This window comes from Podarcis gaigeae (assembly GCF_964106915.1).
Source record: "Podarcis gaigeae genome assembly, chromosome: Z".
NCBI classification, from domain to species: Eukaryota; Metazoa; Chordata; class Lepidosauria; order Squamata; family Lacertidae; genus Podarcis; species Podarcis gaigeae.
The window spans coordinates 23,956,157-24,017,104 of record NC_139691.1 but is presented as its reverse complement, the minus strand read 5'-3'; the positions used below and the strand labels follow the sequence as shown (position 1 = coordinate 24,017,104).

The window sequence follows — 60,948 nt, the reverse complement described above, 5'->3', positions numbered from 1 at the left end:
TGCGGCCAGAATCGGGGCCGCCCCAGCGGATACGGCGCCCATGCAGCCTTTATGAGAGGAAGTTTGATACCGAGTCATTGTCTCTGACTGGCTGCGCTTGAGTGGGACGGACCTGTCCGTGTGGGGCGGGTTAGACCAGCCAGGCAGACTTCGCTTGCTGAAGAGAGTCGGTCAGTCAGTTCTTCGAGGTGAGCCCAGCTGTGAGTTGCGCTGCCATGAAGTGTGTTCTGCTCTTCGCTCTTCTGCTGCTGCTGCGCCTTCTGCCTTGGGGCGAGACCCAGATCGCGGTCCCTACTCCCAACAAAGACGCCCGGCCGCTGAGCGAGATCAATGGATCGACGTGCGCCAAGTGGCTGTACGGGACCGTGCCGCCGCAGGTGGAAGCTTTCCAGTGCGCGGGGCAACCCTACGGCGCCGAAGTCAAGTTCTGCTGCGGGACCTGCGATCAGACACGCAATTGCTCCTTCGAAGAGCTCGCCGAGGGCTCCCCAGCGCGCCCCACCGACGGCAAACCGGAGCCGTGCCCTCCAGTGCAATGTAAGGCAGCCACCTACTTTCGCATCTTTTGCCACCTCCGGGGGGACACTACCTGAGCCTCATAGGCGTAGCCAGTATTTTTGTTAGGGGGCGCACACCTCAGATTTGTTATTATTTGTATTAATTTTGATTAATTGGGGAGGCAGCTGCCCCTGGGCCCCCTTGGCTGCGCCCATTGTGCGCCTCATTCTGAAAGCGAAACTACTGCTTTCTCTTTTTTGGACATGGGTCTCCCGCTCCCCTTTCGGTCTATTTATGTCTTCCCCGCTCATGATCTTGCGGTGAAGCGCAGAGGTGTACAATGGACGAGGAGAGCACCTTCGGTGCCCCTTCCGCCTCCCCAAGAAGGCTGCGCGCTATCACTTGGGAAGGGTGGCTGGGAACGGGAACTCCATTAGGGTGAAGTCCAGTGCGCAGAAGATTTGCGGGGAGGGCAAGAAGGGCTTCGAAGGTGCTTCAGGGGGGTCGTCTGGGCCCAGTCTTAGGCTGCGCTAAAACGTCTTGTGGTGCCGTGACAAATTCGTTGGTTTTTAACGCGCCAGAAGACTCTAGGTTGGCACGGACGGGCAAGATTTGTATGGGGGCGGGCGGGAATTCTCCCAGCGAAGTCCAGGGTGTCCTGTTTTCTAGGTTGCTTCGGTGCAGGGACATTTGTTCCAGGGAGTCTTCTCAGCCGAGTGCAGTCAGGCTCCATTAAGGATATTGACTCCTGAAGTTAGAGATGGGGAAAATTGTTGCAGTGTGAGATACTTTGCCTAAAGATGCTAGCCATACCACCCCTATCCGGATTTTTGGTTAAAATCCCTTGCTCCATTCCTGGAGAGTCCAGTTTGTGCCGTTGAGCAGAACAATCGAGCAAATGGATAGCAGAACAAGCACTGATCAATATCTTTCTTTTGTTTCAGACTGGCTGTTGGTGATCGTTTTTTGTGTTGGAGTTCTTGCTACTGTGGTATTCTACTGGGGTTTTTACCGCCCTTGCAGAAAATTCTGGCTTACGGAGACAGTCACCTTTGAAGTACCAGAGGAGATCGAGGGAGAAATCGGCTCTTCTGTGAAACGCCGTGAAACCTACACCAGATTGGATCAGCTATTGCCTGTTGGTGCACTGGGTCCTCCAAGTCTCCATGACGGTCCTGCTTCTACCTCCAGCGATGCCCCCAGTGTGCAGCCTCCAGCTCCCCCCAGCAATGCCCCCAGTGTGCCGCCTCCAGCTCCCCCCAGCAATGCCCCCAGTGTGCCGCCTCCAGCTCCCCCCAGCAATGCCCCCAGTGTGCCGCCTCCAGCTCCCCCCAGCAATGCCCCCAGTGTGCCGCCTCCAGCTCCCCCCAGCGATGCCCCCAGTGTGCCGCCTCCAGCTCCCCCCAGCAATGCCCCCAGTGTGCAGCTTCCAGCTCCCCCCAGCGATGCCCCCAGTGTGAAGCCTCCAACTCCCCCCAGCGATGCCCCCAGTGTGAAGCCTCCACCTCCCCCCAGCAAAGCACCCAGTGTGAAGCCTCCCCCTCCCCCCAGCAAAGCACCCAGTGTGAAGCCTCCCCCTCCCCCCAGCAAAGCACCCAGTGTGAAGCCTCCCCCTCCCCCCAGCAATGCCCCCAGTGTGCAGCCTCCAGCTCTCCCCAGCAATGCCCCCAGTGTGCAGCCTCCAGCTCGGATGCCTGGGAATGTGGCCGTCGTGTGGTTTTCAACAGGACTTGTCCCAATTCGGATGGAATCTCCTCCCCCGCAGCGGAACCGGGGCCGCCGAAGACCCCTGACTCGCCCCGAAAACTAAGAGATCCTATTCTCCAGTGGCGTAGCGTGGGGGGTGCAGGGGGGCGGCCGCACCGGGCGCAACATCTGGGGGTTAGGGTAAGGGGGCGCAAATCCACGGGTTAGGGGGCACAAATCCACGGTTTAGGGGGCCCAAATTACTTGCCTTGCCCCGGGTGCTGACAACCCACGCTACGCCACTCCTACTCTCAGTGAAGTGCTTAGGATTCCCTGCCAAAGTAAAGTAGCTTGATAAGCAGCATGCTTTGTAGAATCAGGGACTGCAGAAGAAATGAGGCAAATTATCAATAAAAATGTGTGTTTTTCAACCTGGTCTCTTCAATTCCTGCTTTCCATCTCCTGATTAAATTTGCAGCTGGTACTTGATATGTTGTGGCCCAAGGTTTAGCTGCCTCCATTAGATCTGTAGCCCTGATTATAACCCACAGATTAAATTCAATTTGCTTTCTATTATGCTTATATTTTACCCTTCCTCCAAGGAGCCTTGTAGGTTAGGAGGGGAGACTGTGAGTGTCCTGATGGCCCAAGGAGTGCCATGGAGAAGGAGGGATTTGAACCCTGCTTTCCCCATCCTTAGTCCAACACTCTTGCCACTACCCTATACTTTGTTGTAATAAGGTGTTTTTATCATTATGTCACGTGCTTTAAGTGTGCATTTCAAGTGCACTGAAAAGCTTGTTGTGGCTCAGCATGTTGCATCACTTTGTTTGTTTGACTTTTCCTATTGGAGGCTTGTTACCTGCTCTATATTGGCACAAGCCGGGGGTATGTCTTATGGGAGGGTATTTTTTTCTTTTGCCATATAATAGTCTCTGATGTTTCCTTAATCTTTCATCGTATAACCATTTCTGTGTATGACTCCTGCAGAGGCAAATCAGGAAAGCCCGGACGGGTCCTGAATCATTTGCTTCTTGAATACATAGAATCATGTTTGTATCATTTGTCAATGTATCCACCAAATAATCAATAAAAATGTGTTTTTTTGCAACCTGGTCTCTTCAATTCTAGTTTTCCATCTTCTGACTAAATTCTATTGCAGCTGGGATTTGATATGATGTGGCCCAGCAGTATAATTGCCTTCATTAGATCTCTAGCCTTGATTAGCTCTTGAAGATGCAATTCTATTTGCTTTCTATTATGCTTATCTTTTACCTTTCCTCCAAGGAGCCTTGGATGGGGAAACTGTGAGTGTCCTGATCTTGCCCAAGGAGTCCCATGGAGAAGGAGGGATTTGAACCCTTCTCTCCCCATCCCTAGCCCAACACTCTCACCACTACCCTATACTTGATTAAGGACCCTAAACGGCTCTCAACCTGTGGGTCCCCAGGTGTTGTTGGACTACAACTCCCAACATCCCTGAGCTCTGGCCTAGGGATGATGGGAGTTGTAGTTCAACATCATCTGGGGACCCACAGGTTGAGAAAGACTGCCCTAAACAATCACAGGTCACCCTGGTGATTGTCTCAGGCAAAGATTGTAGGCTGGCTTGTGGAACTGGTGGGAGGGTTTTGGGTGCTCTCTCTCTCTGCTCCCTTCTTGCCCTTCACAAATAACCCAGAGATGCATTTTAAATAAAAGGACACATTCTACTCATGTAAAAACACACTGAGCCAGATTGTGGAACTGGTGGAACTGGTGGGAGGGTTTTGGGTGCTCTCGCCCTTAATGTTCCTGTTTCTCTCTCTCTGCTCCCTCCTTGCCCTCCATGAGGTGGGGCCTTAGGATACTGATAGACAGTTCACCCCACTTTTCAGGGAGCAAAATGTTTTAAACCTCTCCTCCCTCTTCCACAATTCTGATGGAAGTAACCCCCCCCCCAAAAAAAAAGCTTCAGTCATCAGGGGAATCATGGGGAGGGAAGATTCAACCAGCTGAGGTAGCATCACTCAGCAAGGGAAAAGAGATGGGGGGAGGAGGAGGGGAAGAAAAGTGTGAAGCATCTCTGATTCTACCCTCTGCCAGAGATTACTCCAAGAGAATCCAGCCCACCCCTCTTCTCACTGCCACACTTTATTCAAGTCCATAGCACAGTGTTTTGGCAGGGCGCAAGCACAGCATGGGAGCATTCCAGACCTCAGCCAGGGGAGCATCATGACAGAGCAGCACATCCAAATTGCTCTGCCAGGCTGGAGCCCAAGTCAGGCCAGGTACCATCATATGATGGCTTCACCCATGAAGCAATTTGCCCCTCTGGCCCCTCCTCACTTCCCTTCTGCTGCTGTTCCTGCTGGCATGAACTAGCAGGACTACAAATCCAGTGGTGGCCCTGCCATTTCCTCAAGCTCTGAAGCTCCCTTTGGATTGCAGTTTGGAGAAGTTACAAAGGCCACATGCATAGCCTCTTCACCTATAATGCCTAGAAAAAAGGCTTCTGGTTTTTTAACAAATGTATTTTTAAATATTTTCTTAAGTTCATTATATATCATTTCCCAGAAAGCCTTTACCAATATACATGTCCACCACATATGGTAAAAAGTATTCTCTTTCTCTTTACATTTCCAACACAGTTTAGAACTTGTTTTGTACATTTTAGCAATTTTATTTGGGGTTAGATACCAATGGTACATCATTTTCATATAATTTTCTTTCAAAGAACAGCAGGCAATAAATTTTATTTCCACTTTCCATAACTTTTCCCAGGGTGAAAGTTGGATATATATCCAAAGTCTCTAGCCCAATCTTGATCACGATCTCAATGGGACAGAGAGCCCATGGTTTGCATTCACCCCAAGTGTCTCAACTCAGAGTAAGAAGTGGATATTATCACATTATGCTGCTTGTGGGTTCAGCACCACTCATTCAGGAAAGCTTTTGGAAGCCTACAAAAATAAATTCCTGTTATCAAAATGCCAGCCTATATCCCTTCCCACACTTTAGTACAGATCTACCTTTTTCAAGAGGAAAAACAGTAACTTAAGAAAGTCTAATGCCAATGACCTTTTTTGACATGCCAGGGACCCATTGCAACATTAAACCCTCGAGTGGGAACATCCTCTAGTGCACTCCTGACCCCCTGCCTTCCAGTGCACCACCTTTGGCAAGCCTAATGTGAGACCTCCCCTTAGCCTCCTCACTCCACTTCATAGGCCATTCTTACCAGGCACAGGCCCTCCTGCTCCCTTGCCAGAGGAAAATGGAAGTGTGAACTCCACTGAAAAGAGGGGACTTCCCACGGCAAAATATACTTAGAATGCACACTTGTGCAAAGGCAGATCGTCCTTTAATAATATGATATTATTACTCAGAAGCAGTTCTGAAATGGGCCTCCTAGTTGTATATGGTTACAGCCCAGTGGTATCCGTTTCTGCTCAATGATTTTAATGGTGTTTATTTCCAAGGAAGAGAAAGAAGCACATAGAATCATACACTGGTGGAGGAACAGGGGTGCGGAGGGAATGCACCGCCCCCGGCACCACTATTCTGGTAGGGTGCCATTGCAGCGCCCCCCGACATGTGTTCAAAACCCCCACGTGTGCCAGGCACTACGCCCCCACAGGCGGCACCCCACACCCCCAGAATGTGTGCCACGCCCCTGCGGGCAGTGTGCCACGCCCCCATGATGCACGCCACACCCCTGCCTGCTCTCCGCTCCCGGTAGCGGAGCATGCAGCTTTGCCCCTGGAATCATATGAATCAGCCGGGACCCTGTGATTATCATCTGAGGCCCTTCTTTGTGTGCCTCCTTCACAAGAGGTCTGGAGGGTGGCCTTTTTCTGCATGGCTGTCCATTTGTGGGATGCTCTCCCCAGGGAGGCTCCCCTGGGGCCTTCCATACGTATCTTTAGGTGCCAGGAAAAAACATTTCCCTAGGGCCAGGCCTCTGGCTAATAAAACATTCTATGGCCTTTTAAACTGTGTCTTTGGGACAAGGGTTATTGGCTTGTGTTTTTTTCAGTACTGTATTTCGTGTTCTCATTTTGTATTTTTATGTTGTGAACTGCCTTTTGATCATTGAATGAATAACTGAATACAAGTCTAATAAATAATATCAATAACTAGAATCATAGGATTACAGAGTTGGAAGGGACCCCAAGGTTCATCTAGCCCAATCCCCTACAATGCGCATGCATGTTTACTCTGGAGTAAGCTCAAAAGGTATGGTTAGGTTAAGGTGGCTGGGGGCCCTGTAGAGGTTCTCACAATAAGGCTACCACTTCCCACAAAGTCAGATACAAATGTGATTATTTTAGCCAAGTGCTTCATGACTCAGTATATCTTATCTTCAGAGAAAGCGTATGTTGGCTGTTAGCAGTTATGTGCTTGCTTCTGAACTAGTTGAAACAATCTGGAGCTGGCATACCCCCACAAACCTGGGCCAGAGGTGAGATAATTCTCCAATTCAGCCTCTTTTTTTTGTTTTTGTTGGCAGAGAAGTGTTCAGAAGAGAAAGAGCCATCTGCAAAGGCTTCCCAGTTTTTGGAATCATTCAGTGGCCCATATTTAAAGATCTATGTTGGGACTTGCACCCTAACCTGCTGCTTGCACCCTAACCTGCTGCTTCTCACTGGAAGAGTCTCATATAGGTCACCCTTGATGCCCTGCCAAAGGCAAGCCATCAGTGCCTGTGAGGTGCCTCAATCACCATGGCAACATGAGAAAGTGCCTTTTTTGCAGTGGCTCCCTGCTTCTGGAATGCTATCCCGAGGGAGGCTTGCCTGGCACCATAATTTATCTCTATCTCTATCTCTATATCTCTATCTCTATCTCTCTATCATCTCTATCTCTATCTCTATCTTCTCTATCTCTAGGTCCCCAGCAAAAACATCCCCTCATAACCAGGCCTTTGGACTTCAATAATCTGTAGCCTTTTAGAAATGGGCAGGATGTTTTATGTATGGGCATAGCTGCCCCCTGCCTACCTTCCTAACATAAAGCCTGCCCCCCTCAAAGTATTTCTTTTTCCTATTGGTTTTGATGTCTCTTTGGTAGGGATGTCTGCCTGGCTTTAAATTGCTTTGGAATACTCTGGGTAAATACTAAGAAATTCATATTTAATAATAATAATAATAATAATAATAATAATAATAATAATATTTCCCAAGCTGGCATGGGTGGTCAGCATTATTCTGCTTACAGCACTGCAGCTCCTTTGGAACAGAAGGGGAAAGTGGCAACATTGTGGATCTCAGAGATCAGAAGTGGAGAACGGGCCTTCCTCTTGTCACTGGACTACAGCTCCCATAAGCCCTGACCACTGATAATGCTGTCTGGGGATAATAGGAGTTGGAGTTCAACAGCACAGGCTAATCATCCTTGGATGAAGGTCTACTGAATAAATGGTACAACTTCTCCGCACTCTGTTATTGCACACTTAGATCAAGTTATTTTTCTTCTTATGTAAACCCATTTGAGGACACTTGGTGATAAAAATAGATATATAAACTCTTTAAATAAATTGATAGGTTAAATAATGATACCTGCACTCACTTGGCAAATGCAGTAGACTAGGGTTTCTGCTGATCAAGTGGGCTGTGCTCTCCTTCTTATGCTTTTAAGAGGAGTGCAATCTCTAGACATTGCTAGGTGATGATACGTATCTTCACCTGGTGTACTTAGTTAGTTAGTTAGTTAGTTAGTTAGTTTAAAATTTGTGAATCACAGGGTTAACTAAAGGCAGAGGAGTATGACTGGCCATCTCATTTGGGTCTTGCCTGCCACATCAAGTAAAACCTTGCTATCATGATCTAACAAGCAAGCCACATCTTTCACATCTCTTCTGGCACAAGGCTTTCCAATGGATTCGGTTCATCCATCCATTTGACACTCAACTCTCTAGCATTCGAATGTAATAAAGGGATATCACCATTGTCACTACATATGCAGGATGTTCACTGTTCAAAATTATGGTCTCTCTCTCAATGACCCTCTCCCTAGTTTTTCTATTCCCCACAAAACATGGAATAGGCTCAGTCCTCATTGATTGTTGTAAAGAATGGAGTGCCTCTCAAAAAATATTTCCCCTTTCCCTTTTGTTTTAGGTGGGCTTAGATTATCTTTTCCTGTTTTATGTTTCCCTCTTAACGGGGAAATCACTCTCAGGCTGTTTAGTAAACACGGTTTCCTCACTTATCAAAGTCTTGTCAGGATTTAACAGATACAGTGGTATCTCTAGATGCGAACAGGATCCGTTCCAGAGCCCCGTTCTCATCTAGAAGCAAACGTAACCCGCGTCTGCACATGCGCAGGTCACATTTCGGCACTTCTGCGCATGTGCATGATATCATTTTGAGCATCTGCGCATGCGCAAGCGGCGAAACCCAGAAGTAATGCACTCCGTTACTTCCGGGTTGCTGCGGAGTGCAACTCGAACACGCTCATCCCGAAGCACATTCAACCTGAGGTATAACTGTACAGTGATGAAAACCAGGAAGGCAATGATCTTTAAATGTTACAGATACCCATAGCTAAAGGTAAAGGAACCCCTGACCATTAGGTCCAGTTGTGACCGACTCTGGGGTCGTGGCACTCATCTCGCTTTATTGGCCGAGAGAGCCGGCGTACAGCTTCCAGGTCATGTGGCCAGCATGACTAAACCGCTTCTGGCGAACCAGAGCAGTGCACGGAAATGCCATTTACCTTCCCGCCAGAGCGGTACCTATTTATCTACTTGCACTGGCATGCTTTCAAACTGCTAGGTTGGCAGGAGCTGGGACCGAGCAATGGGAGCTCACCCCGTCACGGGGATTCGAACCGCCAACCTTCTGATCGGCAAGTCCTAGGCTCTGCAGTTTAACCCACAGAGCCACCCGTGTCCTTTACACATAGCCATAGTCCAGTTCAAAATGAAGATTAGTCTTTGGGGGAGAGCAAAGATATGTTTTCCCCATTACAGGTAGGAAAAAGAGTGTGGTGATAGGAAGAAGTAGAGATTAAATTTCCTTTTCCTGCCACAAAAGTTTATAGGATGTGACATCATAGAGTCCCTTGTTTGCAACTATCTAGCAATCATGCATTTGTGATTTGGCTGCAGATTCTCCCACAAAACCCATCTCAAGAAAACATTACATTGCATACCCAATTCTATTAAACTACCCAGAGTCCCATCTTGACTCAAAGGTTCTCTTGGTAGAGGTTTCATGAGAATATAAGCAGTCATTTTCTTGGCATGCCAATTGGTCAACTCAACAAGTCTATTCTGGATTGCCTCATGTACCAAGTGGTACTTTATTTTGATACGTTTGGTTATCAAGTGGAACTTCTCATTGTGTGTTCACTTCAAACAGCTCTGGATGTCTTCCGTCAGTTAAAATGGCTTCTCTCAAACCAACACAAATTCCTCAGTCAGTTGATCAAGACAGACAAGCTCTCTGCATTCCCCTACAGCAGCTACATATTCAGATTCTGTGGAAGAAAGAGCTACACAATTTTGTTGATAACTGCCCCAGGAAATGGGACAATTTCCATACCTAAAAACATAACCACTGTTGACTTATAGTCTTCAGGGTGCCCAGCCCAGTCAGCATCATCACTGCAGGATTGATGTGCTGGCAAATTAAGCTTACACTTCATAGTTCTTTCAGAGATCTGGCAACTCATTTGACAACTGCCCAATCCTTTTCAGTGGGAGCATTCATTTTCCTTCTAAGGATTCCCACTGCATCTATGATATCTGGTCTTGTAGTCTTGAAGTACCCACCTCCCCACCCATCCAAGGCTAAGGACTTACCCAGTGCCTAAACCACCTAAGTTGTGATGATTGCTATGAGGTAGGCAAAACCCTCAGGCCATAGCCAATTTGCCTGCTAGGTAAATTCCTACCTGACCCCGAATACAGTGACCACTACTACCATAGCAAGGCCAATCAATAAGTGAAATGCAAAGCTGATGGAGTCGGTGGGTGGATTGATGCAATGAGGAGAGCTGGGTGCAGGGGGCTGTTGTGGCCAATTTAAATTCCCAGGGAGCGAACCTGAGGGAAGCCTGATTGCTCCATCAGCCCCTCTCCACACAGTGTGCTCAGCTCTCTGAGCTAATCTGCCATTGACTAATTGAGAAAGCTGGCACAGAGCTGAAACTCACACCCCAGCTGGGATTAACTCCCCAATGCCCAGCTCTCCTGTGTTCTGCGGGTGAGTGGACTTATCAAGTACAGAGATTTCCCTCTTGCTGACCTGTACTGGTTGTTGACAGGCAATAAATAGTTCACATTCAACTTGATTCTTAAGATTAGAAAATCAGTAGCCATAAGTCTGGCAAGAGGATGGTTTAAGACTGTCAAATGACCTTCTGCTGCTGGCTTAGAAGGAATGATCCATCTTTCTCCATTCCTAGATATTAGGAGACTTTTCCAAGTTCTTTTTAAAAAACAAGTTTTAATTGAAGCTTTTTCAAATTGCAATAAAATAAAACAACCTGATCTAAACAAAAACAAAGGGAGAAAGAGAAAAGACAATACAAAAGGAAGAACAAAAGGAAAATGGAAGGAAAAGTAAATAAGAGAAGAGGGGGAAAATTAAAAGGATTGCTGATTCTTTGTATGCAACTTACATACAAAAAATATTCAAAATATTCACCCTAGAATAACACTCAACTGATCTACTTTCTGTTAGGCAATATTTTCCCTATTTTCAAAACCAAGCAGATTAATTCATTTTCCTTTCTACACAAAAAGGCCAAAAGGGGTTCTCTAATTATGATTATTAATGCACGTCAGCAATAGTTTTTCCTCTTAACATAGCAACATTGTCTGCAATGACTTCAAGAATCATTCCTCCATATTAAACAATAACAAGCCTTCCCATCTTTGTCTACACAAGTCTCTCTGCTGTGATCATTCCATGTCCTAAAAGCCTGTTTCAGTCCATATAGCCCCTTCTGAAACTTACATACTAAACAGGCATCACTGGGTTTAACAAAACTCTTGGGCTGTTCCATGTAGATCTCCTCCTCTTAGATCTCCTCATGCAAAAATGCGGTCTTAATGTCAATGTGCCTCACTTCCATTTGCTTTGAAATTGCTGTGCTTAAAGTGTTCTGATAGTTGTGTATCTGACTACAGGAGCAAAGGTTTCCTCACAGTCTTCTCTATGCTTTTGCAAATAGCCATTCGTGACAACACTTGCTTTGAAGCGTTGAACTTCCCTTCTACACCTTGTATTACTTAAAAAACCCATTTTCTGCTTATCACCCTCTTTCCAGGAAGTCAGTCAGTAAGGATCCAGATTTTCCTCTGGTGCACTGCATCTATTTCTTCCTGCTCAGTATCCTTTGATGGCTAAGCTTCGGTGGCTGGCATCTGCTCTCTCTCTTCCCAAGTAGAAGGCTCTAGGGATTGTGCAGATCTTGCGGTCTAGGAGAATCTTGGTGGCTGCCCAGATAAATTTGTGAACATCATTCAGCTCCTCCATGATAATATGATAGCAACAAGCACAGATAACAATGGCTCTCAAAGTGAACCATTCACTGTGGGATCAGATGTTAAACAGGGTTGTGTTATCACCAATACTCTATTCATTATTTTCATTGCCATGATCCTACACTTTGTCGAAGGGAAACTCCCCACTGGAGTAGAAATCATATATCAAACAGATGGAAAGCTCTTTAATCTGAGCAGGCAGAAAGCAAAGAGTAAGGTTACCTTAACTTCCGCCATAGAGCTTAAGTATACTGATGACAATGTAGTATGTGCACGCTCAGAGGATGACCTCCAAACCATCCCAAATATCTTTGCAGAAGCTTACAAAAAGCTTGGCCTATCGCTCTACATCCAAAAAACCAAAGTGCTGCACCAAAAAGTACAAAATAACTCCTCTGCAGTGCCACAAATCCTACTCAATGGTTTAACGTTGGAAAATGTTGATCACTTCTCCTACTTGGGCAGTTATCTTTCCACAAGGGCCAACATTGATGCCGAAATCCAGCATCGCCTGAGCTCTGCACATGCAGCTTTCTCCAGATTGAAGTGCAGAGTGTTTGAGGACCAGGACATTCTCAGGGGAACAAAAATGCTTGTTTACAAAGCTATTGTACTGTACTACCAAACTTATTGTATGCTTGTGAAACATGGACCACTTATAAACGCCATCTCCAGCTCCTCGAAAGATTCCATCAACAGTGTCTCCGAAAATTTTTACTCATCACTTGGGAAGACAGGCGAACTAATACCAGTGTACTGAAAGAAGCAAAGATCACCAAAAGAGGTTTAAAGACTGTCTCAAGGCCAATCTTTAAAAATGTAGTATAATCACCAACAATTGGGAAACACTTGCCTGCGAGTGCTCCAATTGGAGAACAGCCTTTACCAAAGGTGTCATGGGCTTTGAAGACACGCAAACGCAGGACACAAGGGAGAATCATGCTAAAAGGAAGGTACGCTTGGCAAATCCACACCATGATCAACTCTCACCCAGAAACCAATGCCCCCACTGTGGAAGGACATGTGGAACCAGAATTGGCCTCCACAGTCACTTACAGACTCATTGTTAAAACCGTGTTTATGGAAGACAATCTTACTCGGCTACGAGTGATCACAGGAGAAGAGGAAGAGGAGGAGGAGGAGGAGGAGGAGGAGGAGGAGAAAGCAGCTAGGAGCCTGACCCTCTGCTTCTACTTCCCCTTCATGGCTCCATCTGGATGCTGTGACAATAGGAAACAGATCTGGACTGACATACAGTAGTACCTTGGTTTATGAACTTAATCCATTCTTAGACCAAGACGTGCTTTCCCTAATGAGGCCTCCCACCACCAGTGCCCTTCCACTGTTTGTATTCTGTTTTTAGACCAAGGTAAAGGTCTCAAACCAGGACACTATTTCCAGTTTTGCAGAGTTTGTAAACCAAATCATTCTTAAACCAGACTGTTCTTAAACCAAGTTACCACTGTTCAGCATACCTGTTTTGGGAAGCACCCGAGAGCTTGGGTTTCTTCCTCTGGTTGCTCAGAAAGATCTATTGCAGTTCCTCTCTTATCAGCTTTGCACCATTCATCAAAATGAACTACATGTCTTACTTACACTGATCTCTCCCATCTTTAAGTCTAAAATTCTGTATCCTTTGCCTCCAGAAGCATATCCTACCACGATTCCTAGTTCTGCTCTGGAGTCTGGTTTTTGCCTATGGGGGTGGGTCACATATGTTCTTGCATGCCAAAGTTCAAAAGGTGAGTGTTATGGGAATGTTGTGGGTAGCAGGAGAGGATATATTTATTAATATTATCCTTCCTAACTCACGCTAGCAAGTTTCTTCATATAGCAGAGTGCATTCCCCTATTACACAGCAGGAAGCTGGTTGCAGACCCATTAGAATCTCTTAAATTCTATTATTCCTGGTAAGATCCCTTGAATCCCTCCTAATAGAATAAAGACACAACAGTCTTACTCATAAGTAACAAAAAGAAGTTTATTCATGATTAGCACAGTGTGATCCCTGAGGACAGGCTTAAGGCTTGAGGTTACAAATAAGTACAAATATCTCCCATATGGGAGATAACCCAGGGACTGCTGGTTGAGAGCCAGCAGTGTAGTCCAGGTGAAGCAGGAAACAGGCAGGACAAAAAAGAAATAGGGGAAGAAGGGAGGTGGCTCCGTGACTTGGCCTTTTACCAGGTCTGGAAAGGTCATGCCCACCTACTTAAGGTAAAGGTAAAGGTACCCCTGCCCGTACGGGCCAGTCTTGCCAGACTCTAGGGTTGTGCGCTCATCTCATTCTATAGGCCAGGAGCCAGCGCTGTCTGCAGACACTTCCGGGTCACATGGCCAGCATGACAAGCTGCATCTAGCAAGCCAGCACAGCACACGGAATGCCATTTACCTTCCCGCTGGTAAGCGGTCCCTATTTATCTACTTGCACCCGGGGGTGTTTTCGAACTGCTAGGTTGGCAGGCGCTGGGACCGAACAACGGGAGCGCACCCCGCCGCAGGGATTCGAACCGCCGACCATGCGATCGACAAGTCCTAGGTGCTGAGGTTTTACCCACAGCGCCACCCGCGTCCCCGCCCACCTACTTAGTCACATGCAAAAGAAGGATGCTCCAGCCAGGTGTAACAGAAATTCAACTGGCTGGACCAACATCCTCTGCATGTCCACTCTAGCAAAACAGGTAATGTTGTACTTAACTGCACCAGTGGGTTACATCCCACAAGTGTATAGCTCCCTTAGTAGGCAGTATGTTTTGGAGGTACACTGCAGTGGATACTGTGTCTCCCCACATATGTTTGGGGAGATTTGTATCATTTACCATGCAGAGAAAAACTTTCTATCTGCAGCTGAGTTCTGTTGCAGAGTGTAGGGTGCACTCCTCAGCTGTGTAATGCCTTCCCCTTCCAAGAGGTTTCTCGTGTGGTGTGAAGTGTACTCACCACCATCATTGCTCATCAAAATTTTGGGTTTCCTCTGGAACTTGTTGTTCACCATGGTGAGGTATTTTCTGAACACCTCCATGGTTTCACATCTCTCCTTAAGAATATGTGCAACATTTTATCTTGAGAAAGCATCTAAGAAAATTAGATGGTGCTTAATTTTTTATTGTGAGGAAACATTCAGTGGAAAACATATATTAGTGTGTGAACAACATCAAGTACTCTGGTACTTTGCTCTGTGCATGGAGGAAAAGAAGGTTTTACAATTTCCCAGTACAGTAATGTAGTTCACACACTTTTTGGTGATGGAAGCATCCTGAGTTACCTTTACTCTTCTTTCAAGTTCCTTGTGCAGTACTGTATAGCCATAATGGCTTTGATGTCTCAGTGGCCAAGTTTTCTGTGACAAAGTTCCACATTTGTGTCACCCTTCTGGAGGGATTGGGCTACACATTCACTCTGGGCTTCCGAAAAATCAGTCTTATATACACCATTAGTTAGAGGTGCTTCTTCTGCATACAATCCCCATCTCAAATTGGTCTAGAGAAAACCAAGCCAACCATACTTGTTCTCAGACAACAGAACCAAGAGGAACTCTCATCCTGAAGTGCAAATGGGAGGAAGTTGTAAGTGGGTTGCAAGTTAAGACTGTGTCCGGCTAAACTTCAAAGGACAAAGAAATCAGCATACAGGTCAAAGGTGCAGGAATAGCCTAGGAACCTGGAGGTCTATTATAACCCAATGTAAACCCCTTACTGCAAGTTGAGTTTCACCTAAACTTTCAACAGAAATGGCATAGAATCATAGAGTTAGAAGGGGACCCAATGGCCATCTAGTCCAACCCCCTGCAATGTAGGAATTTTTTTGCCCAACATGGGGCCATCAGTGGCAGAGCTAGCACCCAGAGCGGCACACATGCCTTGCAGTTGGGAGCGGGGCAAGTTGCCCGGGGGGGGCGATCAGCATGGTAATTGGCGCCAAGGAAGGCAACAGGGGCAGTGATCAGTGCCCATTGGGGGCAATGGGCACAGCGATTGGTGCCCAGGGGGGCGACCAGCGCAGCAATTGGTGTCCAGGGGGGTGATCGGCGTGGTGATCGGTACCCAGGGGGGCAGCACAGCAATCCGTCCGGGGGGAGGTTGTCACACCCTTAGGGATGACACCCAGGACAGGCCGCCCCCATTGCCCCCTCTTCCTATGCCCCTGGAACCCATGATCCTGAGATTAAGAGACAGTGAGGCTAACCAAGGTTGATAATGATCAAATGCAGAGCCCCACACTTTAGCTTCCTTTCAAGTGGGAGGCAAGGGCTGCAGAAAGTGGCAGTAATGTGCTCAACACTTGAAAGCAACATGGCCTAATGAGGGAGGGGGCCATCCAGGAAATGGCAGCATAGATGAGAACTGTCATAGAGAGAACTGTAAAGTTGGAAGAAAAGCCCCATGGTTATCTCATCCAACCCCCTGCAATGCAGGAATCACAGCTGAACAACCTCTCACAATTGGGCACCTAACCTCTGTTTATAATTGCCAAATATTTGAATGGTCCTACTGGTGGCGCTGTGGGTTAAAACACAGAGCCTAGGACTTGCTGATCAGAAGGTCAGCGGTTCGAATCCCTAAGACAAGGTGAGCTCCCGTTGCTCGGTCCCTGCTCCTGCCAACCTAGCAGTTTGAAAACATGTCAAGTGCAAGTAGTTAAATAGGTACCGCTCCGGCGGGAAGGTGAACGGCGTTTCCGTGCGTGGCTCTGGTTCGCCACAAGCAGCTTAGTCATGCTGGCCACATGACCCGGAAGCTGTATGCTGGCTCCCTTGGCCAATAAAGTGAGATGAGCGCCACAACCCCAGAGTCGGTCACGACTGGACCTAATGGTCAGGGGTCCCTTTACCTTTACCTACCCAGTACCCACATGTGGAGGTATGTGCCTGTGGAGGTGCACCCTCTCCAGCATTTTGGTCAGGTTCCTGGGCGTATTAGCGCTAGTTTTCTTGGTGTTAGGTACCAGCTGTAGGTGATGTTCAGAGTGAGTTCTTTTCTTTTTGTTGATATGGATTTAAAGGGGGGTTTAGACCACATTCTGGTCCATTGAGTGGGGTTAATATCATAGCCTATGTCATCTTCCCATTTTTTTTTATTGTGTCTAGGGAGTTTGTCCCCTTCATGGATCACTGCCTTGTCGTGGCGAAGGGGCTTGAATAACTCAGAGAAGCTATGAGCTATGCCATGCAGGGCCACCCAAGATGGACAGGTCATAGTGGAGGGTTTTGACCGAACGTGATCCACCTGGAGCAGGAACCGGCAAGCCACTCCAGTATCCCTGTCAAGAAAACTCCATGGACAAAGGCAACAGGCATATAAAAGTTTTGACGCTGGAAGATGAGCCCCTCAGGTCGGAAGGCGTCCAACATGCTACTGAGGAAGAGCGGAGGACAAGTACAAGTAGATTCAGAGCTGATGAAGCGGCTGGGCCAAAGCTGAAAGGACGCTCAGTTGCGGATATGCCTGGAAGTGAAAGGAAAGTCCAATGCTGTAAAGAAAAATATTGCATAGGAACCTGTAATGTAAGAACCATGAACCTTGGTAAGTTGGATGTGGTCAAAAATGAGATGGCAAAAATAAATATTGACATCCTGGGCATCAGTGAACTAAAATGGACAGGAATGGGCTACTACTGTGGGCAAGAATCCCGTAAAAGAAATGGAGTGGCCCTCATAGTCAACAAAAGAGTGGCAAAAGCTGTACTGGGATGCAATCTCAAAAATGATAGAATGATCTTGATACGAATCCAAGGCAGACCTTTTAACATCACAGTAATCCAAGTTTATGCACCAACCACTGGTGCTGAAGAAACTGAAATTGACCAATTCTATGAAGACTTACAACACCTTATAGAAATGACACCAAAGAAGGATGTTCTTCTCATTATAGGGGATTGGAATGCTAAAGTAGGGAGTCAAGAGATAAAAGGAACTGGCAAGTTTGGCCTTGGAATTCAAAACGAAGCAGGGCAAAGGCTAATAGAGTTCTGCCAAGAGAACAAGCTGGTCATCACAAACACTCTTTTCCAACAACACAAGAGACGATTCTACACATGGACATCACCAGATGGGCAGCATCGAAATCAGATTAATTATATTCTCTGCAGCCAAAGATTGAGAAGCTCTATACAGTCAGCAAAAACAAGACCTGGAGCTGACTGTGGCTCAGATCATCAGCTTCTTATAGCAAAATTCAAGCTTAAACTCAAGAAAGTAGGAAAAACCACTGGGCCGGTAAGATACAATCTAAGTCAAATCCCTTATGAATATACAGTGGAAGTGAGGAACAGGTTTAAGGATTTAGATTTGGTGGACAGAGTGCCTGAAGAACTATGGATGGAGGCTTGTAACATTATACAGGAGGCAGCAACTAAAACCATCCCAATGAAAAGGAAATGCAAGAAAGCAAAGTGGCTGTCCAACGAGGCCTTACAAATAGCGGGGGAGAGAAGGCAAGCAAAATGCGAGGGAGATAGTGAAAGATACAGGAAATTGAATGCAGATTTCCAAAAAATAGCAAGGAGAGACAAGAAGGCCTTCTTAAACGAGCAATGCAAAGAAATAGAGGAAAACAATAGAATGGGAAAAACCAGAGATCTGTTCAAGAAAATTGGAGATATGAAAGGAACATTTTGTACAAAGATTACCATAATAAAAGACAAAAGTGGAAAGGACCTAACAGAAGCAGAAGACATCAAGAAGAGGTGGCAAGAATACACAGAATATACCAAAAAGAAATGGATGTCTCATATACCCCAGGTAGTGTGGTTGCTGACCTTGAGCCAGACATCCTGGAGAGTGAAGTCAAATGAGCCTTAGAAAGCACTGCTAATAACAAGGCCAGTGGAAGTGATGATATTCCAGCTGAACTATTTAAAATTTTAAATGATGATGCTGTCAAGGTGCTACACTCAATATGCCAGCAAATTTGGAAAACTCAGCAGTGGCCAGAGGATTGGAGAAGATCAGTCTACATCCCAATGCCAAAGAAGGGCAGTGTCAAAGAATGCTCCAACTACTGCACAATTGCACTCATTTCACACACTAGCAAGGTTATGCTTAAAATTCTACAAGGCAGGCTTAAGCAGTATGTGGACCGAGAACTCCCAGAAGTGCAAGCTGGATTTCGAAGGAGCAGAGGAACCAGAGACCAAATTGCAAACATGCGCTGGATTATGGAGAAAGCTAGAGTTCCAGAAAGACATCTACTTCTGCTTCATTGACTATGCAAAAGCCTTTGACTGTGTCAACCACAGCAAACTATGGCGAGTTATTAAAGAAATGGGAGGGCCTGATCACCTCATCTGTCTCCTGAGAAATCTCTATGTGGGACAAGAAGCTACAGTTAGAACTGGATATGGAACAATTGATTGGTTCAAAATTGGGAAAGAAGTACGGCAAGCCTGTATATTGTCTCCCTGGTTATTTAACTTATATGCAGTATTCATCATGCAAAAGGCTGGGCTGGATGAATCCCAAGCCAGAATTAAGATCACCAGAAGAAATATCAACAGCCTCAGATATGCAGATGACACAACCTTGATGGCAGAAAGTGAGGAGGAATTAAAGAACCTTTTAATGAGGGTGAAAGAGGAGAGCGCAAAATATGGTTTGAAGCTCAACATCAAAAAAACGAAGATCATGGCCACTGGTCCCATCACATCCTGGCAAATAGAAGGGAAGAAATGGAGGCAGTGAGAGATTTTACTTTTTTGGGTTCCATGATCACTGCAGATGGTGACAGCAGTCACGAAATTAAAAGACGCCTGCTCCTTGGGAGAAAGGCAATGGCAAACCTAGACAGCATCTTAAAAAGCAGAGACATCACCTTGCCAACAAAGGTCCGTATAGTTAAAGCCATGGTTTTCCCAGTAGTGATGTATGGAAGTGAGAGCTGGACCATCAAGAAGGCTGATCGCAGAAGAATTGATGCTTTTGAATTATGGTGCTGGAGGAGACTCCTGAGAGTCCCATGGACTGCAAGAAGATCGAACCTCTCTATTCTTAAGGAAATCAGCCCTGAGTGCTCACTGGAAGGACAGATCCTGAAGCTGAGACTCCAATACTTTGGTCACCTCATGAGAAGACAAGACTCCCTGGAAAAGACCCTGATGTTGGGAAAGGAGAAGGGGACGACAGAGGACGAGATGGTTGGACAGTGTTCTTGAAGCTACAAACATGAGTCTGACCAAACTGCGGGAGGCAGTGGAACACAGGAGTACCTGGCGTGCTCTGGTCCACGGGGTCACGAAGAGTCGGACACGACTAAACGACTAAACAACAACAACAAGGGAGTTTGTGGGATTTTGTAATAGTATTTTGTATACTGCAGATGCCATCCCTTTACCGTGTCCCTTTATTGTTAGGAGGAGGTTTTTGAAGGTTGTCAGTGGCCGAGTTGCTGCTGATTTTACTACTGGATTGCTTAAGAGGGCATGTAATTGGTGATGTGTTACCAGGACATTTGGGTGTCCTCAAGTCTGTCTTGTATTTCTTGTGTTGACAAAGGTTTGTTATTTTTATAGAAGTCTATTAGGTGATATAAGCCTTTGGTTTGCCAGGTTTTTATCTGGAGGTTTTGTGCTGTGTGATGGAATAATAGGTGGTACGCCAGGGGAGTTAGTGGGGATGGGGTTGGGGATAGTTTGCCTATTTCTGTTTTCCATGCTTTGAGCATGGTCTGTGTGTACCTGTTAAGTGTTGTGGGAGTTTTCCTTTGTTTGTTTGGGAGGAGTGGGTATGCTGTAGTGCAGGTATTTTCAATTGTGTCCCTCTCTAGGTGTATCCATTGTTTTGTCTCATCTTCTAGTATGTACTGGATTGTATGGTGTATTTGGTTGGCACTGTAATATGCTTCTATGTTGGGGATTCCCCATCCTCCCTCTGAGGTGGGGAGGTGCAGGTATTTGGGGCTTATTCTTGGTTTTTTCTGTGAGAAGATAAAAGAGTGTAGTTTTCTCTGCCATCTGCGGAGTTGCGTTGAGGGAATCCAGATTGGGAGGGTTTGGAATAGGTAGGTTAGTTTTGGGAGGATGATCATTTTGATCATGGCTATTTTGCCTGAGAGAGTGAAATTCATGTTATTCCACCTCTTTAGGTCTTTGTTTATTTGTTGCCACAGGGTCTTGTAGTTGTGCAGGTATAATTTATTGAGGTTTCTGGTTATTTGTACCCCTAGGTATCTGAACTTGGTGTGGCAAAGTTTTATCTTGGTGACATGAGTGAGTTCTTTTTGGGTGTGAGGAGGGGTGTTGAAACACATAGCTTCTGACTTTGCGCAAGGTAGGTTAAATTGAGAGAAACTGACTGCCTCAAGGTTATGGGACAGCATTCTGACCACTGCACCACACTGCCCCTTAAGAAGCGCCTCTGAACAACGGAGACTCATGAGTGGTCCAGGCTTGGAGCGGCAGAGTCAGCTGTTTTCTAAAGAGTGATGCGTCTAGACGGAGCTTTTCTTGCGCGTATATATCTTCAAGCTCCGTTCGTTTGTAACTCAAACATGGATTTTGGCTAATAGCGCCTTAGAGACCAACTAAGTTTGTTCTGTTACTCCTGAGTAAGCTTGGGTAGACTCCTGGGGATAGCCTCCCCCCCCCCCCCCCAACCGGGAAGGAGACAAATTTCAGTCCGCTTCTGGAGCTTCTGGAGCCCACTTGCCACGGGAAGGGAGCGTTTCGATGCCTCTAAACCCCACCAGCTCTCCATACTAGAGCACCTGCATAGAAGGCGCAAGGTCCCTGGTTCAACTCCCGGGCAGGGTCGGGAATGTTCCACCCACCGCCCCCCTTTGAAAGCCCAGAGAAGAGTTGCCGTATAGCAGAGAAGACGCCTAGGGAGATAGACCAAGGGTCTGGCTTCCAGTGTAAGCTGGCTTTCTGCTCGGAGAGCTCGAGCAGCCAGAATCGGGGCCGCCCCAGCGGATACAGCGCCTATGCAGCCTTTAAGAGAGGATGTTTGATAACGGGACATTGTCTCTGACTGGCTGTGCTTGAGTGGGACGGACCTGTCCGTGTGGGGGGCGGGTTAGACTAGCCAGGCAGACTTCGTTCGCTTGCTGGAGAGAGTCGGTCAGTTCTTCGAGGTGAGCCCAGCTGACTGTTGCGCCGCCATGAAGTGTTCTCTGCTCTTCGCTCTTCTGCTGCTGCTGTTGCTGCGCCTTCTGCCTTGTGGCGAGACCCAGAGCACGGCCCCTGCTCCCACCGAATACCCCTTGATGCTTAATGAGACCAATGGATCGACGTGCGCCCAGTGGCTGTACGGGATGGAGCCGCCGCAGGTGGAAGCTTTCCAGTGCGCGGGGCAACCCGACGGCGCCGAAGTCAAGTTCTGCTGCGGGACCTGCGATCAGATGCGCAATTGCTCCTTCGAAGAGCTCGCCAAGGGCTCCCCAGCGCGCCCCACCGACGGCGGACCACAGCAGTGCCCTACTTCGCCTCCAGTGACCCGTAAGGCGACCACCTCCCTTTCTATCTCTTAGTACCTTGGGTGAACACTACCTGCGCGCTGCCCCTAATTCTGCATGCGAACCTTCCGTCCTCTCTCTTTTAGACGTAGGTTCCCCGCTCCCCAGCTGGTTCCCATTTCCTTCTATTTCTGTCCGTCCCGCTCTTGAACTTGCGGTGATGCGCAGAAGACTCTGGGTTGCCGCGGTCGGACTAGCTTGCTGACGGGCATGCAAGTAGCTCCGAAAGAGTTTGGCAAGATTTGTACACGGGGTGGGGGGTGGGGAACTTTCCCGAAAAAGTCCAGAGTGTCCTGCTTTCTAGGCTGCTCCCGTATAGGAACATTTGTCCCAGGGAGTCTTCTCAGATGAGGGTAGTAGGACTTCGGTTACTATGAAACACTTTCCTTTCCTTGAGAATGTTAGGATATTTATCTTGGTACCTAAAGAAGGAGGGGAATGTAGTTCCTGTACTCAGTATGCGGTGGGCTTTTTTTCTTGGCATATTGACACCTGAAGAATGGCTTCAGTTTGAGATACTTTACCTTAGGATGCTAGCCATATCTGCCCTCTTCCTAGTTTTGGGAGTCAAAATCCCCTGCTCCATTCCTGGGGAGTCCAGATTGTCCGGTTGAGCCGAACTCTCGAGCAAATGGGTAGCAAAACAAGCACTGATCACAGTCTTTCTTCTGTTTCAGAGTGGGAGAGGGTGACTCTGTTTACCGGAGGAGTTGCTGCTAGCGTGATATTCTACTTGGCCGTTTACCGTACCTACAAGATATTCTGGCGTAGAAAGAGATCCACCGGCGAAGCACAGGAAGGGATCGAGCTAGAGGTCACCCCTTCTGAAAGATCCCATGACTCCTCCGATCGCTCCAACACATTGGCTGCATCGTCGTCTGCTGGTGCAGAGGGTCTTCAGAGTGTCCGTGGCGCTCCTGCTGCTGCATCTGGCAGCCCACCGAGTGTGCAGCCCCAAGCTAGGGGCTCTGAGAATGTGACCATCATGTGGTATCCAACAGGATTTATCCCACTCCGAATTGGCCCCCCTTCTGCCTCACAGCCAAACCAGGGCGGCAAAAAACCCCCGGCTAGGTCAGAGAAGAAGTAGGAGACCCTCCTCTAATTTAAGGGGTTGGGCTCCCCTGCTAAAGCTGATCACCCACAGCATGCTTTTTAGAATCAGGGAAATTAGCTGATTCTATGAGGATGTCGTCTTGCAATCTATTAACTAGAATGTCACCTACTATTATTCAATACTATCAGTCACTGTTTTGTTGTAATAAAGTGTTTTTATCATTATGTCATGTGCTTAAAGTATGCATTGAATATGCACTGAAAAGCTTGTTGTGGCTCAGCATGTTGCATCACTTTGTTTGTTTGACTTTTCCTATTGGAGGCTTGTTACCTGCTCTATATTGGCACAAGCCGGGGGTATGTCTTATGGGAGGGTATTATTTTCTTTTGCCATATAATAGTCTCTGATGTTTCCTTAATCTTTCATTGTATAACCATTTCCGTGTATGACTCCTGCAGAGGCAAATCAGGAAAGCCCGGACGGGTCCTGAATCATTTGCTTCTTGAATGCATAGAATCATGTTTGTATCATTTGTCAATGTATCCACCAAATAATCAATAAAAATGTTTTTTTGCAACATGGTCTCTTCAATTCTAATTTTCCATCTTCTGACTAAATTCTATTGCAGCTGGGATCTGATATGATGTGGCGCAGCAGTTTAACTCCCTCCATTAGATCTCTAGCCTTGATTAGCTCTTGAAGATGCAGTTCTATTTGCTTTCTATTATGTTTATATTTTACCCTTCCTCCAAGGAGCCAGTATGCGAGACAGTAAATGTCCAGATGTGGCCCAAGGAGTGCCATGGAGAAGGAGGGATTTGCTCTCCCCATCCCTAGCCCAACACTCTCACCACTACCCTATACTTGATTAAAGACCCTAAACCAGCGGTTCTCAACCTGTGGGTCCCCAGGTGTTGTTGGACTACAACTCCCATCACCCCTAAGCTTTGGCCTTGCTAGCTAGGGATGATGGGAGTTGCAGTTCAACATCATCTGGGGACCCACAGGTTGAGAAAGACTGCCCTAAACAATCACAGGTCACCCTGGTAATTGTCTCAGGCAAAGATTGTAGGCTGGCTTGTGGAACTGGTGGGAGGGTTTTGGGTGCTCTCTCTCTCTGCTCCCTTCTTGCCCTTCACAAATAACCCAGAGGTGCATTTTAAATAAAAGCACACCTTCTACTCACATAAATACACCAGGCAGACTCCACAAATAACTCAGAGATGCATTTTAAATAAAAGGACACATTCTACTCATGTAAAAACACACTGAGCCAGATTGTGGAACTGGTGGAACTGGTGGGAGGGTCTTGGGTGCTCTCGCCCTTAATGTTCCTGTTTCTCTCTCTCTGCTCCCTCCTTGCCCTCCTTGAGGTGGGGCCTTAGGATACTGATAGACAGTTCACTCCACTTTTCAGGAAGCAAAATGTTTTAAACCTCCCCTCCCTCTTCCACAATTCTGATGGAAGTAACCCCCCCCCCCAAAAAAAAGCTTCAGTCATCATGGGAATCATGGGGAGGGAAGATTCAACCAGCTGAGGTAGCATCACTCAGCAAGGGAAAAAAGATGGGAGGAGGAGGAGGGGAAGAAAAGCGTGAAGCATCTCTGATTCTACCCTCTGCTGAGAGATTACTCCAAGAGAATCCAGCCCACTCCTCTTCTCACTGCCACGCTTTATTCAAGTCCATAGCACAGTGTTTTGGCAGGGCGCAAGCACAGCATGGGAGCATTCCAAACCTCAGCCAGGGGAGCATCATGACAACACAGAGCAGCACATCCAAATTGCTCTGCCAGGCTGGAGCCCAAGTCAGGCCAGATACCATCATATGATGGCTTCACCCATGAAGCAGTTTGCCCCTCTGGCCCCTCCTCGCTTCCCTTCTGCTGCTGTTCCTGCTGGCATGAACTAGCAGGACTACAAATCCAGTGGTGGCCCTGCCATTTCCTCAAGCTCTGAAGCTCCCTTTGGATTGCAGTGTGGAGAAGTGACACAGGCCACATGCTTAGCCTCTGGAGTGATGTCAGAGAAGTGAATGCATCCTTCCATCAATACGACAGCATTTCTAACATCAAACAACTTCAAACCAGGGAAGTAAGGATGGGCAAAGCATTATAGAGGTATAGCTTGCGTACAATTCTGAAGAACTGTAAAAGAAGCAGCAATGTGGCCTGCCCTTTTTTTTAGTGGAACTGAGAGCATTTCATACCAGCTGGGGGGAAAGGCAGGGGTCAGACCACTTGCCAGTGGTGGACTGGGCCCAAAATGGCCATGGCATGGATCAGATGGACATCACACCTTTTCCTTCGCAGCCCCGTTTCCCCTGCTGGGGAGCCCTTCTTCAGCTCCCCTCCCCCATCACCTCTGGTTCTGACTGACCCCACTGCTCATCTGATTACTGGAAGGGAAGGTTGTGGGCTGCGTAAGAAGAGGCAGTGGTCCAGAAGCAGCCAAGGGGGTTCAGAGAGAAAAAGGGCATATGTCCTGGAGGCCATAACCAGAGAGTGTGCGCATTGCGTGGAAAATCTACCAAATACAGGCCAGATATGCACATTCCCTGAAACCTCTTGGGACATTATGCATGCTGACTAGGAAATAGGCACAATTCCCTCTTCACGGATGCATTGGGTGCATATTCTCCATGAGGTGCGGGGAATGCGCACAATGACCGCTTGCTACACAAATTAACTAGCCGTCCCCATAACAGATATCATTCATGCTAGGATTCTTAGGAATAATTAAATTTAGTACTTAATTATTCAGTGTGTTTTATTTTATTCTGATGTGCCTATGAAAAAGATTTTTTAAAACAAAATTACAGCATTACATGTTCCGAGTAATGATTAGTGCAGCCATCATGTGAAGTTCAAGTCCTCTTTGAACTAGTTTTTGGTCTCTGCAGCTGTCCCCTCTGCTGCTGCTCTTTCATTTGAGCTGGGGGGGGGGGAGGCGCATGGGTTCAGGTGGTGGAAGAAGTGGTAGCAGGTTCCGGGTTCCAGCAAAATCTCTGAACTCTCCTTCTTGGGTGTGAACTCCACTGAAAAGAGGGGACTTTCCACTACAAAATATACTTAGAATGCATACTTGTGGGAAGGCATATACCGTATTTTTCGCCCCATAGGACGCACTTTTTCCCCTCCAAAAATGAAGGGGAAATGTGTGTGCGTCCTATGGGGCGAATGCAGGCTTTCGCTGAAGCCTGGAGAGCGAGAGGGGTTGGTGTGCATCGACCCCTCTCGCTCTCCAGGCTTCGCACGGTTCTCTGCGCAGGGCTCCCGCGCAGGGCTCCCGCGGCTTGCAGAGAGTTGCCTGCATGCCGAAGGCTGGGCGCGCTGAGCTCAGCGTGCCCAGGCTTCATGCAGCTCTCAGCAAGCAGCGGGAGCCGGTGCTGGGCTGCCTGTTCTGGGGGCTGGGGTCAGGGGAAGCTCGGGCTTCCCCCGCCCCAGCCCCACGTCTGGGGGGGAAATAAATTTTTTCACCTTTATTCCCCCCCCAAAAAAAAACCTAGGTGTGCCTTATGGGACAGTGCATCCTATAAGGCGAAAAATACGGTAATTCTTTAATAGTATGATATCTTTACTCAGAAGCAGTTCTGTAATTGGTATCCTGGCTGTATGTGGTTACAGCCCAATATTATTCATTTTGCTCAGATTTTAATGGTGTTTATTCCAAATAACCGAAGAAGCACACAGAATCATAGGAACCAACCTGGACCCCCCTGCAATCATCATCTGAAGCCTTTCTTCCTGTTGCTGCTTCACTGGAGGACAGGAGGTCGACAATACAAGAACTGGCCCTTTCTGTAGTGGCTCCCCAGGCTCCTCTGGAGTGTTCAATATATATATTTAGGTGCCAGGAAAAAACATTTCTGTATAACCAGGCCATTGGCTAATAAAACAATCTATGTCCTTTTAAACCGTGTGGGACAAGGGTTATTGGTTTGTGGGGGTTTTCAGTATTTTGTGTTCTCATTTTGTATTTTTAATGTTGTGAACTGCCTTGTGATCTTTGGCTGAATAGCTGTATATATATATATATAAAAATACTAGAACCATAGGGTAGAAGGGAGCCCAAGGCTCATCTAGTCCAAACCCCTGCAATGCACATGCATGTTTACTCTGGAGTAAACTCAAAAGGTATGGTTAGGTTAAGGTGCCTGGGGGCCCTGGTGAAGTTCTCAAAATAAGGCCACCACTTCCATGCAAAAGAAATACCTAAAATAAGGTGCCAACATTTTTTCCAATATTGATAGAAAAGGAAGAAGATACTCTGAGCATGTGCAGTTTTTCCCATTTTAAACTCTCTTGACTCATCATTGGTTTTAGTTACTTCATGCCAAGGGCCCATCACCAGCTCACAGTCTAACTCCATTTGGCACTTTCCATTTCCTAAACTGTGTGTCAAAACCTCTTCTGCCCAAAGCATACACACCAAGCATATTGAAATTCAATTGTGGCACATAGAGAACAGGAATCTCTGTTAGTTCAGTTTTACCTGTACTGTGTTACCCTGCTTTTATCTGTCTTTTTCACATTGTTTTACTGTTTAATTTAATGTTTTATTTGTGTGGACAGCCCACGCACACGCGTGCACACACACACACACACAAGCATGTTATTTTCTTGTGCTTGCTGTTGCACTCTTACATGCTAATCGAGACAATGAGAGCTGTGGAAGGCAGGTAAAGCTTTCAGTTAGAGGATGCCAATTACCAGCTAAGGCTAAGTTAGACTAGAGATCGCAAAATTTCTTTGGCCCTTTTGCAAACCATTGATACCATGTACACACTGCAAACACACACCCTCAAATTCCCTTCAAGTCAATTAGTATTTTAGAAGTTTGCTTTCCAATCTGCAGGTGTAACACACACCATATGAAAGCTAGGCTCCAAAGACATCTTTAAACCCTAGTTTTGTGAGGATGAGGCAAGGAAAGCAGGGAACCCTGAGGACACAAGGAAGTGCCTCTGTAGGTACATGTGGGCACCATGTTGGTGACCCAAGAATGAGACCAATCAATTTAAGACAGAGACCAATATAAAATCACATGTTTTTTTATTGAATTGGTACATGTGGTTTGTAAACATAAATTTCGACAAGTGTTTGTGCTATAAAAACAGCTTCCTGCATCGCAGGAGCAATAGATTAGTGAGGCACCCATCAAGGTTTGCCTGCTTTGCTTCTTGAGGGGTCATATATAGAAGTGGTCATACAAATCTCAAGATCAAACAAAAGTGCTTTGGGACAACATAATGTAGGAATGTTAAGGAAGGTAGGAGGGGATGTATTGTTTTGATATCTTCCCTCCTCACTCACACTAGGGAGCAAACAACAGAGCACATTCCCTTTGCAACTTATTGGAAGAAAGTTGATTATTCATTAGAATCCTTTAATTAAGCAATCCAGTCTGGCTTGTCCAGTCTGCACTGTTCCTGGTAAGTTTCCCATTTATTTCCCTCTTAAAATAATAATACAAAAACACAGTCTTCTTTAAACGTAAGAACAAAGTTTTACTCACATTCAGTTCACAGCAGTCATCTGAATGCAGGCTTTATCTTGGGATTTCAGTGAAAAGACGTCTGAGCTACATCTCAGACTTTCTGCTTGTGACGCTTGAGCCATGTGCTGACTAAGAGTCCGGAGAGCAAGAGTAAGAGTAAGAAAGTAAGGGAGTAAGAGAGAGATGGTTGCGTGGCCAGCCCTTTTATCTGGTCAGCTAGGCTCATGCCCATCTACTTAGTCACACACAGGGGGAGAGAAGGCTCCACAGCAGGTATGACAATGTCCTCCCATTCTGGAGCCACATTCCCCCCCTGTGTGTCTATTCTAGGCAATAGGAAAATATTGTACTTGACCGCTCAAGGAATAATACATGACATATTAACTCCCATGGTAACTGCACAAAGGTGCCCCCCCCCCCCGCTTGTCTCTATGTAGGCAATAAATATGAAAAGTAGGAACAGACATGCAAACAAAATAATTTATGGGAAAGATCAAGCTGACTCAAAATACATCTCTCCCACCCCTGTCCCAAAGTAAACGTAACAAGCTGTTGTGTAGCAGTTCAACAATGATACATCATGTCTTCACTGGTCCCATTTGCAGAGATTATTTTCAGGGCATCATCTGTGCTTTGAGTGCAACACAACCATCATTTGCAGGGATGAATCATAGACTCATAGAACTGCAGAGTTGGGAGGGAGCATGAGGGTTTTCTAGTCTCTCTCCCTCCCCCCCCCCCCCCCGAGCTACCAATTGAGCTATACAGCTATGAGATGGTGTCTTCCCCTGCTACTGGCAGCTGGGGTAGTTCAGCCAAACCAACAACTTTCTGGGTTGTACTTACACCCTGTCTTGTACTTACCAGTTTAGTAATCTGTGCTGAGGCAGCACAGAACTAACTCTGCCCTGTAGGAAAAGAATATACAGTCATATCTCAGGTTGCAGATGCTTCGGGTTGTGCAGTTTTGGGTTGTGCACTGTGCCAAACCTGGAAGTACTGGAACGGGTTACTTCTGGGTTTTGGCGCTTGTGCATGCACAGAAGTGTTAAATTGCTCTTTGCGCATGCACAGAAGTGCAGGCGTGGCACTGCGGGTTGCAAAAGCTGTGGGTTGCGAACATGCTTCCTGCACAGATCACGTTTGCAACCCGAGCGTCCACTGTACAATGCCATCTCATTCAGTCCGTTACTGAGGCCAGACACCGGTCCAGCACACCCACCTGTAGATGTAAAAGAGAAATTGTTCCAGGAACAAACACTCTAGATTCCCACTCAGCTGGACAGAAAGCTTGGAGAGAGAGAATTTCTATAGACCACAACACCCCCTACTCCTTGGCCCTCAAATTTGTCCTGATGTTGGGCCTTAAAAGTATGTTCAATACTACCATATTTTTCTCGAAGGCTCAAATATTTACATCAAAAACCATTTCCTAACCAGGGGTGTAGGAAGGGGGGGCAGGGGCCCCCGGGTGTCATCTCTGAGGAGGGTGACAAAATCCCCCATGGCGGATCACTGCTCTGCTCCCCAGGTGCCCATCGCCGCACCCTTCATCCCCCTGGATGCCCATCGCTGTGTCCATTGCCCCCATTGGGCACCCATCGCCACACCGATCACCCCCTGGGCTCCAATTACTGCACTGATTGCCCCCAATGGGCACTGATCACCATGCCAATCGCCTCTCTGGGCGGCTTGCCCCGTCCCCCAGGTGCATGGCATGTGCACCACTCTGGATGCCTGAGCGGCATGGGCGCTGTTCCTACCATCAGAGACAACCCAAAATGGCTTGTATTTCTGCCTGGAGTTCAACCTCAGTTAGCAGTGGGATAAATTCTGGGTTTTGATCTACTTGTCTGCCAACAGAGAATTGTTATTTGAACTAAAAGAATGTAAAAAATAACTTTGCAGGGCATCAGATCTGAAGTACTTCACCTATATATATAATGGAGGAAGGGATGGGTAGAGTAAAAATAATTCTTGGAGTGGAAGTACAAGAGAGATTCCATGGGGCAGAATCCCCCCCCCCCATACTCCAACAATATCTAGATCTGTTCCCCTAGAAGAGATAGATAGGCTAACTGCACTGGATTCAGTGGTGATATTAGAAGGAATATGTTCAGGCCAATGGATCAGAACCCTTGTTCCTCCAAAATTATATCCTCCAGTAAAGACGGGGGGGTTACAAGGCCAAACTATCTAAGTCTGGGATTGGTTGTACTTTTATTTTTTATTTTTCTTGGCAGCTCTCTAGGGAGGTGGGAAAATGTGCCTGGGGAGGAAGAACTGGGGAGAGCTGTGGGGGCCCAATCACATTGGTTCTGGGCAAGGTGAGGTATGGTGTGGGAGGTAGGGCAAAAAGGATAAAGGGCAGACATGAGAGACAATTGGTGATTGTGTGCCAACACTCTTTCCAACCTGAAAAATTGTGATGGTCTTATCAGCCAGCCCTCAGGTCTATGGCTGTTGCAGTTGAGTACCAGATTAGCCATGAATAAAGTCTCTCATCCATGACTTGACTGTGGATGAGAAGGCTGACCTGGCCTGCATTACTGAGACCTGGGTGGGTGAACAGGATGGAGTTAGTCTTCCCCAGCTGTCCCCACCTGGATACTTCACACAGCATTGGGGCAAACTTGAGGGCCAGGGATCAGGGAGTACTGTGGTCTACAGAAATCCTCTTCCTCTCTTCAGGCTTTCTGTCCAGCTGAATGGGGATCTAGAGTGTTTGTTCCTGGCACAATTTCTCCTTTACATCTACAGGTGTGGCTGTGGATGTGCTGGACCGGTGTCTTGCCTCAGTAATGGACTGGATGAGAGACAATAGACTGAAGCTCAACACAGATAAGACAGAGGCACTGTTAGTGGGTGGTTCCCTAGACTGGTTGGATGGGAGACTGCCTGGTCTTGAGGTGGTTACATTCCCTCTTAGGAGCAGGTACGTAGCTTTGGGGTGCTCCTAGATCCATTGCTGTCACTTGAGGCCCAGGTGGTTTTGCGCCCGGAGGCCCCCAAGCCCATCCCCTGAAATAACCTCACACTGACACGTAATTTTAGTTTAAGTTACTGGGCAAAATTTAGGCCACAACTTTATTGATTACAGCAAAGTGAGCGGTGTTGGCTTAGGCATTGGCAACAGACTATAACTGACTCCTGCCTCTCTGGCTGGAAGTTTGAAAGGGTAAACACCAAACAAGAGAGCAACATTGATGAAGACCAACAAAGCTCACCCTGGGGTTCCTGTGATCCTGGCATGGCCCTAGCCCCTCAAGTGGACTTCGGCTGAGATCCAGGACCCCCATATTCCTTTACCGGAATACCCTTCTTCATGGAGGGGCAGGTGATGGCCACACCTCCCACCCCACACACTTCAATAAGCCAATGCCTAATCACCAAACCTTACAAAGTTGTGACGATTGCTAAGGGGGTAGGCAAAAACCAAGTGGCTACATCCAATCTCCCAAATGGAAAAATTCTTACCCAGCCCCTGCTCCAAAGCAGGCAACCCAATCCAAAGCAAGGCCAAAGCAGCAGCACCTAAAACTAGGGAGGGAGGGTGGGTGTTCGGCAGCATGAGGCAAGTTACCCTAGTTATGCCGCGCTGCTGCTTTTATAGGCCCCAAGAATCGCGCCAACTGCCCTGATTGGCCCAAACAGCCAAGCATGATCCTGGGGCCCAACGGTTAAGGCTTGGGCCACGCCTGGCAACAACTCTCCCCGTGGGGGTGGCTTAGGGGCCCGCACACAACCAGGACCCTCATTAAGGAGGATCCCACTTGCTGGCACAGAGTGTCTTCTGTCAGCTTCAGCTGATGCCTCAGCTACGGCCCTATCTGGACAGGGATAGCATAACTTCTGTGGCCTCCTCTATGGTAACCTCTATGTTAGATTACTCTGATATACAGTGGTGCCTCGCAAGACGAAATTAATTCGTTCTGTGAGTTTTTTCGTCTAGTGAATTTTTCATCTTGCGAAGCACGAAATCCCATAGGAATGCATTGAAAATCAATTAATGCATTCCTATGGTCAAAAAAAGTCCAAACAAAGCCAAATTTGGTACAACAAGAGTTTATTAACTGCTCTTTAAAGTCACACATACTGTAAAGAGCAGTTCAAAAATTGAAGGAAAAATAAATTAAGTTTATAAACATGACAGAAAAACATTTAAAAATCAACAAAGTGTACAGTACATTTTCTAAGACTCTGGGGAACCACTCGAAGAAGGTTCCTCTTCCACTCTTTGCTTCTTGCTCAAGAACCTGTCCATAGTCTGCTGCTTCACCCGCCTTTTCAGCACCTCCCTGAAAGACATGACCGTCGTATCATAAGTGTTCCCAAGGTCATGTGCCTTGTGCTTGTCAGGGTGGTGCCGCTCTGCAAAAGCCTGACCTCCTTCCACTTCTGGCAAATGTCCCTCAGTTTTTGGGAGGACAGCCATTCCTCAGTTGCTTCCTCCTCTTCCAGCGAGGCCCGCTCCTGCGCAGCCTCTGCCTGCAGTTCGACCAGCTCCTGGGTGGTCAGCTCGTGCTTGTGCTCCTCCACCAGCTCCCAGACGTCCTCCTTTGTGACCTCCAGTCCCATGGTCCTCCCCAAGGCAACAATGTCCTGCACCACTGTTGACTCTGGTGCATCAGAGTCACTTGGTGCCACACAGTCCGGCCACAGGCTGCGCCAAGCGCAATTCAAATTTCTCTGGCTGATCCCGTTCCAGGCCGTGGTGATCATCTTCAAGCAGGTGACAATGTCGAAGTGGTCCTTCCAGAATTCCCGCAGGGTGATGGTGGTGCAGTCAGTCACCTCGAAGCATCGCCTGAAAAGCTCCTTGGTGTAGAGTTTTTTGAAATTGGCGACGACCTGCTGATCCATCGGCTGGAGCAGTGGCGTGGTGTTAGGCGGCAGGAACATGATGTTGATGAAGCTGAACTCCTCCAACAAGTCCACCTCAAGGCCTTTAGGATGAGCAGGAGCATTATCCATCAGAAGCAAAGCCTTCAGCAGCAGGTCGTTGTCCAGCAGGTACTGTTTGACAGCAGGGCCAAAAGCAAGATTGACCCAGTCCACAAACAGCACACGTGTGACCCAAGCCTTGCTGTTGGATCGCCACATGACACTCAGCTGCTCCTTGTTGATCTCTTGAAGGCCCGTGGGTTCTCCGAGTGGTACACCAGCAGGGGCTTGATATTCAGGTCGCCGTTTGCGTTGGCACAGAACAGCAGGGTCAGACGGTCCTTCCTGGGCTTGTGGCCAGGCAACTTGGCCTCCTCCTGAGTGATGAAAGTCCTTTTGGGCATCCTCTTCCAAAACAGCCCGGTCTCGTCGCAGTTGAAGACCTGCTGTGGAACGTAGCCCTCCGTCTTCACAACCTCCAGGAACTCCGCTGCAAAGTCTTCAGCCACAGGAACATCAGAACTGGCAGCCTCTCCATGCCTGACCACGCTGTGGATTCCGGATCTTGTCTTGAACTGGTCAAACCAACCTCTGCTTGCCTTGAAGACTTCTGGCTCGCCTGAGGTTCCTGGCTGATCCCGGACGAGGTCTGCATGCAAGGCCTTGGCCTTCTCGCAAATGACGGCCTCAGTCACTGTGTCCCCTGCACGCTGCTTCTCTTCTAACCAGATGAGCAGCAACTTCTCCACCTCCTCCAGAACAGCTGGGCGGTTCTTCACGATCCTGGTGACTCCCTTGGCTGCATCAGTCGCCATGATCTTCTCCCTCATCTTCAGGATGGTCCCGATGGTCGATGGATTCCTGCCGTACTCCCTGGCGAGGTCCGTCACACGCATTCCGCCGTCGTGCTTCCGGATGATCTCCTTCTTCATTTCCAGCGTCACCTTCTCCTTCTTCCTCTCGCCAGCCTCTGCAGCAGCAGTCTTCTTGGGTCCCATGGCAGCACAGCTCCTTCGTAAACTCAGAAAAAGAAAAAAAATCAGTGATGTGCTTCAAATCCAAAAAATTCAAAAGCACCCAGCCACCCACCACACAGAAATTAAAACCCAGAACCAAGTCCTTGAATCCCAAACACCCCAACCCAAAATCCAAAAACCCCCCAAAAAGTTTTAAAAGTTTAACTTACGAAATGAATGCAAAAGCAGTTCTGGAAAAGCTTCAACAATCAATCACCGAAGTCTTCAGAAACCTCAAATGGCTGCAAAAGAAGTTTTGGAAAAGCTTCAAAAATCACCAAAGTCTTCAAAAACCTCAACTGTTCCCCCAGCCACCCACCCACCCACCACGCAGAAATTGCAAACCCCTCCCCAACTGTTCCCCCAGCCAACCAGCACACAGAAATTCAAACCCAGAATTTTTTTTTAAAAAAACAACATGGCCCAATGGTCACAGAGAAACAGAAAAATGCAGGAAAAAACCCCACAAGCTCCCAGATTCCTGCAGAAACCTCCCCAACTGTTTCCCCAGCCACCCAGCACACAGAAATTCAAACTCAGAATTTTTTTTAAAAAAAACATGGCCCAATGGTCACAAAAAATCATAAAAATTCAAAAAAAAAAAACCCACAAGCTCCCAGATACCTGCAGGAACCTCCCCAACTGTTCCCCCAGCCACCCAGCACACAGAAATTCAAACTCAGATTTTTTTAAAAAAAAAAACCACATGGCCCAATGGTCACAAAAAAATCCAAAAAAAACAAACCCACAAGCTCCCAGATTCTCTTAAAAAACCCACCCAACACAAAGTCCTTGAATCCCAAACACCCCAACCCAAAATCCAAAACCCCCCAAAAAAGTTTTAAAAGTTTAACTTACCAAATGGATGCAAAAGAAGTTCTGGAAAAGTTTTGGAAAAGCTTCAAAAATGAGCAAAGTCTGAGAAAAGGCTACCAAACCACGTGCTAACAGTTGCTCCTTGAAGTCAAGTCGCAACTGCAGCTGTTCAAGCAAAGCACCCTTGGTTTTAACGGTTTTAAGACAAAGGAAACAAAGTCACAAGACGTTTTCGTCTTGCGAAGCACGCCCATAGGGAAATTCGTCTTGCGAAGCAACTCGAAAACGGAAAACTCTTTCGTCTAGCGAGTTTTCCGTCTTGTGAGGCGTTCGTCTTGCGGGGCACCACTGTATTAATAATAATAATAATAATAATAATAATAATAATAATAATAATAATTTATTTATACCCCGCCCATCTGGCTGGGCCTCCCCAGCCACTCTGGGTGGCTTCCATAGAAACCAAAAATACAGTAAAATATCACACGTTAAAAACTTCCCTGAACAGGGCTGCTTTAAGATGTCTTCTGAATGTCAGGTAGTTGTTTATCGCTTTGACATCTGCTGGAAGGGCGTTCCACTACCGAGAAGGCCCTCTGCCTGGTTCCCTGTAGCTTTGCTTCTCGCAATGAGGGAAGTGCCAGAAGGCCCTCGGCGCTGGACCTCAGTGTCCGGGCAGAATGATGGGGGTGGAGACGCTCCTTCAGGTATACTGGACCAAGGCCATTTAGGGCTTTAAAGGTCAGCACCAACACTTTGAATTGTGCTCGGAAACATACTGGGAGCCAATGTAGGTCTTTCAAGACCGGTGTTATATGGTCTCGGTGGCCGCCCCCAGTCACCAGTCTAGCTGCCGCATTCTGGATTAGTTGTAGTTTCCGAGTCACCTTCAAAGGTAGCCCCACGTAGAGTGCATTGCAGTATTCCAAGCGGGAGATAACCAGAGCATGCACCACTCTGGCGAGACAGTCCGCAGGCAGATAGGGTCTCAGCCTATGTACCAGATGGAGCTGGTAAACAGCTGCCCTGGACACAGATTTGACCTGTGCCTCCATAGACAGCTATGAGTCCAAAATGACTCCCAGGCTGCGCACCTGGTCCTTCAGGGGCACAGTTACCCCATTCAGGACCAGGGAATCCTCCACACCTGCCCGCCTCCTGTCCCCCAAAAACAGTACTTCTGTCTTGTCAGGATTCAACCTCAATCTGTTAGCCACCATCCATCCTCCAACCGCCTCCAGACACTCACACATGTTATACATGGGGCTGCCTCTGAATACGGTTCAGAAACTTCAGCTGGTACAAAATTTGACAACCAGGTTGCTCATGGGGGCAAGACAAGTCAAGCATATAATGCTGCTTTGGGCCCCATTGAAAGTGCTGGTGCTGACCTATAAAGCTTTACATGTCTCAGGACCTCAATACCTTAAGGACCACCTCTCCTCATATCAATTTGGACCCAGTGCTTGTCACCTGAGGCCCTTCTCAGTGTCCACTCTCCTCTAGAGGTCCATAGGCTGACATATCGCAATCATGCCTTTTCTGTGGTGGCTCCCAGAGAGGCTAGTCTGGAAACATCATTACATGTCATTAGGCACCAGGCAAAAACATTTCTCTCTATCCAGGCCTTCAGCTAGTAAACAATCTATGGCCTTTTAAATGTGGAGGGACTTTTGTTTTCATATTTTCTGTGGTTGTTTTATTGTTTTTTATTATTATGCTATGTAAATTATATTTTTAAAGTTGTACACTGCCTTTGGATCTTCAGATAGTAATAAAAGCAAGTTATGGTGGTGCAGTGTAGAGTTTTGCTTTGGTGGGTGCACCAATCTCTTTCATTACGTAGAAGTGCACCTCCAGTTATGCTGCTGGTTTACTATTTGGTCCATAGGATGAACTGATGTCCATGAACAACTCCATGTAGTAAAAACTGAACCTCCGTGTTTCTAGTATTTGCATGATTAAACTGCACTGTTGCCTCATCCTGTGGAGCTCCATACAGTGGTGCCTCGCAAGACGAAATTAATTCGTTCTGCGAGTTTTTCCGTCTTGCGAGTTTTTCGTCTTGCGAAGCACCACTGTAATGCGTTCCTATGGTCAAAAAAAGTCCAAACAAAGCCAAATTTGGTACAAAAAGAGTTTATTAAGTGCTCTTTAAAGTCACACATACTGTAAAGAGCATTTCAAAAATTGAAGGACCAATAATTTAAGTTTCTAAACATGACAGAAAAGCATTTAAAAATTACCAAAGTGTACAGTACTGTACATACATTTTCTAAGACTCTGGGGGACAACTCGAAGAAGGTTCCTCTTCCACTCTTTGCTTCTTGCTGAAGAACCTGTCCATGGTCTGCTGCTTCATCCGCCTTTTTAGCACCTCCCTGAAAGACAACATGACCCTCGTATCAAAAGTGTTCGCAAGGTCACGTGTCAGGTCCTTGTAAGGGTGGTGCCACTGTGCAAAAGCCTGCACATCTTTCCACTTCAGGCAAATGTCCCTCAGTTCTTTGGAGGACAGCCGTTCCTCAGTTGCTTCCTCCTCTTCCAGCGAGGCCTGCTCCTGCGCAGCCTCTGCCTGCAGTTCGACCAGCTCCTGGGTGGTCAGCTCATGGTCGTGCTCCTCCACCAGCTCGCTGTGGATTCCAGATCTCGTCTTGAACCGGTCAAACCAGCCTCTGCTTGCCTTGAAGACTTCTGGCTCGCCTGAGGTTCCTGGCTGTTGCCGGACGAGGTCTGTGTGCAAGGCCTTGGCCTTCTCACAAATGACGGCCTCAGTCACTGTGTCCCCTGCACGCTGCTTCTCTTCTAACCAGATGAGCAGCAACTTCTCCACCTCCTCCAGAACAGCTGGGCGGTTCTTCACGATCCTGGTGACTCCCTTGGCTACATCAGTTGCAAGGATCTTCTCCCTCATCTTCAGGATGGTCCCGATGGTCGATGGATTCCTGCCGTACTCCCTGGCGAGGTCTGTCACACGCATTCCACCGTCATGCTTCCGGATGATCTCCTTCTTCATTTCCAGCGTCTCCTTCTCCTTCTTCCTCTCGCCGGCCTCTGCAGCAGCAGTCTTCTTGGGCCCCATGGCAGCACAGCTCCTACCTTTGCAAACCCCCCCCCCAAAAAAAATCAGTGCTTCACATCCAAAAAATTCAAAAGCACCAAACCTCCTAGAAAACACACAAGCTTCCAGATTCTTGCAAACCCCTTCTCAACTATTCCCCTAGCCACCCACCACACAGAAATCCAAACCCAGAAATCTTTTTTTTAACAACAGCAGAGTGCCCCAATGGTCACAAAAAATCATAAAAATGCAGAAAAAAAACACACAAGCTTCCAGATTCTTGCAAACCCCTCCCCAACACCAAGTCCTTGAATTCCAAAAACCCCAACCCAAAATCCAAAAACCCCCCAAAAAGTTTTAAAAGTTTAACTTACCAAATGGCTGCAAAAGAAGTTTTGGAAAAGCTTCAAAAATCACCAAAGTCTTCAAAAACCTCAAAAAAGGCTACCACACCGCGTGCTATGAGTTGCTCCTCGAAGTCAAGTCGCAACTGCACCTCTTCAAGCAATGCAACCTGGGTATTAACGGTTTTAAGAAAAAGGAAACAAACTTGTAAGACGTTTTCATCTTGCGAAGCAAGCCCATAGGGAAATTCGTCTTGCGAAGCAACTCAAAAAACGAAAAACTCTTTCGTCTTGCGAGTTTTTTGTCTTACGAGGCATTCGTCTTCCAAGGTACCACTGTAATTTGCAAGATGAAACTACTCAGTAGTGGAATTGGGCCATGGAGATAGCATGGTGCCATGAGGAACTGCAACATTATATGGCAGTCGCAGCTCATTGTTAGGATATGGTGCCTGAGAATCAGTAGGATGTGGTGCTGGGTTTTGGAGGAGGGGCAGAGCGGTCGAGGAGGTCCAAGATTTTCCAGATGGTTATGCTCTTGGTTCTCACTGTTGATTGTGTCCTGGTCCACACTGTAGGGATGAGTGGCAGTGTTGGAGCTCCTTAAACAGCCTTATTAGGAAAAAGGTAAAGGGACCACTGACCATTAGGTCCAGTCATGACTGACTCTGGGGTTACGGCGCTCATCTCACTTTATTGGCCGAGGGAGCTGGTGTACAGCTTCCGGGTCATGTGGCCAGCATGACTAAGCCGCTTCTGGCGAACCAGAGCAGCACATGGAAACACCGTTTACCTTCCTGCCAGAGCAGTACCTATTTATCTACTTGCACTTTGACGTGCTTTCGAACTGCTAGGTTGGCAGGAGCAGGGACCGAGCAATGGGAGCTGCGGGGATTTGAACCACCGACCTTCTGATCGGCAAGTCCTAGGCTCTGTGGTTTAACTCACAGCGCCACCCGCGTCCCTATTAGGAAAAACTAAACAATAAAAAGAAACTGACATGAGGAGAAATAGAAGAAGACGCCTTCAACCTGGTTTGGTTCCCCTTTATCACATACACAGCCCAACAAGACAACAAGAAGAATTTGCCAACATACATATCAATCTAGCTAACCTGATTCAAAAATACACACTTACACCCCACTCCCTCACAAAAACAATTCTCACTACAGCCAACCAAAGACAACCAACCACACCTTAAGCCACACTCTCTCACCACCAAGGAAATACAACAAGTGAATAATAAGAGAACCCATAGAAGTAATGCTGACACAAGGGCCCCCCCCTGCACTAAGTAGAATAATAGAAGCATAACTACCCCCCCTCACCATTCCCGCCCCTCTTCCCTTTTCTTCTTCTTCTTCTTCTTCCTCCTCCTCCTCGTCCTAATTGTTTAAACCAATTCATGAACTGAGAACTTATACATTGACCACTAATAATGAAACGTATGTGGTAGATATTTCCCCAAATTTATTATGCTATTTTTGTGATTATACAAATGACGTGAGAAATCTTGATATATTTATTTGTATAGCATTATTCATGGTAGCCTTCATTATAGAGTATGTGCCCCGTTTCAATGGATTTTTGCTTGTGGAAACAAGCATCATCTCAGCTTGTAGAAGGAAACCCCAGAGATTGTGAAGATTACTAACGTGTATATGTACCTAAGTGAACTCCAGGCTGGAAACAGAAATCGGCTGGTCACTTACTGCCTCAAGGCCTTCCCACATTTTTCTGTCCCTGCAACTCTGTGGAAGATTTTGCAGTCAAAACAACTAGTAAACACAATGTGTTTCTCAAAACACTGTATCTAACATGATAAAGACCACAGGCCTTAGAAGTAGCAGGCATAACCGTGGGAGCTTCCACTCCTGGATCCTGCAAGGATTCCTCTGCTTGAGGCAACCGCCTCAGACTGCAGAATGGTAGTACCAGTGATGCTTGGCCTGATGGGAATTGTAGTCCAACAATGTCTGGCATACACTAAGCTGGGGGAGAAGACTAGAATAGACATTACTAGGATAGATTAGGCATTAATAAACTTTTTGGGGCCAAGGACTATATTGAACCACCATCCAACCTACAGGGGAGAGGTCAGCTGCACATCAGAATGGGTGTGGCCACAGTGCAAAAGTGTGCAGGGCAAGAAGTGCAGTCCTTAAGACTGCCTTGCTAGTCAGCTAACTATTCAGTAATGTTTGTCATTGTAATGGGGGGCGGGGTTCAAAAGGGAGGCAATTTTGCCCCACCACACAACCATTGTGCTTATTTATTCATTTTGTTTATTAGATTTGTATACAGCCCTTCATTCGTAGATCTCAGGGTCATATACAACATAAAATTCCAATATAGAAAACGCAAAATACATAATAAAAATAAGAACAAAAGCAAACCATTAACACAGGGGGCCCCCTTCCACAATTCATTAAAAAGGGCACTGGATGTCAATCAGCCAAAGGCCTGGTTGAAGAAGAATGTTTTCACCTGGCACCTAAAGCTGTATAATGAAGGTGCCAGGTGAACCTCCCAGGGAAGAACATTCCACGAACGAAGAGCCACTGCTGAAAACATCCATTCTCACGTTGCCACCCTCTGGACTTCTCAAGAAGGAGGCACAGGAAGAAGAGTCTGAGTCAGGTTATATGGGGAGAGGCAGTCCAGAAGAGTCTGATTGCAGAGTCTGAGTCAGGTTATATGGGGAGAGGCAGTCCTTGAGGTATTGTGGTCCTGAGCCATTTAAGGCTTTATAGGTCAAAACCAGGTCTTTGAATTGGGCCAAGAAACTAATTGGAAGCCAGTGCAGTTGGGCCAGCATCAGTGCATGCATTGCCCAACAATTAGCAACCAGCAGAAATTTCACCCCAAATTATTTAAGCAGTAATACTTGTCCTAATTGTTTTGTTGAAACTTGTATTGTACAAAAACTGTTCCTTTAAATTTGACTTTTAGTGGATTTTATCTATTTTTATTTTCTTAAATTTCTTTGATACGTTTATTTTTCCTATAATGCAGGTATGTGAAACTTTGGATCTTTGGTTGCTGCTGAACTACAACTCTCATCAGCCCCAGCAAGCATACATTGCCACTTGCCTATTCTTCCCCTTTGGGATTGGTATACAGAAGCCATCAGTACAGTTCAAAAGTTTTAAAAGGCCTTGAGGGTATCATGTGGTATACACCACCCATAGTAATGTTGCAAACCTGCCCCTGGCTTGTGCAATAAAGATTGCACCTCAAAAAGGAGCTGCCACTTAGAATTAAGGTGGCCCAGAGTACCTTCCCTTTGCACCCAAGAGTTTCATAGGGCACCTTAACAAAAACTCACTACTGTATTGTATTACCCAGCAGCATCTAAGGAGTTTGCTTGGAGGACAACCTCTATGGCTCTTGTTTTCTGGTGTCTTTATAGATGGCTGCAATGGCAGCAAAAGCTAGCTCTTCACATCAAGGGATCATGCCAGGCTTTTGGCAGCAATTCCTTTGCCTCCTCACCTCAGGGTTGGGCAAAATCATCCCATACATGCTACTTCCTTTTAGACATTGGGCCTTTTAGAGTTGAAGAAGACCTTTCAAGTGTCATTTTGAAGGAAAAGGTTTCATTTTCAGGACAAAACACCAGACACACATGTTTTAAGCATGAATTTATAGGAGTGATTTATTTCATATTTATATTATATATTTCATATAGTGATTTATTTGATATTTATATTATATATTTATTTCATATAGCAATTCATAATCCAGCATGACATGCAAATAAATATTCTTAAAGGCAGATCTGTTTTCCCCGCCCTCCATACATCATTCTTTTAGTAATGTCTCCAGTTCCAGGTTGGCTTCAGAAGCAGCTTCAGGAACAATTCTATGTCCCAAAAAGCAGGTCTCAGCCTCGGCATCTGCAGCATTATGGATCTGAGCAACCGAGAAGGGTGGGGGGTAATCCACATCTTCTCGAGGGCGCCAATCACTGTTGTTGGACTGCTGATCATCATCATCATATGGTGGCATAGCCGTAAAGAAAGATGGAGGGACATCAAGCGTATCAAGTGGATCAATATGTTCCTCTTCGACCCGATTGTAGTAGTCACTGATTGCTCTTGCAAGACTGCGATTTCTCCTCCGGCGCCAAATCTCTCTGTAACCCTTGGTACAACAGCGGTACAAGCCAAATAATAATACGGCACCGCATATCATTGCGAAAAGGAAAACCATGATCCGACCTGAAAACAGAAGAAGGCTCCAGTCACCACTTGTTAAAGACGACCCATCTCTCTCACTTCCTTTAAGCAATGATACATAAGCAAAAGAGCAGCCCGGCCAGATCAGACTAAAGGGCTGTCCAGCCCAGGTTCCTCTTCTCACATTGGCCAGCCAGTTGCCCATTGGAAGACCCAAGTACAGCAGCACTCTCCCCTTTGTGATTCCCAACAGTGGGCATTCAGAGGCATTCTGGCTCCAACAGTGGAGGGAGAAAACAGCCATTATGGCTCTTAGCAATGGATGGCCTTGTCCCCCATGAATTTGTCTAATCCTCTTTCAAACCACCCAAGCTGATGACCATCACTTCTTGCTGGCATGAATGCCATAGTTTAAGTACTCAGTGTGCAAAGCACTTTCTTTAATTAGCCCTGGGTTTTCTAGCATTCTAGGATGGGCTCAGGTTGTAGCATCACAAGGGATAAAACTTTACCTCTATCTGCTTTCTCTACACCAGGCATGGCCAGCAGGTAGATCGTGATCCACTGGTAGATCACTGGGACATCTGTGGTAGATCACAGATCACTTTGGCTTCCCTAAATAAAAGCTCAACAACTTTGCCCTGCATCCCTAAAAAGCGTGGCCTTCCTCCTCCGTAAAATTCAAAAACTTTGACCTCAATCCCCCAAAGGGGGTAGATCACTGCCAGTTTTCAACTCTGTGAGTAGATCACAGTCTCTTGGGAGCTGGCCACCCTTGCTCTACACCATTGACAATTTTATACATGGAATCATAGAATTATAAACTTGGAAGGGAACCCCAGAGGTCATCCAGTCCAACCCCCTGCAATTCAAGAATTGTAGTCAAAGGATCTCTAAAAGCTGGCCATCCAACCTCTGTCCAAAAATCTCCAACGGAAGAGAATCCACCACCTTCCAAGGTACTCCATTGGTTTTTGTTTTTTTCTAAACTGAAAAGCCCCAAATATAACTTTTCCCAAAAGGGAGATGTTCTTATCCCTTAACCACATGCATTGCCTCATTCTAGCACTACAATAACACTAAAGAGGTGAAGTGGCCAAAACTGTACATGACATTCCAAGTATAGTCTGACCATCATGGGCAGCATTGGGGGGGCAAGGGACCCCCAAAGTACAAGGAGGGGACTGGGTCCCCATAAAATTCTGTGGCAATGTATGCACACAGTGCCATCTGGGGGGGCAAGGGCACCCCCAAATTACCAAGGAGGAGACTAGGCCCCCTCAAAATTCTGTGGCAATGTATGGACACAGTGCAATCGGGGGGCCAAGGACACCCCCAAATTACAAGGAGGGGACTGGGCCCCCATAAAATTCTGTGGCAATGTATGCACACAGTGCTATTGGGGGGATCAAGGGCACCCCCAAATTACCATGAAGAAGATTGGGCCCCCACAAAATTCTGTGGTGACATATGCACACAGTGCCATCTGGGGGGGCAAGGGCACCCCAAATTTACCAAGGAGGGGGATGGCCCCCCTCAAAATTCTATGGCGACATATGCACACAGTGCTGTCTGGGGGCAAGGGCACCCCAAAATTACCAAGGAGGGGGATGGGACCCCTCAAAGTTCTGTGGTGACGTATGCACACTGTGCAGTTTGGGGGGGCAAAGGCACCCCAAAATTACTAAGGAGGGGCATGGCCCCTCAAAATTCTGTGGTGACATATGCACACAGTGCCGTCTGGGGGGGCAAGGGCACCCCAAAATTACTAAGGAGGGGGATGAGTCCCCTCAAAATTCTGTGGCAACGTATGCACACAGTGCCATTTGGGGGGCAAGGGTACCCCAAAATTACCAAGGAGGGGGATGGGTCCCCTCAAAATTCTGTGGTGACGTATGCACACAGTGCCGTCTGGAGGAGCAAGGGATCCCAAAATTACTAAGGAGGGGGATGGCCCCCCTCAAAATTCTATGGCGACATATGCACACAGTGCCGTCTGGGGGGGCAAGGGCACCCCAAAATTACCAAGGAGGCGGATGGTCCCCCTCAAAATTCTGTGGTGATGTATGCACACAGTGGCGGCCAAGGGCACCCCCAAATTACCAAGGAGGGTATTTTGATGGAGCCACGGAATTTTGATGAGGCCTAGCCCCCTCAATAATTTGGGTGTCCCTTGCCCCCCCAATTGTGCCCGTGATAGGGTAGACTTAGAATGTTTTGGCCACCTTACCTCCTAAATGTTATCGTATGGCATGTGTGCAGAGTTTGCACATGTCACATGGCATGCACACATGAATTGAGCATTTGACATGGCATGTGTAGATGTTGTCTGCATGTTGTACTGTGTGCGTGCCCAACATGCACACATCACATGCCATGTGCACAAGGCACGAGCATGTTGTGAGGCATGTGACGTGTTGTGAGGAATACGTGACTTGGCATGCACGCAGAGTGTGCGTAAAGTACCCAGCATTTGTGCATGACGTGATTGGGTTGAGTGTGCTGCGCCCACCCCCCCACCCCCAAAAAACATGGCAGTCATGTTTTCAATTCCCTTCCTAGTGATTCCCAACAAAGTATTCACCTTTTTCTATAAATGCATTGCACTGGGTTAAATTCTAGAATGTATCATTTTACACTTGCTTACAGTTAATCCCATTTTATTACCCATTTACCCTGTTTGGAGAGATCTTTTTAGAGCTCTTCCCCATTCTTTTTTGTTTTAAACACCTTGTCTCTTAACCAGTTACAGATCCATAACACATAGAAAGCTGCCTCATAGTCAGACCATTGGGTCCATCAAGCTCAGCAGTGACTACACTGACTGGCAGCAGCTCTCCAGGGCTTTAAGCAGTTTTCTCTCCAAGTCTTTCCTGGAAATGAAAGGGTTTGAATATGGGACCTTCTGTCTGCAAAGCAGATGCTTGCTCCTTTACTCTGTGGGCTCCTTTCCCATTGAGCTAGGGCCTATGGGCATAGCTGGGAAGGCAGGGGGGCAGCTTCCACCCCAAATCAACAAAAACCAATAAAAACATGAGGTCCTGCCCCCCCCCCAAGCCTGCTCTCCTCCCCCAAACAAAAATCCTAGCTGCACCCGTGCTAGGGCCTCTCCTCTCTTCACAGCAAGTGTATCCCAAATACGCTAGAATTTGCTTACTTGGTCAAGGTACCCAAATCAATAAAAACATGAGGTCCTGCCCCTCCCAAGCCTGCTCTCCCCCCCCCCAACAAAAATCCTAGCTACACCCATGCTAGGGTCTCTCCTCTCTTCACAGCAAGCGTATCCCAAATATTCTAGAATCTGCTTATTGGTCAAGGTACTCTCAAAAACATCATTAAAGTAGTGTTACTTACCCACTGTAGCTTCTTGATTAAGAGGCCGGATGGTGTATGAAATCATGGTGATCACTTCATAAGGAGCAGCTTGGCGGCACTGCTGCTGGTCTAGTTGGGCTTTTGCAGAGGAGCAACAGTAGGGTGTGGTGCAAGTCCCACAGCAGAACTTCATATCCTCAGGACAGTAGAAAGATTTAACTGGCGAAGCTATCCCTTGTGTCCAGGCATGGCACATTGCATCATTGATCTTCGTAGAGACACCCCCTACAACCAACAGCAGAAGCAGGAGGTGTAACACAGCCATGGTCACGGTACACTCTTCTCCAGGCAAGAGAGTCCACTGCAGTAACACCTCCTTTTCAAATGTTGTTCTTTTACAGCCAAGGTTGCCCCAGAAGCACCCTTTATATCTCTAGAGCACTTCCCTTGATGAGGGACAACTCATTGCAGCTGGCCTGGTTCTGATCTCAGCCCTTGACCACACCTCCTTCCTCTACTGAGAAGGAACCAAAATAGCTCCGCCTGCGAATAGTGTATCATCACACTCTATGGTGTTGGTGAATATTCTAGAATAAGCATAATCACTCCATCTACTTTCTTTGGAAGTAAGGTCCTGAGTTCTCCAAGACTTACACATTTGCAGTATATCCTGTAATGTCTATCCAAGAGTAAGTCATTTAGTTCCATGGGGCTTACTCTCATGTAATCAGCTATAGGATTGCAGCCTTAGTAGTGAGTCTGCATGTGCAATGGAGTCTCCTTTCTAGGTGCAATGGAGATTTCACCTAAAGAAGTGTGCACAGGTATGGATGAAGTGAGAATGAACTTACAATTTTAGGGGGGAGAGTTATGTCATAAAAGGAAGGGCCCTAGCTTAGTGGTAGTGCACCTGCATTGCATGAAGAAGGTATCATGCTCAGTCCCTGGAATCTCCAGGTAGGGAAACACTCCTGTCTAAAACCCTGGAGAGCCATTGCCAGTAAGTGTAGACATTACAAAATAAATTAGTTCACAGTTGTTGATGGTGGTTCTAGACAAAGGCAAAAGCCCTCTCCTGTTGCTAGCCACAGATTCAGCTTATTCTGGGCTGGATGGCCTCTAGATGGCCACATAGCAATTAACTGACATTTACATTTCCTTCTCCAAGTTGAGGTGCAGTCTATCAGTGAATATTCTGAAGGAGACAAACAACAGAAAAGCATTATTGACCCCAAACACTGCTTGTGGGCTTCATTGTGCATATGGCTGCCATGGTGAGGAGCAGGATGCTGGATAAATGGATCTTTGGCATGATCCAGCACAGCTGCTTTTATTTTCAAAGAAATCCACCCCTTTTGCAGAAAATACTGCTCCTAACTTTGTTACTTGAGTTCATTTTTATTTTAAACTTTTGTTAACCTGTGAGCACAACTCTGATTCAAGACCCTTAGCAAACCCCACTTTTCCAGAGGATGAAGAATTTAATCCTGTATACTGTACAATGGAGAGAGAAATGAAACAATTTACCCCTCTGTCCAGCAAGCAGGAAAAGGTTTCCAGATTTGATCACAGGGTTCAATAATGAGATGAGACAGTTGTAATATGAGTCTCTCTTTGAGGGAGAATTTCAAAATAAGTTATCAGGGAGGTGGGAGAAAAATCACTGTTCTAATTTCAACTCTGCAGATGATCATAGTGCCAGGCAAGCCAGGTCCTGTATCCACAGCAGTGACCAGAGGAGGAATGACCACTGGGAAGAGCAGAGAGAATATATTCTCTCTGGAAATACACAGGGAGTGTACCTGTAGCAGCAAAACCAGACGCCTTCATCTACCCCAGCTGCAATAACATATGTCTCTCCTATATCGGTCTCTGCAGCCACAGAAGGCAATGTAAGTCTCCAATAGTTTGACTTTACCTCCAAAGGTAAATTGTCTCCCAAGACAGACAGCTGAGTTTCATTAACTATGTGTGAAATTTGAGGTCCCCTCCGAACCTTTTTTATGTATGCTACAACAGCAGCAAGGATACTTATTGCTAAATGCTGGAAAACTCAAGATTTGCCCACATTGGAAGATTGGCAGATGCAACTGATGGACTATATGGAACTGGCTGAGATGACTGGCAGAATCCAAGACCTGGGAGAAGAACTGGTGGAGGAGGACTGGAAGAAATTTAAAGATTACCTACAAAAACATTGTAAATTGTATGAATGTTAAGAAAGATGTAAGATTTGTAATAACATGGCTCTAACAAATTAGTAATAAGGAATACAAATTTGAATGTAATTGAAAGAAAAGACAAATTTTGGATAAACAGTATTTTATAATTGAGTTTTAATAAGAGAGTCGTTAAATTTCAAAATCTGAGATACTAATAGTGGAAAATTTTATTATATATACTAAATTAAGTTAATAATTTGCTGGCAAAATTTTATGAGTTTAGAAAGCAGGAACAAGAGGTGCGAGGAAGTCCAAGGAAGTGTATGAAATGTGGATATTGGAAAATGTTATGTTACTATGTGTTTTGATTGTTAAACAAAAATCTAATAAACATTATTTAAAAAAAAAAAAGAAATTTGAGGTCCCCTCCAGACAGTGCCAAAGTTTTGCAATCATTTTGCAGCCTTTGGCAGTGCAGCCACACATTTTGCAGCACCCCACAAATTGGATAAATGATAGTCAGTGAACTGGGGTTCATAGGTATCGCCCCCAAAACCCAAAATTGTACAATTCATTCCAAACTGATACCAAAGTTTTGCTATAATTTTGCAACAATTTGTGGCATGAATCCTGCATTTTGCAACACCCCTCAAACTGATAAATAGATACATCAAGCCAGGGGTTCATGCTGCAAAACAGTTGCAAAACCTTATCACTGGTTTGGAGTATCATTTGGCATTGGTTTGGAATCAGATGGTGTTGGGATTTTAGGTGATACTCCTGACTTGAGTATCAGTTACTTAGTTTGAGGAGGGCACTGTATACTGCAGGCTTTGTGTTGCAAAAAAATTGCAAAACTTTGGCACTGGTTTGGAGAGGATCCCAAACTTTGGGGTTCATAGCTAATGAAGCTCCCTTGTGTTTCCATTCTCCCACTTCATCGGCTCTCATTATCTCTCTCACACACACACCCCCACCTCCAAATTTGTCATCCCTACAACTGTCAGCCTCAGTAAACACCCTCCATCTACTCTGGCTCCAACATTCTTCTGCTCACTTTTCTCTTCCACCCTGATGCTCAGGATACCCCTAGAGGCATCTTCATCCTGATGTATCAAAGATTGCTTTCTCCATTGTTTGCAGTGTGGGAATAATAATTGGGGCTTTAATGGGGATCAGTAGAGACTTTTGCAGTCCCCCCTCCCCACGATCCTGATGCACCTAAAATGGTAGAGGCAATGTCTGCAAACTGCAGTTCAAGAGCTTGGGCATAGCTGGGAGGGGGTGCAGGGGGCATCTGCCCCCCAATCAAGTAAATAAATAAAATTACATAACAGACTGTATCACAGATAACTCAGTTCTGCCCATGCATCATAAAGCCTTCCCCCCACACCCTTAAAATGGATCTTAAAATGGCAAAACCTACTGTCTCACAGGACTGCAAAGGCAACCCCTTTAGGGGCCTCTTCCAAAAGAATGTGGAAGCTCCCTTGCTTCAGGTGGTGGAAGAACAAAGTCATCCCTGCCAGTGAAGCCAGACCAGGTGAGGCTGTTGATAAGGAGGTTAAGGTGAGGGCCTGGAGTCTGAGATGATGGCAGCTGGTGCTCAGGCTTCCCCCATAAGAAGAGTCCTGCTGGATAAGGCTAAAGGCTTGTCTATGATCCCCAACAGCTGGTACTATTGAGAGGCATACTGCCTCTTCTCCTGGGGGTAAGATTGAGTCATTGATGGCCTTATCTTGCATGAATTTCTCCAATACTCTCCTACAGTTGTCCAATATGGCAGCGGTCGCCTTAGCTAGTGGCAGGGAGTTCCATCCTTCGGTGATGCAACAGTGTGTGCAGAAGTCCTTCCTCTTGTCAAGGGCATTGAAAACTGGAGATGCCTATGGTTCTATGCAGAATAGATCCACTGAAGTTAATGAACAAGAGTAACTTGTTTCAGTGTATCTATTCTGTATAGGGCTAGGTTTAATGCAACCTCTGGTGTTTGGGAGGTACCACTTTGGCAGCACAAGTTATATGAGGTGGCAGGAATAGATTGATAACATTCAGAATGATCCCATGGCCTTTGCAAGGGTGTACATTACTGGTGTAAGTTACTGGTGTAAGGGTGTAAGTTACTGGTGTGAGTTGGGATTTGCATTGGCACAAGGACCATTGGATTGTCCTACTAGTTGCTGTATAGTAGAGAACCACTAACTGCTATGGAGAGATCAACACTAATACAAGGATGTAAGCAAGGACCAAAGTACACTTTGTTTACAGTTGGGAGTCATTGTTGTTTTTCGGTGTGGAGTGTCTGACAGGGAACCTGTGCAGTAGGAAATTTGCTTTAAAAACAAGAACTGTACATTGAAGTTACATTGTGGACATGAGCTTGGCTTTGATTAACTTCTGTTTTGTCCATTTTTGTGTTTAGGGGGGAAATGTTATATTCTTGTCCCCAAATATGATGCTATATAATTATTATTATTATTATTATTATTATTATTATTATTATTATTATTTATACCCCACCCATCTGGCTGGGTTTCCCCCGCCACTCTGGGCAGCTTCCAACTGAATATTAAAAACAATACAGCATTAGACATTAAAAGCTAATGTGAGTTTCTAGTGCAGGGTGTTTTTTCTAACCTTTCAGTGGCCCTCCCTGCCCCCCCCCCGCCAGCCTCTTAACATTAAACTTCACAGTGGGGACTACAAGCATGTTGGTGTACACTTAAATGTATATACACCAGCATGTTGTAGCTTGCATATTTGCTCAAAGTGCCTTAGAATGCAATCCTATTCAAAAGCAAGATCTATTTAACACAATGGGTCTTACTCCCAGGTAGATGGCGATAGGATTGCAGCCGTAGTGTTTTGACCCTCCAAGCCACTCCATGAATAATTGGAGATAGAAATCACCGAGAAGCAAGTTTAGGAGAAACGCCCTAACAATAAGAGCAGATTGTCAGTGGCACAGACTACCCCCCCCCCCACATACACATACCTCATTGCAGGTACAGTATTTAAGAAGAGTCCACCATCAGGGATGCTGTAGAATCTGCAAACCTGCACTGTAGAACCTTAATTCAATAGTGGGTGCAACTAGATGGCCACAAGCCGCTAAGGCCCCTTTCAAATGATGATGCCAAATATAGTCAGATTAGGCTCCTTCACGGAGAATACGCAGGTGGAGCAGCTGGTTGCTGCTTTACTTTCCATTGCACACAATAGATATTGAATCCTGGTAGGAGAGGCAAGGGGGCAGCAGTAATCAAGCACACACACTTATCCTGTCCAGTACGTCACAGCACACCAGCCTGCAGTCTTTGCCTCGGAAGCACTGACAAACCTCCCAGATATAAGGATGGTTTAGCCTACTCCATGCATTTCCAGCCCACATGCAATTGAGGAATAGCGTCACCAAATGGTCATCAAAGTAGGAGAGATACAGGAGACAGCTACAACTTTAGGCTGTAAACATACCACCTGCAGTAAAATCTCAACCATAAACCACACCATAGAAGCCATTATACACATTTTTATTCATGAGCCTGTTACAAAACAGAAGCATCTGATACAAATATATTTGATACTAGAAACAAGTGCAGTTGATACAATTAAAAAAGTGATAGTGGTCATTACAGTTCAAAAATTTAATATTGTAATACACACCTCCCATAGTAACTATGCAGATTTCCATATCTAGACTGGCATTTGCCCACCCTGAATGCTGCATTGACTGGTATGCGACAGTGAGGTTGTGAACATCTCCACACTGTTCCTAATCACAACAAACCTAAATACTGTTTGAGAGAACTAACATGGTTGGTGAAGAACACACTCTTAAAGATCATTTTGGGGGTTTATCCATTTTCTGCATCGCAAAAGCAACTTGAAGGTGACCTGCCACTGTACCCAGTAAACCATGTTGGAAACAGAGTTGTCCCTCTCCATACATCAGCGGTCAACATCAGAATCAGAATCGGATTCCAGGTATGATGCTGAAACATTCCCAGCAGCATCTCTTTGCAAGATAAGCCACATGACAGGCCCATTCTCTCCATTTACAGGACGACGTACACGATACTGTACATAAGCTAGGCGGGGATTTTGTGAGGGCGGATTCCCAAAAAACGCAGAGGCTCCAACATTAGATGGTGATTGACTTTCTTCATAAGAGGGAGGAGGGCCATCAACATAGGGAGGAGGGGGGCCTTCAAAATAGGGGGGAGGAGGGCCTGCAATATAAGGGGGAGGAATGTCAATGAGATGGTGTGGTGGAGGAGAGTCCAGCTGAATCTGCTCCAGGGGTTCATCGAATGTGTCCTCATCCCGGAGGTCTCTTCTGCGACGGTAGTATCTTATCCTGCAATGGCAGAAGGTGTTCCAAGCTAATATGGCAGAGGCCAGCAGAGTGAAAAACGGGAAGGAACCTGGAAAACAGAAAAGTCATAGAATCAGAGTTGAAAGGACCCCAAGGGTCATCTAGTCCAACCCCTCCAATGCAGAAATCTTAGCTAAAGCATCCATGACAGAAGAAAAGGCTAGTCAACTATTGTTGCAGAAATCCCATTTCCCCCAGCTAGTCATTTTAGCTTATTGTGGATCTTAATTATTTTTGGATTATTTTAAATAGCTGGTTTTACTGATGATTTTATTGTTTTACTCGTTTATGTAAGATGCGCTCCTAAATTTGCAAAGCCAGGGAATCTCCAGAGTCAGACAGGAGGAAATATGGGACAGCAGGGGCTCCGAGTGTATAAGACTGAATTAAAGAAGGTGAGAGCGAGGGGTTCACAATCCACATTAAGACGAGGTATAGACCGGCCCTTAGTGGATTATCTTTAAGAGAAACAGTGGCGTAGCGTGGGTTGTCAGCACCCGGGGCAAGGCAAGTAATTTGCGCCCCCTAACCCGTGGATTTGCGCTCCCTAACCCGTGGATTTGTGCCTCCTAACCCTAACCCCCAGATGTTGCGCCCGGTGCGGCCGGGCCCCCCTGCACCCCCCCACGCTACGCCACTGAAGAGAAAAGCTAATTTGTTCGGCGTTCAGAGTTTTCCCAATGAGCAGACCGGGAGCGAAGAGCATTGTCCCGGCGCCCCGTGCCCCCCCTCCCTTTTCCACTACACCACTAACCCAAGGGGAAGGAGAGCGAGAGAAGAGAAGGCTAGAGCTTTGATCTGAAGGGAAAAGCCAGGAGGCTGCAAAGGGTGGGGAATATAGCTATTCAATAGGACAGACTTATTTCCTACCTACCCCCCCCCCCAAAAAAAAAGTCGCCCTCAAGTTGGTGGGCGAAGTAGGCTTACCTCGCCGTGCGGGACTTTCAAACGAAAGTTTTGTTATCCGTAGACCTGCGGCAGGCTTCTGTTGCTGTTTCTTTAAACCGGTCTTTCCCAACTCGTAACAGCGAGGCAAGATGTCATTCCCGCCGCGCTCCTTGGAGTCAACGGCTCCGAACCCGTATCTCCAGGCTGGGCACATTTCGACCTCGGGGCACAATTGGACTTCTATGGCCAGAAAAAGTAGGATCCAAGACACAGCCTTCGCCATGGTGCACACGGACTCGAGGGATCCCTTCAGAGCGCGACACCACCTTTCCAAAGTCGCTGCTCCTCTCCACGAACAAATTGCTTCCACTCTCTCCGTCTAACAATCCTGATTAACTAAACAGCCTCTTCGCCTCTTCCCTACATCAAACTGTCCTTGACGAGGCCTTAGTCGCTCTGCGTTTTAAAGAAACATGCACGAGCAACCCAGGGTCACATGAAAACCAAAGGAAACAAGGCAGAATTCCCTGGAAACTGCCTGTGAGAGTTCCACCAACTTATTGTGCTCTCATGAGAATGCATTTTGTTTTCTCATTGTGGGGGTAGGGGACGGCGTGAAAAAACTGCTGGGCATAGATAGCATAAGTTATAGTCTTCTCGCTTTGTTTTATAATGACAGTACTTCTAAAAAGAAATCCTGGGTAGGTGAGAAGTCTACGTGTTTCAAGCACAAACACAAATTTAAGTAGGTATAGACGTGTTTTCACCATTAACATCGTTCTTTAGACTTCTTCGCCGCTAAGAAAGCTAGGAGCTCCTTGAGCCCAGGGCTTGCTCACACACACACCCCCGCCCACTTGATGGGTCTGGGCCAGACGGGGTGGGATGGGGGCCTGCAGGTGCAATTCATATTATCGGCACGAGAACTGTCCGTTAATTATTCTGTGATCCTATACCTGCGTTGCTGCATTGTTGCTATCTGCAAGAGTGCTCTTGTACCGTAGGGCAATGAAAGTGGGGTGGGGGGGGGAAGGGGAAAAAAGACCCAGAACCAAAAAAACGAATCACAGATTTAAGTCGGTATAGGAGTAACCAGAACGTGTGGTAATGCAAAAGGTAACAGGATTTCAGCAATAATTTTCTGGACATGCGTCGGTTGAAAATGAGAGAGCATGTCCACCCCAAAGCTTCTGCAGGCGTAAACAGTACTGAAAAAGGGGCTGCTCCTACCTGCCCCACACACTTTCGTGAACGCACAATAAAAATTATGTCTAGAGCGGTCCTCCATATAAGCAAGCAAGCGAATAACGCTGTATCCCGTTCTCATATTACGCAGCTAAGACAAGGAATAAAGATAAATGTGCGGGGTGGGGCGGGGATTGACCCTCTTTTCTTACCTAGACTCCAAGCACTTCCCAATAATGAATGTGTGCAGCATTTTCTTCTTCTTCATGGAATCATAGAATTGTAAAGTTGGAAGGGGACATAAGGGTCATCTAGTTCAACCCCCTGCAACGTAGCAGTCTTTTGCCCAATGTGAGGCTCGAACCCACGACTCTGAGGTGAAGCATCTCATGCTCTCTGTTTAACTCTAACAAGGATAACTTAACAACAACAAAAAAGTGGCACTGAGCACTGAAGCACAAATTTGGCTCTCCATTTCCCGGCTGCCAATGCAAATAGAGAAATACGCAATGTGGCATGATTTTCCATATCGAACTGCAAAAAGCGCACAATCTCACTTGATTTAACAAAATTCCTCCCGAAGTTACATTCAAACGGACTTCTTAGAAGTGTTCTGATTTTTTTACTTTTTTACTTTTAGTCCTAAGAAAAGCCTCTTTGCTGCAACACACGCGGTAAAACTGGGTTTCCCAAAGTTGGGGCTTCAGCTGTTTTTGGACTACAACTCCCATCATCCCTAGCTAGCAGGACCAGTGGCCGGGGATGATGGGAGTTGTAGTCCAAAAACAGCTGGCGACCCAAGTTTGGAAAACTTTACCCTAAAGGTTGGCATCAAAAATAGTAGGTTTATTTCTGTATTTCCCTTTTTAATATCTGGGTTTTGATGCATTGAGAAAACTCTGTGAAGGATTACTTTGGTCTGAGATTAATCTAATTTTTCCTCTAATTCTCCTTAACACATCTCAATCTGACACAAACTAACCTGTGAATCCAAGAAAGGAAATTGTACAAAATCTTACTTCCAATATGGTTTTTCTTTTTCTTTTCTTTTTTGCTCAGCATCTGGTATTTTGAGCGTTTTGAAGAGGAATAAAACAGGGCAGCACTGAAAAAAACTTTGATTAAAGTTCAGCTGGACCCTGATTCTGAAAAGTGGCATTAAAAGTGTATTCCTGCATATGTCTACTCAGAAGTAAATCTCATTAAATAATCTCATGATGAAAGTGACTAATAAATTTAATTATTTATTAAATCAGCAAGAAAATACTATCTTAGAAGCAATGGGAGAGGAGGACTCACTGCCTAATGTAATCAGAGAGTCTGGTTTCCTACTTCACACCTATGCAATCTGATGCACATGTGCAAGATAATGTGATGTGATCAGCTCCACACAGATCCTATCCTATGAAGAGCACTTTGTGCCACATGAACCTGCATAAATATTATGGTAAGGGTGCCATATGTCCAGTTAAAAATCGCTGAAATATCCAGGAAAACCTGGACATGGCAGCCCATGTTGGTAGTGTAGATTTCGGGCTCAACAATTTGAAGGGGAGGGAGCTCAACAACTGGGGGGTGGGGTGGGAGAAAGCTCAACAACCTTTGGGTCCAGATTTTCCATTTTTGAAATATGGCAACCCAAATTATGGTCACTGATGAAGGCTTCTCTCCACATCCAGGGGCCAGTCCCACCATTCCAGCGGGTTGAAGCAACCAGGTCGTTATTACTGCCTGACTTCCCTTGAAATGTGAAATCACACTCCCATGTTGGGTAGCTCAGTTGGTTAGAACCTGGTGCTGATAATGCCAAGTTTGCAGGTTCAATCACCGTATGGGACAGCTGCATATTCCTGCATTGCAGGGGGTTGGACTAGATTATTCTCAGGGTCCCTTCTAACTCTACAAGTCTATGGATTCTATATGTTCTAGAACAACCTCCCAAGATGTTTTGAGCAACTGGGAATCTGCTGTATCAATGATTCCCCATGCAGGGTACTCTGACACATTCCCAGTGTTGGTTTGCCAAAACAAGTTATGCTCTCCTTTTTGCTTTTGCTATGTTTGGGCTCAGTGGTAGAGCATCTGCCTTGAATGCAGAAGGTCCCTGGTTCAGTCCCCAGCATCTCCAGATAGGGCAAGGAGAGACTCGCTATCTGAAACCCAAGACAGACTCTGCCAGTCAGCGTAGACAATACTGATCTAGATGACCCAGTAGTTGGACTAGGTAAAAGGCAGCTACCCATCCTCTTATAATGGTTGCTGCTTTTCTGTTTCTCTAATCATGTCAATGTTTTCACGACCCTTATCAAAAACAGCAAATATGCGTACAATCAAGTCCAGCTGGGGATCTGGGAAAAGAGAACAGGAGTTCAGAGAGGGGAGTAAGTTCTGTGACCTTTCTGCTCAACTCAATCTTTTTATTAAAGATTTGGTTTGTGGTATTTTGAGTATTGTAATTTTGCTGTTCTTTTTATTGATAATAATTTAGTGCAATTGTTTAGAATGAATTTCTGTACAATTATTATTTGCTGATATTCTGAGAGTTAATTTTATTGTGTACTTTTATTGTCTAATGAATTATTTAATATGGCTTTAAGTTGTTTAAGCCATATTTTTTATTTTGACTTATTTGCATTGGATCACATTGTTAAAAAAATTGTCTTTGTTTTATATTTTGTTTTTTCTTCAGCTTGTAAAGCACCTTCTGTATAGGAATATAAAAAGGCGATATATAAATCAAAAGTGATGGTGATGTTGATCTAGCTGTGAAAAGAGGGTTGGTCCTCTTGTGCATGAGTAATGATGAAGAAATAGGAAGCTGAAAGGAGGAGGAAATGGAGGGATGTGGAAAGCTATCAATGACTAGTAGCTGTTATGGCTGTGTTTGACTTCAGGTCTGAGGCATTGTGCCTCTGAATTCCAGTGGTGAGAATGCTGTTGTGCTTGGGGCATGATTGTGGGCTTTCCATGGCAACCAATTGACCACTGTGGAGACAAGATGTTGGCCGAGGTGGGCCTTTGGCCTGGTCCAGCAGAGCTCCTTTTTTTAAAGCAAGGGTATATGTGTTGGTCAATAATGCAATTACTCAAAATTTTTATGAGAATAAAAAAGATGCTACAAAATCTTGGCTCTTCTCTATTGGCCTGCTGAATCCCTGGCTCTCTTGAGGTTATCTGGATTTTCCTTCCAATCAATCTCTCTTCCCTTTCCCACAATGTTGTTGTACAACTATTGTTGTACATAGTTCAGTCTGTATTCTTTCCCCCCAAGTGCCTTGAATTGGTGTTGCCTTCAATGCACAATCTTCTTGGGTATCCGAGATCTGCTTGTTTTCTAAGTGTGCCAGGAGGGTAATTGCAGTTTCTCATCACTGATCCAAACAGTGTAGTTACAATGACAGTGCCAGCCCTACTATTAGGCAAAGCAAGATGACTGCCTTTGGCCGTGGCTGTTGAGGGAAGGTGGGATTGCGCCTGCCCAAACACTAGCCATTCCCATCCTCTTGAGCTGGCAGAGTACGGACTGCAGTGCTGCTGGGTTGAGCTGGCTGGACCTCTCACCTAGGGGCTTTCTTCTAATATTCCACAGATAGGATTCCATTGGGAAAGGACCCTAACTGAGCCACCAGGTAGAAAAACAGCTGATCCCAACCACACATTCCAGCAGGCATGATGACAAACCCATGTGCCACACAAGTTTGTGCCACTTTCAGGGCTCGAGTCAGGTGCAGGTCAGCAAGGAAAACAAAAACAACAAATCACCTGAGGCCAGTGACGTTAAATCTTTATTCAAGGAAACCAACCACAAAGCTCAGGCCTAGTGGTCTCAATAACCAGTGCGGTGAGCCAATGTGGTGTAGTGGTTAAGAGCGGTGGACTCGTAATCGGGTGAACTGGGTTCACTCCTCCACATGCAGCTGTTGGGTAACCTTGGGCTAATCACACTTCTTTGAAGTCTCTCAGCCCCACTCACCTCACAGAGTGTTTCTTGTGGGGGAGGAAGGGAATGTTAGCCGCTTTAAGACTCCTTTGGGTAGTGATAAAGCAGGATATCAAATCCAAATTCAAACTCTTCCCAGAAGGTCCTGCCCCAATGAAGCAGTTGTGAGGACTGAAGGTCCCCACCTTCCCACCCCTCTCTAAGGTTCTTCCTTGCCAAGGTTTTTACCACACAATCTGTGACTGCACACAACTAATCTCTGCTCTGCTCTTTTCATTTCTCTGTGCATTCTCAGAGACCAGCAGGGAGTGGGGTTGGTCGCAACAGGAGGGGGCGATTCCCTGAACTGCACTCTGCTCAGGCCTCTTCCTTCTTACCAGACCTTGTTACCACTTCAGCTTTTGACAACTTCTCCTCCTAGTCTGCTCCTTCTTCTCCCTCTGACCACATAATCGATCACAAGACGTGTCACAGTCACACCATTTGAATGGCAATAATAATAATAATAATAATAATAATAATAATAATAATAATAAATTATTTATACCCCACCCATCTAGCCACCCTCAGCGGCTTCAAACAGAATATTAAAAACAATAAAGCATCAGACATTAAAAACTTCTCTAAATGGGCTGCCTTCAGTTGTCTTTTAAAAGTAAAATAGTTGCTTATTGCCTTGACATCTGCTGGGAGGGTGTTCCACAGGGCAGGCGCCACAACCAAGAAGGCCCTCTGCCTGGTTCCCTGTAACTTGGCTTCTCACAGTGAGGGAACTGCCAGAAGGTCCTTGGTGCTGGACCTCAGTGTCTGGGCTGGATGATGGGGGTGGAGACACTCCTTCAGGTATACAGGACCGAGGCCGTTCAGGGCTTTAAAAGTCAGCACCAACACTTTGAATTGTGCTTGGAAACGTACTGGGAGCCAATGTAGGTCTTTCAAGACTGGTGTTATACAGTCTCGGCGGCCACTCCCAGTCACCAGTCTAGCTGCCGCATTCTGGATTAATTGCAGTTTCTGAGTCACCTTCAAAGGTAGCCCCACATAGAGTGCATTACAGTAGTCCAAGCGGGAGATAACTAGGGCATTCACCACTCTGGCAAGACAGTCTGTGGGCAGGTGGGGTCTCAGCCTGCGTACCAGATGGAGCTGGTAAACAGCTGCCCTAGACACAGAATTAACCTGTGCCTCCATGGACAGCTGTGAGTCCAAAATGACTCCCAGGTTGCTCACCTGGTCCTACAGGGGCACAGTTACCCCATTCAGGATCAGGGAGTCCTCCATACCAGTCCGCCCCCTGTCCCCCAAGAACAGTATTTCTGTCTTGTAAGGATTCAACCTCAATCCATTAGCCGCCATCCATCCTACAACAGCCTCCAGGCACTCACACAGGACCTTCACTGCCTTCACTGGTTCCGATTTAAAAGAGAGGTAGAGCTGGGTATCATCCACATACTGATGAGGTAAAGGTAAAAGGTAAAGGTACCCCTGCCCGTACGGGCCAGTCTTGACAGACTCGGGGGTTGGTGCGCCCATCTCACTCAAGAGGCCGGGGGCCAGCGCTGTCCGGAGACACTTCCGGGTCACGTGGCCAGCGTGACAAAGCTGCATCTGGCGAGCCAGAGCCGCACACGGAAACACCGTTTACCTTCCCGCTGGTAAGCGGTCCCTATTTATCTACTTGCACCCGGAGGTGCTTTCGAACTGCTAGGTTGGCAGGCGCTGGGACCGAGCAGCGGGAGCGCACCCCGCCGCAGGGATTCGAACCGCCGACCTTTCGATCGGCAAGTCCTAAGCGCTGAGGCTTTAACCCACAGCGCCACCTGCGTCCCCGTATACTGATGAGGACCCAACCCAAACTCCCTGATGGCAATGCCAATTCATGAAGGATATGAATATCTATGAATGTCTATTAGCCATGATGGTCTCTGAATACCTAGCACAATACTTTGCTGATAACATATTCCTTATGACATCCTATAAGGCGGTGGCATAGGCCAATGCATCTGTGATGCCAGTTTGTTGTCAGCTTCTCTAGCTCCACCACCAAACTGGCAATAAGAGATATATCAGTGAGTTGAAAGGGTTTTCATTTCTGACTCTAGCAGATGAAGGGCTGTGGC

General features: G+C 46.4%; 3 protein-coding genes and 1 long non-coding RNA gene across 4 annotated transcripts; 3 read left to right on the top strand and 1 right to left on the bottom strand.

Annotated features, from left to right (window-relative positions):
- Positions 1 to 211: 211 nt before the first annotated feature.
- LOC310837104 (uncharacterized protein) lies at positions 212 to 2,102 on the top strand (the record flags this gene model as incomplete). The annotated part of the gene is made up of 3 exons (XM_083723167.1): positions 212 to 537; positions 1,443 to 1,988; positions 2,086 to 2,102. The coding sequence occupies exons 1-3, from the start codon at positions 216 to 218 to the stop codon at positions 2,100 to 2,102; spliced, it is 885 nt and encodes a 294-aa protein (XP_083579293.1). The 5' UTR covers positions 212 to 215.
- Positions 2,103 to 21,721: 19,619 nt separating this feature from the next.
- On the top strand, positions 21,722 to 23,197 carry LOC310837103 (uncharacterized protein; the record flags this gene model as incomplete). Its single annotated transcript, XM_083723166.1, has 2 exons — positions 21,722 to 22,090; positions 22,785 to 23,197. Exons 1-2 carry the CDS (start codon positions 21,754 to 21,756, stop codon positions 23,195 to 23,197), a joined length of 750 nt encoding a protein of 249 aa, XP_083579292.1. The 5' UTR covers positions 21,722 to 21,753.
- Positions 23,198 to 32,615: 9,418 nt separating this feature from the next.
- LOC310836383 lies at positions 32,616 to 35,245 on the top strand. The gene is made up of 2 exons (XR_014560067.1): positions 32,616 to 32,844; positions 35,016 to 35,245. It is a non-coding gene; the product is annotated as an uncharacterized lncRNA (long non-coding RNA).
- Positions 33,017 to 35,733, bottom strand: LOC310837102 (tigger transposable element-derived protein 1-like; the record flags this gene model as incomplete). The annotated part of the gene is made up of 3 exons (XM_083723165.1): positions 35,420 to 35,733; positions 33,822 to 34,803; positions 33,017 to 33,059 (listed from the first exon to the last, which is right to left on the bottom strand). Exons 2-3 carry the CDS (start codon positions 34,541 to 34,543, stop codon positions 33,017 to 33,019), a joined length of 765 nt encoding a protein of 254 aa, XP_083579291.1. The 5' UTR covers positions 34,544 to 34,803; positions 35,420 to 35,733.
- Positions 35,734 to 60,948: the final 25,215 nt, after the last annotated feature.